This window comes from Anas acuta, chromosome 6 (genome assembly GCF_963932015.1).
Source record: "Anas acuta chromosome 6, bAnaAcu1.1, whole genome shotgun sequence".
In the NCBI taxonomy this organism is placed as follows: Eukaryota; Metazoa; Chordata; class Aves; order Anseriformes; family Anatidae; genus Anas; species Anas acuta.
In genome coordinates this window covers 6135503-6207591 of record NC_088984.1, presented here as the reverse complement: position 1 = coordinate 6207591, position 72089 = coordinate 6135503, and the positions used below count along the sequence as shown (strand labels likewise).

At 38.5% G+C, this 72089-nt stretch overlaps 1 protein-coding gene across 1 annotated transcript; it reads left to right on the top strand.

The window, feature by feature from the left end:
• Window positions 1-24018: 24018 nt before the first annotated feature.
• SPOPL (speckle type BTB/POZ protein like) lies at window positions 24019-57332 on the top strand. Its single transcript, XM_068687115.1, has 11 exons — window positions 24019-24230; window positions 39166-39299; window positions 39470-39591; window positions 39856-40007; window positions 43233-43360; window positions 46750-46927; window positions 47017-47072; window positions 48340-48462; window positions 50698-50840; window positions 50925-50978; window positions 53103-57332. The coding sequence occupies exons 2-11, from the start codon at window positions 39222-39224 to the stop codon at window positions 53245-53247; spliced, it is 1179 nt and encodes a 392-aa protein (XP_068543216.1). The 5' UTR covers window positions 24019-24230; window positions 39166-39221; the 3' UTR covers window positions 53248-57332.
• The last annotated feature ends 14757 nt before the right edge of the window (window positions 57333-72089 follow it).

Here is a 72089-nt window from a genome sequence, read left to right as displayed (position 1 = left end):
AATGTTATTATTGGAAGAGCTAGGACTTAAAAGACAACAAACCATCATCAATCATCAACAAAACGTTGGTACCAAGGTATAACTGGTGATATGGACTCTGGCTCTGGCCATCAGATTAGGACTTAGTCTTCACCTTCCTGAACAGGACATGATGAATGAAGTTTGTTCAGTTTGGGCAAGAGGAAACATAGACGATCTTTTTATCTGGACTAAATTCACGGAAGTCCTGTTAAAAAGCAAAGAGACCAAACACTTTTATCACATTACATTACATATTCAACCCATCTATTAGAAGACTGATTGGATATACTCTGCCAATTCAATCCAATTCTCCAGCAATACTCTCCTTCCTTGCTATTAAGCATCTCAGCCTCCCAATCTATAATAACTGGAATTGGAATCCTCTGTCTTTTACCACAGCATTTCCCACTGATTTAATCATTCTATTCATATTTCTTGCTGACCTGATTTTTCTCCCCTTTCACTTTTAAATCCTCTATTGACTTGAATTAATCTTGCAGAGGGCTTGTACGACTGGGAACTCACTGAGTTTTGAAAGCAAGCTCTGCTAGCTCAGAAAAGGTCTTCTCACACATCTATTTTCAAAAAAGGTTAAATGCCTAGTGACAGATGTAGCCAAGTGTCATTAAAAAGAAATGCAGCCCACCACATACACAAGAACAGAATGAAAGTGATGGTTAGAGCAAATCTGTACCTGAGAAACCCTTTCAAGTTTAAACTCATTTGGGGGAACCTGCATGTTCTTGCATAGGAAAAGTTATAACAAAATTGCTACTGAAATAAAGGACGAGACAGTTTCTTGTGTATAATACTTAGATCCTGCAATAAGTTCTCTTACTTAAGGCTGTGCCACACAGAAAATACAAATTATGCATTCTGTCCATCAAAATATATAACTAGCTACAGTCCTGATGGCTTAAATAGCCGCAGGGAGCCATTTAACATGATTTGATCCTTGGTTTATACTTTTCTCCCTGATTTGACACCAAAGAGTATTTACACAACAGCTATCTTTACTAATAAGGGGTCTCCAGCATGATTCATTCTGTGCAGCCAGTACAATCTTTGGAGCTAACTGAATTAAAATACACTTTTGTTATGAGGTTGTGAACAGAGGGCATTTCAGGCTGCTGCAGTTCCTTGTGAAACTCACATTTATTTCCTCATCTTAATTGCCTCTTTTTAGCTGCATTAAAGTGAGGAGAGAAAGAGGCTGAGATTTCATGACACATACTGAACCTCAGTTAGGAACATAAAGTCAAAGATATTTTGTTATAATCAGATACAAGCTCGTATGTTGTAGGAAATAATCATTTCCCTGCAGTGAAAAGCATGGAAAGTAACATCCAATGGTGCTCAGAAAAATAAGAAATAGCTTTTCTCAATATATAGAAATAGTTTTTCTCAGTTTAACAGTCATGGTGTGGAGTAAAATACTAATTTCAGATACAGTGGATTACTCACTGTTTCAACCATTATTTTACAGATAAGTAAATTCTTTTAATTTGGGATACAGAAACAGCATGATACTACACTATTGAACAATTTAACACAGTTGAAATAGAAATTCCTACTAAATATGTTTACATTTGATACAGTTTTATGGTTTCAGGTAGTTGTTCGTGAAGTGTAGTCTATGGATCTCTGATAGTCAGGTAAGTCATATTATTAGACCTACTGAACACACTCTATAGACCAACTGACCACAACTCTTTTTTTTCAGTAAAGAGTTTGATAGAAGTGAACGTAACCCTGAGAAATGTAGGGGCCTAATACTGATCCACAATTACACATTCAACAATCAACTCCCCCATCTCAATTACAGGGGAATATTAACAGAAAGCAGAATTCTCCATGTAGAGAACAAGGATTCATATATCAGCTGAAAATAGAAAGTTATAAATGGCCACAAGCTAAACTTTCAACCAGGGGAAGATACTCTTATCCAATTACATGAAAACTTCTTTTCCCTTCCTGAGATTAAACCATTTGGCTGCACTATTAATACAGTCATAGCAGTATTTTCTAGCTAGAAAGAAGAGGCAAAGGCAAGCGCATGCAAACAGAGCAGTCATTTGGCAAGGAAAATAGTGCCAGTTGAAAGGCACAGAAGGCATCACGTCATAGCAAAAACATTATTAACAGGTTTTTATCCCATGCTTTTTACTAAATTTTTCTCTCTTTGGACAGAGTTCCTGTTTTGTTGTTGTTTGTTTGTTTTTTAATAAATTACTAAGAGCCTTGGGAGTTTTTGACATGAAAAATATTGTGTTAAGACAGAAACAAACAAACAAAAAATCATTTTTTTCTAAGCTGCTTAGATATATAAGGTAGATAAAGGAGAAACTCATTTCAGCTGGAGTAACTATTACACTTAACAAATGTGCATGTAAAAATATTAATGAAGCTTGATTTCAGATAACATAAAATGGCACAGAATCTTTTTGCCTATTTTGACAATTCTCCTTATCATAAACCCAGAACTGTTCATAGCAGTCTTAAGAAATTAGGTATTACAGAAACTAAGTACATTACCTCTCATTTTCCTTTTTTTTTTTTTTTTTTTATGCTAGTACATGGACCTTTGAAAACTCATGTAGATTCCTGAAGTGATTTTACAGCTGTTTGCAAGTTTAAGCCCAGAATTTGCAAATTTTAAATAAATTATTTCCACCTTTAATTGCAGTAGCAAACTATTCTTACTACTATTCTTACTCACCATGAAACTGCAAAGATTTTGTGGGCAAATTATCCCTCTTGCTGCTAGATAAAAAACTGAGAATGAAGATGCTGAAATAATCTTGAAGTATGGGCATTTAAAAAGAAGAACTAAAACGTTATTCAGAGGTTCAGAGGAGGAGCAATAACGAACACTTAGTGGTTTTACAGCTACCTGGTGATTTAGCTCATGCAATTTCTTCTACAAAACTATCCCATTGTTTTAAACAGCTCTCAGAGTTCATTGCCACTAGTTGTGAACCTGGCAAAACGAAATGCTGTTTTCTATCAACATGTGCATTAAACCCAGTACATATTTTCCTTTAAGAAGTTCATGTCAATCAATATAGGATACGTACATTTCCCACTATTTTCTCTACTGTACCAAATTGAAATGAAACATCTCACAATCAGAACAAGACATGAATACTTTGTTTGCAAGGACTCAACAAAGAACCATCAGCTGCATGTTGTCCCAGTTTTCACAAATTTGGGATTAGGGGAGTAAGGAGAACAAGAAGTTAAGGACAACAGCAATAAGGAGAGGAAAAATGTATGCTAGATTTAAGATTTAACAAGGCATAAGAGCTCTTAGACACTAATACCTACAGCAAACTATCCTTCAAAAGTGTGAGTACGGACTCCTGGACCAGAGTGGGAATGGCTCTCAGCCAGGAGGATCTCTTTGCAGTCACCACTTTCTTAAATTTTATAGCAATATAAATAATATTGATAATCTAACATGACAATTCCAGTTTCTGGTACAGCTTTGTTCCATGTCTTACCCACCTGTCTGTCATGCGATGCCTTGCCCTTGAGATAGAGAAAAAAACATAAGGTCAGAACCATTAGTCGACCTGCTGGCCAGAGGCAAAATCTGGCTAGACATAGAGTGTTAGGACCTAGTCCTGTGAGAAAAGGAGTGTGTGAAGAGTCGTCGTAATTTCTGGTCAAGCAGGTTTGCCACATTACACGTCTATAATTATTTTAAAGTTAGCCCAATGTGGTCTAAACAGAAGTGATAGTTAGAAAAAGCTGGAAATTGAATCTAAAAGTGCAAGGACGAGACCACCTTTTGAACAATGATATTTTCATTGTACTAAACTGGTTGATTTATTGTTTGTATTAAATTACAGCAGTTGTAGTTAACTGAAGGGAAGGGCTCCTGGTTTCTGAAGATACAAGTTCGGTTCAGATAAAAAGGATATAATTAATTCTCCCATGCATTTAGTACCCAAATTGTCAAAAACTCTTCTATCTTAAAAGAAAAAGGAAAAAAATACAACTAATAAAAATAAAAATGTATGATTCCTCCAATTTCTGTTTCTGTTTGAAATGTCTAACCTGTTTGGTCCATACTCTGTATCAAGTCAAAACAAAGACTCAGAAGAACAAGAGATAATAAACTTGCTAAGTACTCAGATATTAAAATTCTTCCTGTTCATTTTGGCCTGTATTTAAAAAAAAAAAAATGTACTAAGCCTGAGGCCACCAAGGTCTCAGGTCCTTCAGGTTTTTAATCACCATCACAATTTAATGCAGACCACAGACATGACACCAGGAAAAATCAAACAGCTTAGTCTCCTTATAAGTAGCACAGAATTATACACTCAGGGATGCAGTTCCAGTATTACATTTACTTGGTACTGCCGAAGTATATCAATTTACAGCCCCATGTGATTAAAATCCCTTAGGAGCACTTTAATACAACGTTCCAAGAGTCTGCACAAGAGTCCTGACCACTGCAGTGATGCTACAAGAAAGCAATACTTGCTGTTGTAATTATAATCTCTGGAGAACTTGTCTTGCTAAAATGTAAAGATCGCATTATGAGAATTTTGCTTGACACCTGTGTTTCAAAGTGAAAACTGAGCTACTGGTATATTGAAAAAAAGGAAAGAACCTTGGCTATTTTTCAGTTTTAGATCCCCATAAGCATTCAGACATAATTCACTTTCATATGTTAAATTGGAAAGGAGAAGATTTGAAGTTTCAAAGGCCTATTTATCTTCCTCCTAACCTAGCAGGCTCATTCCCTTTGCAATGGAACTTTTCCTGTTATCTGCTCCTGTCTATCATCGCATCATCCAGCTCCTCTCCGGTGCTTCTGACCTTCACCTGCACTTGCTGCTTCTCTCATTCCAGGCTCCATCAGGGGATCCCAGCTCTGGGCTGAAACATACGGTTGCTTTTCCGCAAAATCCTTTCTAAAAACCCACATCTACTGTGACACGTGCAAGCTAGGAAGTGACTAATAACGGGTCTACCAAAGGGAATTTGGGGTATATTGTACAGTAAAAATAGTGATGGCTTCTTTTAAGTTTTATTCTTCTTTTCTGCACTTTATTGATTAGTTTCTTAGGGCACATCTGCACTGTACAATACTACCTGCCACAGAGATACCTGAGCTACTACTGAATGAGTCAGCTCTGCAGGACAGAGCTAATTAGCCCAAGCACAGTGCCTTGCTAACAGCACTGCATTGCTTTAAAGAAAGAAGGCAGTGCATCTTCACAGTGCCGCACTCTGCCCTAGCACTGTATCAGCTTGCTCAGTGGTAGCTTGATGATTTCTGGGTCTATCAGAGTAGAGACTTTCACTAGCAATTGTGCAAATGCTACTCTATTAAAGTTAGCAAAACTCATATGAAGACTTTTTTGTAGTTTTTTTTTTTTTTTTCCTTAAGGTGTCTGTTGTGTGCAAATGTATTCTTTATCTTGTAAAAAAATAAAATAAAAAAATAAAATAAAATAAAATAAAATTCAATTTCCAACCATTATATACACACATATAAAAAAAAAAAAAAAAAAAAAAAAAAAAGGTTTGCTTGTATATGAAAAGAAAATATATTCAATGCTGAAGAAAATCAGAAAATCAAGGGCATAAGTCACCCAGAAGTGGGTGACTTCCAGTGCTTGCATATTACCCAGCCACTTGGCAGACATGCAAAATGATTTCTTAAAATTTCTTGAAACAACTTCTACAATGCAAACTATTCTCTTTTTATTCTCATTAAACACTAAAGAAATCTTTATAACTACAAAGTCTCAACTACATTAAAAACAAATAGCAAAAAAAAGTATTTCTACGCCCTGCAGGATTACGCTACCCTATGAAAACTTTGCTTTACACTCATAAATGGGATTCTGCATTATGGCTTTGTACAAATATAATGTAGACAGATCCACAGAAATCATCTTAGGAACACATACCTTAGCCAGTAAGTATTGCTGGTCAGAATCTTAAATTAGAAAATGATCCTCAAAAAGCAGAATAAAACAGCAGAAGAAATACACATAAAAAGATGAAGGCAGACATTAAAACTTTCCAAAATGCAGGAGGTGAATAAGGTTTTTAGGCCCATCTTAGAGACCACTATAACTTACTAATTAGAAGTATCTACAGTCCAGAAAGGAAACAAGTAAACTAGACTAAAACAATATGATCAGTAAGGTCTGTATTAAAAGTGATTTGAAAATAGGTATTCTTCAGAATATAGAAATCTCCACCATGATCAAGTCAGCCATATAGGACACACTACAGCTGGTAAAGTTGGACCTGGGAAACCTAAAAATCTGAAGTCAAAATGGCAAGACTTCTGAATAACAGTGTTTTGAAGTAGGTCTTTCCTTCTTTCAATGAAGGAATAATGATCTATGCGTGACCAACTTCTAGCCCTGTCACTGGGGTCACTAGCACAGGGCCCTCTGTAGAGCTCTGCAGTATCACTATTTTAGAAAATGAAAACCTCTTAAAGTAAAGGGTTTTTCTGTAATGCAGTATAGTGAAAATCAAAAAAAAAAAAGAATTCTGATTAACAATGTCTTGAATTTTTTTCCAGGCTAGCCAGTTCCATAAAATACATTTTTATGCTGTGCTCATCCTTGACATTTTGGGCTTCTATTTTTCCCAGTGTGTGTTGCTTAAGAACCAATTTTCCACATGCTCCAAAGTGACTCAGGCATCATTCTGCACTTGTGTGATGGCCCTGTCACAAGTTCTCGCTCACACATCTCTACACCTGCCTCCTGTATCAGACTGGGAGCCATACACATGAACAGCAAGAAAGCATTAACAGTAATTACAGAAATGTTTTTCCTCTGCTCTAATTACAGTGACATCAGCATTCTATTAACCTTTAAATTACCGGTATTTTTCCAGAAGAGAACTGTAATGAATAGCAGTTACGAGAAAGCTCCCCGATTTCTGTGCAGAGAAAATGAACAAGAAACAACGCAGAGGCAGCGGAGCTGGTGCCAGTACAAATGACTCCTGACAGTGCTCTTGTATTGATGGACACCATTGCCTCTTTCAGACCAGACCCTTACCCAGTATCTATAAAACACAGTTTTTATTTTCAGTCTTTGGGTCTCTACACGAAAAAAAAAAAAAAAAAAAAGACTGGGAACTCAAACTGCTAATAGTGAGAAACTGATGCAGTGCATATGCTGCTTGACAGGCAGCAATAAGCACTGCTCAGGGTTCACCTTAATCACAGTATACAACAAAACGTTGAAGAACATGGAAGAGAATTTATTTTCTTCCTTTTGTGATAGCCTATTTTCATCTGTTACAAAGCTGATTATTTTTATTCCACCGATGGGGTTCCTTACTTTTTCTGTATCTGACCTCACAATGTAAATACGTTTTTCAGAGAAGCTAAGGGAAGAACTGGTTGGCAGAAACAATACTTTATGGAATGAGTCAAATGAAGTAGTGGGCATTTTTGTGCCTTCTGAAAATGGTGTTTAATCATTTAGGGATGCTTAGTCAGAGGAAGTTGTTTCTGTCCCTCCAGGTTGACCAAGCACTTCGTTCCTTTCAAGGAAGTCTACAAAAATACCTCCCATGAGAAAAAGAATATCCAGGAAAAATACAGACCCATTTAAGCTGATGAATATTTTTCACTTTGTTGTTTCTGGCAAATGTGCCTGTTCCCCAAACACACCTAAGTAAGATATACAATCAGTGCAAACACTCTACAATGATGTCTCTAAAAAAAATCTGTTTACAGTGACATATGCAGAGGGTTGGCATGGCAAGAGCACAGAGGAACCCATGGTAGAGTAAAAGAACCTTATTTTCCTTATTTACTTTATATCCACAGCTCAAATGAACATATTCTAGATGATTTTTCATGAAAACAGAATTATTCTCTACTTCCAATGCCAAGAATGGCCTTTCTAGTTTGTGTAATTTATAATTATAAAAGAAAGTGGACCACCAGGTGAAGTGAATGCTATAAGACTCTCAACTGAGACTCAAATCTTTGAACCACGGAGAGAATGAACTTGAACCAGCTTTCTGCCCTGACTGTGTGACAGAGCCACCATGCCAGGGACAATACTGGATTGATTTTCTCTGTCTGGGTTTGAAATTTCAGCTGGGATTTCAGGTTGACCAAGCACAACTGAAACTGCCTTGCTCAAAGGAAAAGTTTCAGCATTTCCTCAAAACAGTTTTGCCAAGGGAACAAAATATCATGACCAGCTGAACTGTACCATTTTCTAAAACAGCCGAGAGGCTGCAGAAGCCTTTAGAAGCCTTAATCTCACTTAATTTTCTTGAGAGTGAGAAGAGTCAGTACGCATTTACCACAGGTCAGATGAAGATTATATGAAGCCAAAGGCATACTGGAGCACGTAACAGCAGTATAACTCCGGTGGCATTAGGAACATCGGGCTTTCTGAGCCTTGGCAGAGGTGAGTGGCTCCAATACAGGAGCTCTTAAATCAGCATGCACATTTATTGAAAACGCACCTACATCGAATTCAGTTCTAATGAAGCAAGTAAAAGGAACTGAAATTGCTTAGTTTGTACCTTTAGAAAATCTTATTCATCTTAATATATCGACACTGCTACAATTAATAGTCTATTTGAATTTCCCTTACAGTTTCTATTACAGGAGGTTTATAATTCATGCATAAAAATCTAACTCTGGGCTGAAACTTGTTATTTAATGTCTTAGCTCATTTCAAGCAGCTTTTCTGTACAACCCAGCTCACCTCCCTCCCCCAAATACTAACAGAGACTGCTGCGTGGTGTTCATCAACCTAACACGCTGATAAGGGGTCGGCAAGCTCTGCATGCTAAGGATGTGAAGACTGCAGGAGCATATTTCTAAAAGAAACACCTAGACCTGCCCAGGAGCAGATGGGGTAAAAGCTCAGGAAGTAGCTCTTCTAATTAAAACTTTAAACACACTCAGAGAACATCCCCAGCAATTTTACTGACTTCTTATTTGCCTGTCTCCAGTATGAGGTTCTTCCTATCATCTTGAATAAGGATCCTCCTACTGACCAACAGATTTGGAGATGAAATGATCTTATACTGGAGACAGAAAGACCAAGTACAGCACATCTATTGAGAGTGAGATTGAGAACAGAGGAGCAAGAACAGACCAACAGCCGGGAACAGTCCAAGTGTCAGCCACCTAGACAGGCTAAGAGAGAACCTAGGGACATACTCAAAAAACTGTTCAGAGATGGGTCAAAGGAATGAGCCAGAAAAGGTATGGAAGCAGAACCATGTCTGGATGACACTTGAGCCATGACTCCACAAGCATTAACACCCTAGCTGTACACTAGCAAAACATTTTGCCATGTGTATTTGGTCTAGATCAGTCATGGATGAAAACTGCACTTCTGTTGAATTATCCAGAGCCGTGATAATGTTTATGGTGGCTTTCTACTAGCTACATGCAGACCAACAGCATCTTAACTAGCATATTCGGTTTATGCAAGACTGATAGCTTGCAGCTGGAACAAAAGTCTTTTTCTGATCTGGTGTTAGGAGATCAAAATCCTAATTGACCACACTTTCAAATTATGAATCCAAAGGAGGAGCGCTGTGTTACATACCTTCATAACAAATCCACCACACGTTTCCTTTCCCTCAGGTCCCATCAAGTCTCTCCCCTCTCACTTCACTAAAAATGTAATATTTTTGATAATTTGCTGAATTATATATATGTCAATTTCTTGTAGATTCTTGTAACTGGAAAATACAAAAGAAACAGCACTAAGATGTACACTTTTAAATTTTCTCCAAAACACTTCTGAAGTATTATCTTCTACTATTTTGCCATAAAGTTACAAGAAAATACTGTAAGTGACTCAATGTATTGCCTGTTGTACTATCTGTTCAAAACCACAAGGATAGTGATTTGAAAATAAAACTCAGTAAGTTACTGAAAAACAAGGAAAGGTAGGGAAAGGTTTTGACCCTGCACCAGCAAGAGCTTTTAAATAAATCTATTTGGATGTTCTACAGCTAGTCTGAATGGGCTGTAGCTCTTTGGGATAAGATAGGCTCTTGCAGCTGAACTGGAATCGGGCAGTGATACACAACTTTGTGCCTGTGCAAAAAGAAGGTGCTCTACATTGACTAGGGTTGAGGTAAAAACAGAGTGGTTGGAAAGATACAGATCACTTATAGACTGAAACTGGAAGTTACATAAGCATCCTTCGTTTGTCATTTCATCTTTTAATGGCTGATTTTGGTCTGCTGAGGTTGTTGTTAGGTATGTCTGTGTGGGGACGTGTTCCCCCCATGGAACAGTGGTGTCCATCAGCTACAGTGGAACTGGCAGTAATGACCTTAGGTTTCTATTCCCAGCCCTGCCACTGACCGTGCCACTTACTCTCACAGTCACTTTCCTTCACCATTCTTCAGCTTCCACATTTATAAAACACGAGTGTCATTATTCACTTACATCATGAAAAGCCTTAGTGATTCAGTTAATCAAAATGCTTAACTGAAAATAATATAAACTGTCCTCAAGGAAAGAGAAAATAAAAACTGCAGTTAGTACTGTTCCTGATGAGAAATTACAATGAGAATAAAATGAGTGGTAAAATAATTGCTTTTAAGAACTTTGCCAAACTTCAAAGGCTGTCACCTGTGAGATTATGTTAGAACAGATTTCATAGGAAAATACAGCCCTACCCTACAGATAATCACAGATGAGTACTGAATAAGCATCCACCAAAGAAGTTATGTTTGTGCTGCATCATTAGATCAGAAAACATTATGCTCTTTCAGAAGTTTCTGTGCATCATGCCAGAGCGTGACTAGATTCTATCATCCTTGTGCACTGAGGCAGATTTCTCCTAAGCAGGGAAAACTTTAAGGTTAAATTCACATATTTCAAGTCAGTGGTCAGCAGCGTTTTCATAAATCTTAAAACTAACCTGTTGTGTAGGGTCTTATACATATTCTTTCTTCTGAAGAGAGAGAAAATAACCTCTCAACTGTACATTAGTTTTATACTGTAATGACTTTGGCTGGGATAATAGAGTTAATTTTCTTTGTAGAGGCTCGTGCAATGCTGTGTTCTGGATTTTTGATGAAAATAGCAGTGATAACGCAGCAACATTTCGGTTGCTGCAGAGCTGGGCTCACCCAGAGCCAAGGACTGCTCAGCTCCTCGTGCTGCCCTCGTGCTGCCGTGCTGCCCTGCAGGGGGGACACAGCCAGGACAGCTGGCCCAGGCTGCCCAAAGGGATGTCCAACAACATGGGGCATCATGCTCAGCAATAACACTGGGGTAAAAAAGGAGGAAAAAGGGGGACATTCAGAGTGATGGCATTTGTCTTCCCAAAAAACTGTTCCACATGATGAGCCCTGCCTTCCTGGATGCAGCTGAACACCTGCCTGCTAACGGGAAGCAGCAAACGGATTCCTTGGTTTGCTTTGCTTGTGTGCACAGCTTTTGCTTTACCTAGTAAGCTGTCCTTATCTCACCCCATGAGTTCTTGCACTTTTGCCTTTCTGATTCTCTTCCTCTTTCCATCTGGGGAGAGTGAGCGAGTGGCTGGGTGGTGCTCAGCTGCCTGCCGGGGCTGAGCCACAACAGAAGCTAGCGAGATCCACCGAGCCTGGACTCCAGCTCCACAAAGGCCATCATGTTCCCATCCCGGTGTTCCCATTAAAGAATAGATGCTTCTTCACTTTGCTCTATCGTGACATTTTAATTTTGAAGGGAGAGCTAGGATAAGAGCATATATAAAATTCAATGAATGGAATGCTCCAACACTTGGTTTGGATTTGTATGGCTGTTTTAGTAGCATGTACTGGATTAGAGCTGGATGGTGTGTTTCTGGTATTCAATGAGAGAAAAAAAAGCTAACTGAAAGAGAAAGGTTTATAAATTCTCACATAAAATGATATATGATTCATTTGAAAGCATCTACAGCTCAGAAGCTGTCCTCTACTGTGACAGATTGAAAAACCCCAGTACAATTTGTCTTCTCAAGCTGTCCGTGAAAGAAGATTCTGGGGGAAGTTTTTCAAGTGCAGAAACATGTGCCATCCTCTTTGCTTCTAGTTTATATCCAAGTTACAGAACTGAGAACACTTTATATCCTGTCAGTTTTAATGTTTGTCAGTGTACTTTTATAATTGTGCCACTTGTGAGATTTTGTTAGCACAGAGACTGGGGTTTGTAAGACTGTGAGGTGTGAAAGTAGCACATTAATTCAGAGCTTTGTTTTCATAAACATTGACAAGCAGAGGACTTGCAAACTCCCTGGTTCTCTTAGACAGCCTTGACAACACAAGCTTTGTGCTGTCTCTCTCATGTGGAAATCTTTTCCTTACTCCAGAGCAGTCATTTCTGCCCACTACTCACTATCGAGGCATGTTTTTTTTTTTCATTATTGTGGCACATTTCCTGATTCCCTTGGCCAAACACTCACATATCTACCAAAATGTTGAACAGATTTAAAAATTATTTGTGATTTCAAGTCAAATTTTGTCAAGGCATGTCTAAAAAATGTCAGGTAATGTCAGAAGTCAACACATTTTGGAATAGTGTAAGCATCCTGCTCCTATGTTATACAATTGTTTTGGTTTGGCTTTTCATTAAGAAACATTTTAGAACTAACTTTAAAATAAATAAATAAAAAATAGAAGAAAATGAAATCATGTTATTTTATTTAGAAAAAAGTGAAACACTTCCATTGAGGGTCAACCTGAGATTGTTTACTCAGCTGTTTAGGGAGTTGTTAAAAAAACAGACAAACAAACAAAAAAACAGCAACAATACATCTTCTTGGGAATAATTTTTTTAATAGTCAGTAATTATCCACTGACCTCAAAATGGTAAATTTCTCTTCTCATAGTCACATATCTCCTTTCTAAAACAGTTGCTTATCAGTGTTGCTAGAATAAAATCGCAGCTCTGCCAGCCAGCCAGAACCAAGCTGGTCACTGGTTTAAGAGCAGAGTGGCGAAAAAAAAGCAGACAGCTTCTTCTAGAAAATAAAAGTGGAGACAAAACACTGGAGAGGTTCTTATCACACAACATCAGTTCTTTTTTCATTTATAGCCTCTATACATGTTCACATGTGCTTCAACTTTCGTTTCCTTTAGGGAACAAGCAGTGGGATTCTTTCTTTGTCCAAGCAACTCTCAATAATATTTTCAGGCTAAATATTGTTCTTCCTGGTTTCTCTCGCAGACACATTGAACCACAATGTCTGCTTTCTCTTATGGTGTCAGCCTGTTCTGCTTCCCTGTTCCTTTACCTTGAACATTTGTATTTGTTCTGCACTAATGGCTATTAATGTTTTGATCCTTTCCACTCCACAGCCTCAGGCAGAAGTCTCAGGTCATAGTTCTCATCAGACACTTATTACTCATTCCAGTATTTCAGGAGTTATTCCTAGTAATAGTGTCAATCATTTTGTTTCCTTGCGTCCCAATGGGAAAGTACAGAAAACTAAAAGAAAATTACGACTTCATCTTCATTTTCTCATCATGGTTTTTATCATCAGGCCAGTTTATTGTAAGATTTAATTCTTGTTTTTTTATATTGTGCAAGTTCTTTATGGTCTGGATATCCAGGTGAGCAGATGCCCTACCTGTAGGTGCTGCATTATTGTTTTGTTAATCACTTTTTTTTTCCTCCCATGTTGTAGGTATTATGATTCTACTCACTGACATCAAATTTCATCTAGGAGTGCCGAATAGTAACAGTTCAAGCTTTATAATCAAACTGTTCTTTATCTGTTACTTACAAGAATCCTACAACTCTAGCAAATGGCTGAGTCTTACACATATACATTTGTGGCATTTCATCTACATGCTTCTCTCTTGCAGCTTGTGCTTCTCATCCAAGTTCTACCCTACTTAGTACTTCCTTGAAAGACTCGTTTCAAATTTCAAAAGCCACAAGTGTTGAAGCTCTTCAGTTATTATTACTGCTCAGCCCAAGCCTCGTCTTCACTGCGAGCATTAATGTCATTCTTAATTTCCTTTATTTCAGGTAAGTCACAAAGATCTGCAATAGCACACAAAATGGCACACAGTACACTTCTAAGATTGCCCTGGGTCTAAGATGAGCTAATTGAGGCCTTATTAACCAGCATGCCATATCATATAATTGCCATTTTGGTATGAACTGAAATGTTGTACTAACAGGAACACTGAATTTTTGCTTTCAGCATGGTCCCTAACTGCTCCCAGAAACCATTCTGGCAGCTCTGTACTCTGAAGCTGTGGGGCCAAGTCCTCTGGGGCATCCCTTATCTATACAAATGTGTTTGCTCAAACCTCTGCTCTTGTGTACTTTTTCTGACGGTCTTGTAGTATATCTGTACTCCATTACTCAGTGCAGATAGAAGAACAAGTAGTAATGACCATTAAATAATTGAAATACTCTGATAAAGAGACTAATTGAATGCAAAACGCTTGTCAATATTTATTTCAAAGAAAAACATTGATAGCCTTATCTTTTAAATAAGCCAACAGAAACACCTCTCAGCTGTCACAAGTAAATATATTTGACACTGATGAGGAGCTCTCATGAATTAGTTGCTTTTTAAGTTCCTCTTGTGATTGTTCATTTAAGTGGAGAAAAGCCAAATTCCCAAGCTCCAGTAAAAGCATTTGAGACAAGGTGCACATAGTTATGAGATAAGGCCTATTCACCTCTAAGTAGATGAGTAGTAGAGGAATTATGGGAAGCAAGTAAAAGGCAATATTAACTGAGATAAACAGCTGGCACTTACAAGGGAATTATTTCCCTTTACTGGAAAAGAGATCACATTGTTAATAGCTAGGATTAGCTAATGAAGACTAGTCTTGGAAAGGATAATTATCTACAGTTTGCCTAGAATGAGCTTTCAAGTTAGATATTTCAAAAGTCAATTTACCAGAAGCAGACAGCACCAATGGAGTAAAAGCACAGTTAACTCTCTGTTAACTTCAGGGCAGAGGAAGGAAGGCAGTTCTGAGCTCACAAGGGTAAAAGCTAACGATGCCATACCATGAGTTTAGAAATTACCTCATGTCTTGAAAACCAGTAGTTAGAACTATTCAGAAGTGATGTTTCATATTAGATCATAAACTGTTTTCATCATAGCTGATTAGCATGTTCGCTTTAAAATTGCAGATATCAAGCTTTTATCCAGCGTTTTGACTTTTTTTTTTTTTTTTTTTCCTGTTGATGCAAACTAACTACTTACACGCAGGTGTTCAAAAGAGATTTCAGAGAAGCTAGACTGATGATAATATGTAGCAAAAATTAATCTCAGTAATGGTTGATAAAGCGTACTTTGTCAACACAGACTGATCAAAGTACTAAAACTAATCATTCTCTATCCAGACATGGAATTGATAGACTCCTTCATAGAGTACTGGATGAAAAATTAAAACAAATTTCAAGAACAACAGAATACCAAAGCTACAAATCAAAAGTATTTCAAAAGGCACTTTGATTAACTGAGCTCGAGTTATGTATTGTGCCAATTGATCTCTGTTTCTTTCTTGCCAGGTATTGCTTCTGATTTATTTCTTGCCTCTCAAAATAAACTGATCATATTCAGCAGTGACCTTAAAATTATCATTAGGGAAATATGACTCAGAGAACCCTGGATAGCCTCAAGCTATTCTATATTTATGAGATCATGTCTTCCTTTGTATCTCTTCAGTGTGAGGAGATGATGCTGTCATCTTCTGTTACCTTAAAACTCACAGGACCGAACAGATGTTTTAGATGACAAATCCAATCTTTGACTGTGTTCTTAGAAGATATTTTTTAGAATTTTGTTTATGATTGTCAGTGACTTTGAGGTAATACACTTCATCTTCAAGTCTGGGTTGGCACTCAAAGGCAATTCAAGGTAGTCATCCAGGAAGAACATCTCTCCTGCTTTTTTTTTTATTTATTTTTTTTTTAGCTACTTTGTATGCTTGTAAAAACACCTTGAAATACTGAAACTCAAAAGATACATAACATGCTGTTTAACATCTTTGTTGGTGACACGGACAGTGAAATTGAGTGCACTCTCAGCAGGTTTGCTGATGAGACCGAGCTTTGTGGTGCAGTCAACACACTGGAGGGAAGGGATGGCATCCAGAGGGACCCGGGCAGGCTGTGAGCTGGGCCTGTGTGAACCTCTTGAGGTTCAACAAGGCCAAGTGCGAGGTCCTGCATCTGGGCTAGGGCAATTCTAAGCACAAACACAGGCTGGGCAGAGAATGGACTGAGAGCAGCCCTGAGGAGAAGCCCTGAGGCCCTTATGAGGCCCCACTTGGAGCCCTTCATTCAGCTCTGAGGACCCCGGCACCAGACACAGGAAAAGCTCAGACTTTAAGCTTCAAGTATTTCGGATAAAATGGTGAAGGTATGAAACAAGAAGGAGTCAAAAGAAAATAAGCAACTTAACCCTGAGTTGCAAGAAAAATGGACTTTTAATATACATAGGAGAAAACTCTTTAAAATTGTTTTTATCTAATACAAATAGACATAGAATGACATCTGCATGCAAATATATTGTCCTGATGAGTAATTACTGCAAATCTCACATTTTCCAAATCAATGGTGTCAACAGACTGTTTTTAAAAAAATGCAATTCACCTTTTGATAAAAGAGTGGAATTTTGAACTTCTCTGAACATAATGTGAATGAGAGCTTACTGTATAATTTTCTTTACCAATTAGCATTTGTGCTATGGAAATTTGGCAAAGCAGTTGAAAGCTAAAATCTTAAATGAAGGTTGTGTCCAATTACAGTACTGCAAAATGATTCCAACGCTGTTTTATCACTACATATTTCTTATGCCAGACAAAATCTGACTCAGAAGACCATTATCTGCCTTAATCTACCTTTTCCTGACTAGCACTTTTAAGCTATCTGCACTAACAGAGTATCTCCCTCTCTGACTGATACACTCTACTCATACTACATTATTCATCTGAGCTTTTGCTGTAGGAATAGGATGCTCCTGAGCTGGTCTATCAAATCCCAGAGCAAAAGGAGGCTATTCAGCTTATGAATCATGACATGTCTTGAGACACAAAATGCTTGTCAGCAAGGAGGACTGAACTAGATAAAATCACCAACAGTGCAAAATCTGTGCTAATGAGAACTACAGAACTTAAAGTGACCACTGACATGTAAAAAGGTGTTAAATTTAAACAGCCACAAAGACAAATAAAAATGGATAACAAAACTATGTATTGTCTTAATATGAAAAAGGTTGCTACTTCTAAAATTCACATATCAAGTAAAACTATTAGAAATCACAATGTTTTGTTTTTTCAACTTTACGTTTAGCATTTGTATTGGTATCTTTCAGATAATCCTGAAAGGTGTGTGATTTTTTTTTTTTTTTTGTATTCAGGATAGGCTATATAGCCCTACTTTTATCCATAATGAAGTGATTCACTTATTGTACAAATCTTCAGTATTTCTGGGAGATGCAGCTACCTGTCCTGTATGTTTGGCAGGCATAGAAATAGATATTTACCAAAATGGCAGTCCAGGTTTATTTTAGTCATTATTAAAAGTTAGATTTTTACTGCTCGAAACTCCACACTAAAAATGTTTGTTTTGCAAAATATGACAGAATAGATCAACCCTATAAAATGCTAAATTAAAAGAAGGATCAGGCTTTTATGACAAGAGACAAATGAGCCAAGCCATGGCATGAAGTATGAAGCTTTGGGGAATACTGATGTTTAAAAGTACTCTCGTGAGCACTACAATTAAGGATTTTGTTTATCAGTTTGGAAGCAAGAGGCCATTTCAAGAGGCAACACCATAGAAATCTCAAAAACAAAAAGGGTAAGAGAGTTCAAAACAACTTGTCTTCCTTACATTCTGAATTCAGGTGTGGTTTTTCCCCTCTAAATGTGACTTAGCAATGTGATCTTTCAGTGAAGAATGTATTGACTCTTCTGTGAATCTATTTGTACTCTCTCAGAGCCAACTGAATTCTTTTCAGATGTTGGTTTTATATGAATTTATAAATGAAAAAGTTTGGGCCCATATAAAATTCAGAACTTTATACTTCTGCTTCTCTCTTTGAAAGTGACTTTTAAAGGCATTTTAATAGTTACTCGGTATTGAAATGAAGACAAAGACTACACATTTGGATTCATTATCAAATACATGACTATAAGCCACAAAGCAAAACATGCTCTTTATGATTGTTTTCTGGTATAAAAAGAAGCTTCCATACTCAATGAAACAGAAAGTGTGTAGAAACTTATGCCTCTTTTGTTTGTTTATTGGAGAGCAGAAGAGAGTAGAGCAGGAAGGATTCAGTATTACATTTCAAAATACAGGTTTCAATTGTACTTTTCTTTGGGAGAGGAATGCTGATCTGAAAAAAAATAAAATAAATAAAAAGACTTTCTCATCCTTTAACAAGTCTTCTAAAAATTCACAAAAAAATCACCATCATCTTTCCCACTCGGGGATATTGTAAAAAATCTATGACATCCAGGGATGTATTTAGTTTCCAAGATACAGCCTGGGAAAACGTATTTCTAAAGAAAACTAAACAAAGCAAAAGGGCTTTAGGAGTTCTTAATTGCATATGCAGCTAACAGTAATTATTCCTGTATTTAGACTGCCTATCAGTTCTCATTATGAAAAAAGGTCTCATTGTACATGTGGGGGGGGGGGAAAGGCTTGCTTATTGCAAAAAGAACTGCAAATATTTCATGCTTCGCAGCAGGGAACGTGAACTTGGAAGCAGAAGTGCAAGGGATGTGTCTTATCGAGCATATAAAATAATACCACAGGTTTGCCTTCTTATTTGTGATCACCTCAGTGACACTGCAATAGCCCTGAGAGACTGCAGTGATGAGAGATTAAAGTAGAAAGAACCTGGGACACAGCACACAGTTATACAAACACAGCTGCGGAGTTCTAGCAAATATGAATGAATTCAATGGCGTGTATGTACATGAAGGAAAGATAAGGAAAAGGTAGATTTGTAGGGGCGGATGACTGAAAAGAATATGAGGTTTTTTTTGGACAAGAAACTGGTGATAATGTGTTAGAGAATTCTGAGGAGGAACTAACCAAAGGTGGTCAGTGATTTGCAGTAGGCTATTCTGCAGAAAAAATAATGGCACTTAAAAAATAATGGTACTGCTGCAACCACTTTTCAATGAGTTCTCTTCCACAATGCATTAAGTAAATATCCATAGAAAGATATGATACGTGCTTTGAAGTCCTTACTATCTAGTTTAAGATGTCCTAGTGAATACAGCGAACACAAAAAGAGAAACTGAGGATGAAGAGCATGACAATATAAAGCAGATTCTATACAACTTCCCGTTTTAACACATCAGGCTTCTGCTGAGGGAGAATAAGTACAGCTGCTATTAACATATAAGCTTCCCTTGAACAAAAATGTGTTGTAAAGCTGACTAAAACTTTGTGGGAAACATTTGCCCATCTTGTGGAAGCTAGAAAACTCAAATGTTTTCCTAATTCACCTTTTGGATGAAATTTTTTGATGTGTTTCTTTGTTTTTAATGAAAGAAGAAGGGGAAGCTCAGACAGAACAGCTGCAGAGCTCAGGAAAAAAAAATGGAAATCCCAAGTTCAAGTCTCTGCTAATATCAAAGCTTATTTATACAAAGTATAAGCAGAGAAGAACAGAGAATATTCTTATTGCATATCAGCCAGTAGCTTGGTGGCTAAGCTCTTATCTGTAATGTAAAAGACAGGAGATCAAAATTCTCACCTAAATGGTGAAAAACAGAGATTGAATCTGACCCACCCAGCCCTAGTAGGCTCTTCATGATAGCCACTGGAACAGTAGCTGTTTATTCACAGTCTCCTTCAGAATAAACTGAATGCTTGCTAAAGCCTTTCTGCCAAACCTAGCATATATTTTCCAGTGAAGAGTTCTGGTTTCAATACATAGACTTTTCAAGTGAAGAACCATTCTCTTGAAACATTACTGATTAATTTTAGAACTGTATCACTAACTTGTAAGAAATTATTAGTTTATTGCAGCTTACCAGGTTTTGTTATTTTTCTTTTAAGGAAGAAAACCTAGAAGCAATATATATATATATATATATATGTATATATATAAAATAAATTAAGGTGGCAAGTCAATCTAAGTTGGGCAATGCATTAATACCCTAGAATTTCATATTCCAAAAAGCAATTCAATTTTGTAAGCCACTACATTATAAAAAGACTAAAAAACTTATTTGATGAAAATTTATACACTGTCCATAAAACTTAAAACTGTCCATAATACAGGACTCATATCAACTAAATCAGGCCTTGAATTTACTTAATGTAAAATCAACCATACAACTTGGCAGCATGTTTGAAACGTTGCTCTTTTACAACTAAATAGGGTAGCAAAAAACAAAAAACAAAAAAAAAAAAACAAAAAACAAAAAACCAGTTATTACAGATTTATCATGATTCTTTCAGAAGGTACTCTCATTTGGATGTGGGAGGAAAGGAAAACAGAAAGCATGTGATACTAACAGTCTTGGCTTGTTTGCCATTGATTTTTCTAGCATCAGTTATAAAAGTGATTAACTTGCTTAAGAAATGAGTTGAAATTACTATTCAAGTCTGGGCTTTCATTCGAAAAGGTTATCTTAATCTAGTTTTCAATCTCAGAAATGTATCGCAGCAATGCATTTGCATGTGTGTAAAATGCTTCCTTACACCAAAAAGATCTCAAAGAGGTTTATAATGAATCAGAAATTAGGATATATAATTTCACAACTGAGATGTGGTTACCTATTGGGTAGAGAATTACTTTCACTTGTAACTTCCACTTGCAAATCATGTAAGTGCGTGTTTACATATGCTACTCTTTCCCTTAAATCTGTGGGACTGCTCAGACACCTAATACTGAAACCAATCTACTTTAAACATTCTGAGAGTTAACATCATCGTGTGCAGAAGTTGAATTCATAACATCCACCTCTTATCACACAACAAGGGTGAGGAAATCCGGTCAGTAACCTGGATTACTTTCTCTGTTTCAAATAGTAGCACAGGAAATCTGACGTTTAATATAGGGCAGACGAGTTTTATGCTGAAGGATTTATCTAAGGTGAAAATCCTGACAGCCTGAAACTTGATCACCCTGGAAAAACAAAAGCTTGTATTGTCTACCCAGATTAGAGCACTTAAAGTCTCCAAACACTAATCCTTTTATAACTGTGTGTTCTTATGCTTTCAATGAGCATTCTTTAATGAATTTATTCTCTAAAGAAACCCCTGATAATTGTTAGTTATGCTGATAAAAAAAGTCTACCCTCAAGAAGGTATCCCTAGAGGAATATGAGGACTTCCAGAGAAGGAAGGCAGCACTGCAGTGCAGTGGAACCATTGCTCTATCCCAGTGGAAGATGAGAAGAAAGAACATCTACAGAGGCATTTTTTTGGCTTTGACCTCTTTATAGGCAGCAATGTAATATGTTACCTTTCCCTAAAAAGCTTTCAAGAATATGATAGTAGTTAAAAAACAAAACAAAAAAACTGTCATAAAGAAGCATATATTATATGTGCATATTCCTGTGGGCCCTCTGCCCAAGTAGAGAAAGTATGACCTTGGGCATTCACTCTGGATTCAGGAAAGCTTGGTTCCCTGCTCTCTGCTACAATCTTTGCTCTGTAAGCATAGTTAAATCATTTCACTCTTGTTTTTCTCTACCATCTTCTGTCTTTTCTAATTAGATTACAAACTCTTTGTTTTTTTTTTTGCATGCTTTGTAAAACGTCTGGTATAAAAGGTCACTTATCTCAGTTGACCTGCTAAGTGCTGCTATAATGCAAACAATATTGATGCATCCTGACTTGATGGTATTTCACCTTCATGTGATGCAAGAGGCTGGCGCTGTGTGGCACGCTGTAATTTGGCACCGAGAGGAGAAACAAACTCAGGATATGAAAATGGGAATAGCAGAGAATAAGACTGAGCAGTTGTTGAAAAAAGTACAGGAAAATATATTCAGTTTCTGCAAAAACCAGCTGGAGACCCAGATCTGGAAAGTGCTTGTTGCTTTACTTGGCAACCATTTGCATGCCCGTCTGTGGCATTTGCCCACACATCAGAATATTACGTCTCTGAGGGAAAGCAAAAGATCTGAAACCAAGAAATGCATGCATTGGTGGCAGCCTAAAAACTTCTGAGCTGTACTCTCTCTCACCTTTTGTCTGTTGACAAATATGCATGTGTTTTTCACAGCTGCTGTTAATGACCCATCATTGCAGACTTCCTCTAAAGTGGGATTTAAAGGAGGTGGTAGTTACTGTATGAAATGATCTTAGCCTACTGCTTTCCCTATGTGCTAAATTACTCTGTGTAAATCATAAGATTCCCATATGGCCTTTTCAGTTAGAAGCAGGAACGCACCCTTGATTTCTAGTAAGGGAGAGTTAGTTCTGTCTTGTGAAAGAGGGGACCTTTTTAACTTCCTTCCCCTTTGTTAACAGCTACTCCAAGCACCCAAACTGTTCAGCTCACAATACCAAAATTCCTGACAGTCTGTCCTACTTGTGTCTCACAGAATCAACAAAGGTACAATGTATTTTCTTCTAAGTAGCGGCCTTTACAAAAGGCAATGGCCTAGTCCTCCTCCAAGTGTTCTCTTCAGCTAAATGGAACAAACACTTGCTGTGGCTCTTAAGCTATTTCCTTCAAGGGTTGGTACGAAGCGAAATAAACCAACCAAACAAAAAATGCTGAGCCATCCAAAAGCACAGAGCCACGTTGGACAAGTACCTGAAATAATCCTGAGTGAACAAGTACTACCCAAAGCAGCACGGCCCCATCAGTGCACTTTTTCTCTGCAGGATGAATGATCCAGGGCAACGTGCCTCCCTAATGCAGCTGTATTGATTTTGAGACCTTGCCTGGGTATCCTTACCTAGCACAGTGCTGTGTGTATGGATTATTAGTGCTTGTTCTCGAGGGAAGGAATTGAAGTGTCAGTGAGCCCTTAATTGTGTCTCAGTGAGTCTTAATTGTGCCCATAGCTAATATTGTCCATATGGTTATAGCTCTCAGAAAAAAAAAAAAAAAAGAAAAAAAAACATTTTACACAAGTTTTATTTACAATCCTCCACAAAGAAGACTGCAGTATTGTATGTGGAATTTAGAATTACAATTTCCTTTATTTTTAGAAGCAATATGTCAATTCAGAGCCATTTATTCCACTTGGACTATAGGAAACCGATGAGTCCAGCTACTCTCACACCTGCTGGGTGCTGTGCGTTATGTGGGAGGGAATGGAAGCGGGCTGGTTCTCCTCAGGTCCCACGAGAAACACTCTGCAGCCAGTAACACAGGCTCAGGCGAGGATCTCAGCGAAGCATTTTTTATTTGTGACTGAAACAGTGGCTGTTCTGCAAGCGGGAGTGCCCAGAGAAAGCGTATCATAACCTTACATCCCCTATTACCCGACGCCTGATTCCTCCCCGGTTTCCTCATTGGCGGAGGTTCACGTTACCACATTCACCTCATTACCACAGGTTCACAAACCACGCAGTGCTTGCTACTATACCGTATACGCACAGTTTTATTTGGCTGTCGATTTCCTTGCTTTTCCCTTCTCTCCTGACTAGAGGGATTTTACTTATTTCACACTGTTTCTCTCAGCTATCCCCCTTATTTCGGGACAGCGGGACCTGCCCCTTATCTACTTAACATACTGTGCCTGCACAACCACTGGTGAATGTGTGAGGTGAGAGGAATTTTCCACACAACTTTTATTCCTCACAGTCCTAACAAACGCCTGGTGGGAGACGGAGCGGGAGAGGGACGATTTTCAGGTTAAACCGTCTGAAAACAGACAAATAATAAAAAATAATAATAAAAATAGAATTAAAAATAAAAAGCTGTGAGAAGGTCTGGGTTGAGGAACCCCGGGGGCTCCTCACCCGCCGCCACCTCAGCGCCAACGGCCGCGCCCCCCCTCCCCAACGGCCGCCCTCGCCCCGCCCCGCGCGGTGTGGGCGCGGCCCCGCGGAGTGCCCGGATGGGCTCTGCCCGGCGCGGCGCGGCGCTCCCCGCCCCCTCCGTGCCCGGAAGTGTCGGCGGCGGCTCTCGGCGGCGGCTCCTCCGGCGGGGCCGTACGGGAGCCGCGAGGGGCCGCGATCGCGATGCGGCTCCACCACCGCCCGGCCTCGCCGCTTCCGCCTCCCGCCGCTGCCCGCCGGCCGCCCGCCCCCGGCCCGGCGCTATGAGAGCCGCCGCGCCCCGGTACGTAGAGCACGGACTGGGGAGGGGGGGGGCTCCGAGGGACCGGGGAGGCGGGAGGGCTTTGTCGTGCCCCCCTCCGGTGTCCTCGGGGCTTTTCCGGAGGGCCCGGCCCGGTGCGAGCCCCCCCCGTGTGTGTGAGGGGGGGTTTGGGGACGCCCCGGGGGCTGTGGGTGGCCCCGCGAGGCCGCGGCCGGGCTCCATTTTGTGCCTGAGCTGACGCTGTTTTTCAGCCGGTGATGTCATCGGCAGGTATTGCGTCACGGGAGACGTCATCGGGGGAGGCGGAGGAGGCGAAGCCGTCCCGAAATCCCAGCGGGGCCGCCCCGGTGCGGGGTTACCCCCTCCTCCCCCCCCTCCCCTCCAGGGCCGCCAGGTCAACCCAGGAGGTAGCGCCGCGCCGGGAAGGCGCTACGGGAGGCAGCGGCCGGGCCCCGGACACAAAGGGAGGAAGCTCCGAGCTCGGCAGCCGGGCCCGGCCCTCCCTCGGCCTCCCCAGCGCTGCTCTGATGGGGATCGCAGGCGCTGGTGCCGCGGGGGGGCCGCAGCCGAGCCCTGCGTGCGGCTGCCGAGGTGTGTGTGTGTGTGTTTGGTGTGTTTGTTTCGCTGCTCCGGGAGAAAAATAAAAAGTTTTGGTCCTTCTCCGTTTTTTACGGGACTCTTTGTTATTTCTGGAAGCAAAAATTTGTTTTTAATCGGATACGGTTACCTTAGCAGGCCCTAAGTATTTCTTCTGTGCTTCTAGCATAAAGATTTTGGACAAACACCGATGCTCGTGTGTGCCTATGCCATAGTATACCCCTTGCAACCCTTGTAAGCAGATATTCTATCAGCAAAAATCACTTTTAAGCAATATATATTCTGTACGTAAAGCTACAAACACAGCAGGGTTTGGTACATCACCAGAAGCTACTTTTAACTCTCTTCTGGAAACCTGAGATTTTAAATATCCAGAAATATCCTCGGTGTTGTATTGCCCTGAAACAGCTTTCTGCCAGACTTTTAAATTCGGCTTGCTTTTAGACTGTCAGTGAAAATAAGAGTTATGGTTTGAACTGTAAGCTACTTGTTGCTGTCAAAAACTTGTAGATACTGTAGAATAAATATAAAATGGATTTTTAAAAAACACAGGTTTTCTCTGTCCTAATCACCTGGACAAATCATTTTGGGCAGTCAGTTGAAATTAAATATTATAAAAGCTACTTTTCTCCTTTTCCCAATACATTGTGTTTCTCTGTTAATCTTTATGTATTTGAAAACACTTAATAAGCATAGAGGAGAGAAAAAACGGTTGTTATTAACAGCACAAGTTAAAGTAGAAAGGAATTGGCTGTGGGTAGTAATAGATAATCTAGTTAAGACTTGCACATAGATCTCATCGACTTCCTTTTTCATTTATTCTTTCTTCATTTTGTGTCTGCATTTGTGGTTTTCCCACTCTGTCATGTGCACGCTCTTCACCATCTACCATAACTGTTTTCTTTGTCTTGTGCCCCTGTAGAGGAGGTGACCATAATTAGAAATTTCAAGATTGTTTACAGGTCGTGGGGCATGCTCAGAAGGAGATTTCCATGTGTCTTGTTTTACAAACCCACCCCATCTCATTCTCTTTCTGTCTGCTGGTGAGAAGTAGATGTTTGTGTTGTTTTTTCTCTGGCAATATTTTGTAGCAGGCTCATTTGTTTATTACAGGCATTTCTGTCACTTTGAAAAAAGTCTACAACATGCCCCTTTTGCATTTTGTGTACTTGACAAAGTGTGGTTAAGAGTAAGGAAATCTTCATGAGGTTGTTACTCTAATTGAGAGCAAGAACTTGATACTTGTAATCGTAAAATCCTGTGATCTTCACAATACTCTGCCCTGATCAAAGCACGAGTGCTTTGAAAAGCGTTGGTGTCGTGTCACTTCTCTTCCTGCCTTTTTTTTTTTTAGGTCCTCCCTCACTGCTTATGCTAAAGCACTTTGGCTTCTTTGGAGTCACACAGATGGTGCTTCCTTAACTGTCTACCATCAAATCAGCTCAGAAGCTACACAGTCAAGTAATGATAGGGTAGCAAAGCAATGCACTGGGGATGCGTTAACCTGTGCGAATTACCTGGTTTCAGAAGCCTATTAGCATAGCAAACGTGGAGGGACACGCAGCCTCATCCCAGCTCTGTGGAGCTCATTGGACTGGAGAGGAAGAAAAACCCAATAACTCAATGCTCTGTTTCATCACAGGGGCATTTCTGGGATGAAATAGGAGATGCTCTTGCATCAGTGGTTGCCTAATGTGGTGCCTGTGAGGCCGTGATGAAGCTCAGCTCCATCGCTTTGGAGATGGCCTCCTTGAGGTGTTCATACCTCTGCTCTTCATACTTCAAAATTCCTGCATATTCACAGCGGATTTCTTTCCTGCTTTCATTCCTTGAGAAACTTCCCTGTTTATTTCTTTACAGCAGCTTATTTCTATTTTTCCTTGTCCTACCCATACCAAAAGCATGCTTACTGGCATCCTTGCCTCAAACAAAAGGAGGAGGCCTCTCCTTTAGTTTGTGCTTAATTAAATGAGAGACCTGGTGCAACTGTGTGAGGGGCGGAGGTATGGTCGTAATGGCAATTTTGTAGTAGTAGTTGTTACTGAGAGAGGATGGCCACTTGCCATAGCTCCGTGGCTTTCTTAAGTAGTGTATATACTGCATTAGATAGCGTGTGTGTTGTGCTGTTCAACTTGTGTGGTGTGGTTGAATTTTGGCAGGAGGGTGATCAGTATTGGAGTAAACTTAAACAGAAATCCCCTCAACTTTCATAATTCCGCTTTACCCAAGTTAATAGTTTTCTTGTGTGGCTTTTCTTAACCTGGTTTAAAACCATTCTTTGTGGGCTATAAAGTTGTTTGTTTTTTTTTTAATGGTCTTTGCCTGTGTGCTCGCAAAACGGTTCATTGTGTCTGCCAACCTTCTTGTGATCAGTGTTTGCATTTAGTGTTTAGGAAATGTAGTGCAAAGCGAGATGCTCCTTCTGCTGATTCAGAAACTCATTGACACGGAATGATCTGGAGAGATAACACCTTCAAATTCCCTGAATTAGAGCGCTCACCCATGATGCTACCTTGTATCACCTTAAAGCCCTTTAATTTTTGTGGCAAATGTTACACTTGCCAATTTTCATTGGTTACTCGTCTTTTTTGGGGGGAAATCATAAACCAATTCTAATATTCTCCCACTACATGGGGTGAGAATTGGACAGTTTCTTTAGTGGAAAAGAATCTAGCTTCTTTTCCGTGCTGTTTGCTCAGAGATTAAAGATGGGCAAAACAATTTTAAGTGAACTTCATGTCAAGTTGAATGGTAGGTGAACAGATTTCTGTGTTCAGTTCTTACCTCTATTATAGAAGCTCCTTGTGTGTACTTCACTTTTAACCACTTCTTTTTAGCATTAGAAATGTCTTAATGTGCTCTTGATTTCATTGCTAAATTTATGGAGTGAAGCAGGCAGGTTTTATGAGCACTTACAAAATGGTAATTTACGTCTTGTGTGTGTGTGAATATTTCGTAAAGGAAATTATATCTCTTAAAAAAAAAAAAAAAAACAACAATTTGAGCTCGCTTAGCAGTATTTGAAGCTCTAGTTTGCTCTGTGCTCATGCTATATGATCGTTTTAGGATGGACAGCTGCTTAGGTTTTAATTAGTACCTAATCGAATACTGAACAGTGTCAGTCCCATCCACCTTCATGCGTGCAATGTTTGCTCTTTGCACTATATTGTGACTTAATTCACCTTTGAACTACAGAAATTAACACTTGACATGTAATTTAACTTGGAGCTTTAGAGAAAGACCAAGTAATGGTGTGCCAGGGAGAATGCCACCGAGTAGCTCTTGGCCAGGGCCCAGCTGGTGTTGGGGTGCGTGTCTGCAGCAGCTGCCCAAGTTCTTGGGCTGGGAAGGATTTGCTGCTGTACCTGCATGTGCCATGCTGTGGGGAGGATTGATGGGTGAAACTTGGGAGCCAGGCTTTCCCTTGTCCTTCTTCCTGCTTGCTGCTTTAATGCTCATCCCCTCCCAGGTGCCTGCTCATGCTTGGTCGAGTCACTTGCAAAATCAATCCCGAAGCAGGGCTACAAATGGAGGTGAAGGGAAGGAGGGGGAGCGATGACTCGCACTTGATTTATTTGCAATGCCGTGTTTTGTTGTGTATTAAATGCTTGGGAAATTAATTAGGCTTGGGTGTCAGTAAAAAGGTTTGAGGTTATTTGCATCAGCTGTTCCTTCCTGAACAACTGAAATTGCATGTAGATGCAGAGCTCCTTCTGGCTGGAGGAGCAGCTGGTGTAACTTTCTCCTCTGGTGTCATACTTTCTAGTTCTCTGTTCCATGTTGACTTTTTCTTTGGAAAACTCCTTTCCCCAAAGTTTTAATTTTCCTGGCTTTCTTTATTCAGTTTCTAATTGATGAATCTGTTTTCTCCATTAGCATTGCCTGTAGCCTGTGAAGCATAACCGTCTTCAATGTTTAAGTCAAAACAAACAGAATAAAACAAACACCCACCCACTACCTGAACTTGAAATGAATTCGAAGTAGAAGTCACTTTTTGCTTTGAGCGCTTAGTGCAGGGGTGTAATGATTTGTGTTAGTTAGCTAATAATTTCTTAAAATGCTTTGGTGCAGGGACTTGTTGACTGTCTACAGAACTTAACACAATAGGGCTCTGAATTACCTAATCTGTAGACATTACCTCAGCAACACAACAAGTAGTCTTTGGTGATTTTTTTAATTTTAAAACAGATGGATTCTTTGCTAACCGGGTTTATTTTCAGAATCATTTGTTTGTAATCAAAACTCTTGAAGATAAAATCAGTAGAACAGTTTTGTAATGAATTTAGCAAGCAAGTGCTTAATATAGTTTGTTTCAGCTTCTGGGATGGAGCAACATTTTATGATAACATTAAGCTTCTTTAACTGCTTTTAATGAGCCTTGTATTCACTGGTCACACTGATATTTACGTATTAAATTGAATAACTGTTGTTGTGAAAGATGACAGAATACCGTCCTTTCAACTCGTGTCATGTCTCTGCTGTGTGTGAAGATAATTGCAGCAGTTATTTGTGTACAACCAGATTTGTACCTATTTTTAGGTGTTTTTTTCCATGCCTTCAGTTCTTCTTACACTCTGCATGAACTCGCTTACAGACTTGAGTCATACTACTTCAGTTCTGGAAATGTTGTACTAGAAACCAAATGGTCTGAAATCTCTAGTTAGCTTCTTTGGGTAATTGTAGGTTGATGTACGGCACGTTGCTGAGCCAGCCACTGAAGTTGACGTGAGCTTGCAGTTAGGGCTGGTGTGTGTGGTTTCAGAGGAGCAGGAGGGATGCGATCTTGTTTTGATGCTTTTCATCTCTGTACAGAATCTGCTGAGCTAGATTTTGCTTGTTACTTCTGTGCACGTAGGAAACGAATTTTAAAATCAAAAATGGAAAAATATTTGTGTTGAAGTGAGGATGTCATTTGCGTAATTGTACTTTAAACATTTTTGGAAAACAAACACTTGACATGTGGTTGGTCTGAGAAAAGAGATGCAGCCAATGTTTGGAAGAATGGATTTGCCCTGTTATGTCCCATGAGAGGCTTCTGTGTCTGGGGGCACCTGTAATTGCTTATGGCAAAAGGTGATTTCTCTCCAAAAAATAAACAAAAATCATAATATATGTAGAAATAGGAGAATAGAAATAGGAAAAAAGCCTCCACAGATGATAGTCTTCTTAAGTTTCGAATGTGGCATGCTGTCTACAGTTAGCTGCTGTGGTTAGTTGCAGTAATAATCTTATCAAGCCAGATCAGATTTTATTCAGTAGTCAGTAGTTTCGAGTATTTCTTACGGATACCATTTTTAAGAACGTGAAGATACCATCTTTAAGAATTTAAATATTAGTTGGTTTTGGAAATATGCTGTACCCTCTGACAGTTGAGACCTCTCCCCGAGTGGGGAGAGGAAAAATACATGGCAATACCATCATCAGCTGTGTTTTATCTGTGTATCAGATAAATTTTAGCCTCACACCCTTCACAGAAACGTTGTGTTGCTTGCAAAGATGGGCTTGCTGCTTGGCGTGAGCTGGCTTCTTCCCTTCCTGATAGTAGATTGTATTTTTTTTTTTTTTCCCCCCTCCTGTTTCTTTTCTGTGAAGGCAACTTGGTAGAGTGGCACTGCAGGCGTCGCGCTGCTCCTCAGTGTAGGGGTGAATCACGTTGGGTCTGCCCCTGATGTGGCGGAGGCGAGAAGCAGCAGGCCAGTTCCAGCTTTCTGCCTGCCTCCCTGACATCAGGGAAGATGAAGCAAACCTCTGACTGTAGCTCATGGAGACCTTCACAGGCTCAGCAGCTCCAGGCCAGCAGGGAAGCACCGGGAGAGATTTGATTTACCTATGCAAGCAGTGAGGGCAGCAGCAGGTGCTCTGGAGGCATGGCTTGTGATGGAGGGCAGCTGGCCGTGGTGGTGGCTGTGTGCGGTGTTTTGCGGGGTGTGTTGCCAGCAACAGCCTCCCAAAGGCAGCTGAAGAAGTGTCCTACAAACGAGCAAGCTCTATCTGATTAAATCAGCAGCCTTTTATCAGCCCCAGTTGTTTTTGTCAAGCTGTGATCTGTTTAACCATGCTCGGATTAGCCAGGCTGCCCCAAGGGGCCTATGCCTGCCCCCTCGTGCTATTTGCCTTACTGCTGCGTTTAAACTTTAGTAAAGCAGCCTACACATAGAGGAACAAACTGGTGGTGTAAGTAGGTGAAAAAAGTGAGCAAGCATCCTGCATAACAAGATGTAAGATTTCAGGTATTCACACCTTGGTAGCTAGTGCTTTTTGCAAGACCCCATTTTTTCTTGGTGCTTAGAATGTACTCCTAGGCTTCATTTCCAATCCTCAAAAACTTGCACAGATTTTTGTTGCATGAATAGATGTTAGCCTTTTGGGGGAGTTCCCCAGCAGGGCATCCTGATGTGGACCATCCCCTCTTCCTTGCCCTCGCAGCCCCAGGTGAGCAGCCTGGAGCTGAAAGCAAGAGCTGCAAGAGGTCTGTCCTCCCCAGCTGGAGAAGCAGTGGGGTTTAGTGCCTAAAGCCAGAGTGCTCGTTGCTAAGCAGTCTCTTGTGAGGTGCTCATCACCATGGTCCAATGGAAAGTGAAAGCCATAGGAGTCTTTTAGCAATTGTTTCTTTAAAAAGAGTTTAACCTTTGCGAGGAAAACAATTTTAATATTACTTTTGTACCATTTTTTAATGTTACTTATGCTCAGCCCTTACTCTGCTTTAATCTATAGTTTTAAAAGTTTATTGCTGCCGAGTTAGTTTAACCTGTCTATAAAGAGGTAAGACATGCTTTGAAAATTTCTTGTCTTGAGCAAAAAAGACTGCTGGAAGTAGGAGAAATAGTAGGAAACTGCAAAGGTTTGAATGGCTTTTGTTGTGGAAAAATGCACCTTAAGCAGATTAGTTTTGAGTTGTTCTAAAATCTAAAAGTAGAAGTAAACTAATATCTGGTTGGTTTTGAAACAACAGAGTAGGAAAAATTGTGTACCTGTATTGGAGCTTTAGAAACCAGTTTCTGTAGGATAAGAACGTTATTTAGTTTTTTTAACCCTGTGCACATGTGTGAACTTGATGTCTTTCTAGGACTGTTTCTGCTTGTCTTGATGACTTTTATGAGGTGTTCGTATTGTAACACTTCCAGAGATTCTTACTTCATATTCACTAAAGGGAGTGAGTGTGCAGCTCTACCTCTTGACCTGCCTGCCTTTCCTAGGATGCTGCTGTGGATGACCTTTAATACCCAGTTCACTGAAATTAATTGTTCCAAGACTGTTTAGGTGAGCTAGCATCAAGTGCAGTCTGTTTCTCTAACAGAGTTTGCTTTGGTGTTTTTGCTTAGTTTCCTAGCATATAAATGTAAGTTGCTTTTTGCACAGGATGTAGTATTTTTTTGTGACTGTTTTGCTACGAGTCACTGACTAGGTGTGAGATGAGCTGTACCTCTTACAAAATTTCCACGAAGATGCAGCTGTGTATGCAAATTTGTTCACTGTTTGCCATGATAGGTAACAGGGAAGTGAATGATCAAAAAAAACCATCTGATAACATTTGTGAGTATAAGCTTTTGGCTGCCGAAAGCAATTGTTATCGCTTCAGTATGAATTTTCCAGGTAATAACAATCTGCAAAGGTTAGTGAGCAGAGCATTATGCTGCTGTTTCTCTGTACAACTTCTCTGTAGCAAATAAGCACCTTTCTCTGGGGCATGTAGTCCAATGCTTTACACTAATCCCACGATTATTTTTTTTAAAGACCCCCACCCAACTAACTAAATCTTTCAAAGAAGTTTTTTATGCAAAAAGAGTGTCAAGGTTCCCATCTTCAATTTGGTAAACTTCTGATTGTGTGTAACTGAAGTATTTGGAAAAAAATAATGCTTCATTTATTATACTTCCACATGCCAGTGATTTGTTTGAGTGAGAGTAATGGAGTGAAACTAAGGAGAGAGAAAGATCACTTTGGCTGTATAGCATGGGGAAAAAAGAAGACAGCAGTTGACTATTAAAACAGAATAGCTTCCCAAGAGGAATAGTGGTGGAAATGCCCATCTTTTGGGTCCCATAAAGCTAGACTAAAATGAAATTGAAACGCTCTAAGAAATAATTTTGCATTTCTTCTCTGGGGAAATGGATAGATGACTCCTGTAGGGAATAGTCTAGGTTATCTAATGTGGAGTTTCCTATATTATAGCACAATAATGCAAGGTAAAGCTGAGGCATTTTTATTAACAAGCTTGGCTGATGTAGACTAGACAGTTGCGGTTCAGACTCTGCTAGACACTGGGTTTTCTCTTGTCTGAGGTAAAATTCAGCTTTTTTTTTTTTTTTTGATGGTTAAGATGGGAAAGAAAATTCAGAGAAAAGCACAAAAAATGGCGTACTCAATTGTAGTTCTTACAACGAATAGTATAATCTTGCTAATTTTGAGCTGCTGACTTCAGTGTTATTGGTTACAGCTGCTACCCCATCCCCTTGAGGAGCTGTGCATTTTGCATGTGCCTGGTTTTGCCTTGCTGGGGTTTTCTGCTGGAGCACCTCAGGATGTGCTTTTAAACTCCGTGTCCTAGCTGCAGCTATTTTAAGCTGTGCCTGCCCCAGCTGTCTGCCCCATCTCTTTGCTGGAGTTCACTGTCCCTGGAGCAGGGGTGACGGGGATGTAAACGTAGTTTCTCAGCTGTCACAGTCCAGGGTAGTATTTTTTGGTCTCTGGAGTTAGGATTTGGCTTGCAGTGTGGGTGCTGAGGGGTGTTTGTGCCTGCTGGTGGGTGGCATGGGTGAGACCTTGTGCTGAAGCAGCTAAGAGCGCCTAGACCTTGTGATCTAAGCCTCAAAACTGGTGTAGGTTTGTGCGTTTCCAGTGAAACGTATGCTTAAGTAAGCATTTTTGGTATGACGGTTCAAAAAACCCTTCCTTTTACCTATTATGGGCCTTTCACTTCTCCAATAAGTCTTTATAGGGTATTTTCTGTATGTAACTCAACTGCCGTTCCCTTCTACTTGCCCTGAAAAGGAAACTTGCACATTAGAAGTGCTGCAAATGAAGTTCGATGTAGTATGTGCTCAATCTACAGTTTTTCTAACTTTGGGGTGGCAGAGGTGTGGAAAAACTGTGTATGTGTGTGTATATATATATAAAAAAAAAAAAAAAAAAAAACTGCAATTAAGTATTAGTAATTCTGTGCACTCAAATGTTGCAGTGTTAGATAGGGATTAAATTCAATAAATATTGAGCACAGTATTTAAATAATTCTTTGGGTATACCCCGAGTCCGTTCTCAGAGAAGATGCTGCTGCTGAATAAATTGGAAAGCTGCCTAAGCTTAATAGACCTTTCACATGTCTGTTATTGTGCTGTGTATCATCCAGCAGAAAATTTGGTTTAATACAGTTAGCTAATAGGAAATGTGCAGCAATTCTTTCATAAAGATCAATTGTGGAGAGATGCAAATCCTGCCAATTAAGAAACAATTCTATCTTTTACAAAGTTTTCTTTCTACTAGTAATGTCTTATGAATTTTTGTAAGCGTAATCGGCTTAAAAGACCAACTCTTAAACAGGAAAAAAAAATGGTAAACTTCTCTCTTCAGCTGGATGATATTTTTTAAGTCTCTAGGGTTTGGAGAGAAAGATAATGTGCCTTGTGTGGATTTGAGCAGCATTGAAGCCTGTTTAATCAGCTGCAGGAGTTCCGTGCTGGTGGATAAGCCAGACCCGGCTGGCAGGAGGTGTTGTGCAAAAACTGCTACCAAGCAGAAAGGAGAGTGGCTTTCATGGGGTTTAACTCTGAAATACCTGGCGGGTGGCCAGGTGTTTTGGCCTTTAGAAGTTGATGTTATGTAAAACTGTGAGTATGAATGGAAGGATCATGTCAGGAGGGATGCAGATGTGACCAGATGTGTGCAGATGTGGGATCTGTTGGCATGGCCATTTATTAGGCTTTCTTTAGACACTACTAAACGATGTTAGTGTCGGTCACTCTGGGTAAGTTGCTCTAGTTCTTGTTAGCTGATGAATGTCTGAAGTAATTTGGTTAGAGACGTGTGATGTTTGAGGCAGGGCAGGTTCCCTGGACTCTTTCTGGGGTGTTTTGGAAGCTCGGTCCAGTAATGGTTTGGGAGCACACTGGACTTCCCTGTTAGGTGTTGCGTTGCTCCTCGGCTGCTGGACAGGACTTGAGTCAGCCCACGCTGTGCCTCTTGTTCAGTTATATCATGTGGTGAGTGCTGAAGTCCTGTGGTGTGCCAAAACACATCCTGGGAGGGGATGCTCGGGCCTGTGCAAGAAGGGTCAGCAGGGACTGGCCTTCCAGTTCCCAACGTGCTTCATCCTCACTCTTGAAGGAGTGGGATGGGGTCACTGACTTGGTGAGTCGATCCATGGCTAGGTTCTGGCAGGCTGGGTTGAACTTTCAGGGTCTCTTGGATGCTGTACAGAAGGCAGTTTGTCCAATTCTGCCAGTAATTTGCTGACTGTTACACCATACTGAAATAGAGGAGGCATTGCAGTGGTCACTTCTTAGTATGCACGCATGCACCTCTTACACTACTGCTGCTCTGATGAAAGAAATACTAGGTTATAGGAGTTGTAGTGAGCTTCCACTCTTCCCTGTGAGAGCTCACAAAAGATGATGCTATCGCTTAAGGAAATTCTTGAAATAAGTTTTGAAGTGTTTTGCAGGTTTATTATTGAGGGATTAGAGGATTTCTCTCTGTGGTATTTTCTTTGTGCATACAAGTGCATTGATTCCAACACAGCATGTAAGACTCAATGTGTTTTTCTATAGCTATGAGGTTGAAAAGTAACTTTTTCTAGAATAATCTTGATAAATATTCAATTTATGGGAATAATTTCTGCGAAGGGAAACGAGATAATGTTTGGAACTCAATATAAAACTGGTGTATAAAGTACTTTTGAAGATCTCTTTTAAAAAGTAACAGGAAAAAAGTTAGAGCTTATACAGCTTTTGATAAAATTTAGTGTACATAAATGTTATGGATGATAGTCTATTTTCTTTACACTCCTTTTGTGAGTAATTAGAGGGAATTAACTTCAGATAGCTTGAAGCTTAATACAAGTAATTCTTTGAACAGGAAACTACTTCAACTGCTAAAGAAAATGGGCTTTGAGAAGCTGCATTTCATTTTATTTCTCTTCCCACTACTGCTCTGCCAGTAGTGCTGAGCTCTGCAAAGATGCTGATTTTAGAGACCGGTCTGTTGGGCACAATGGTTAGCAGGTGCCATTGATACTTTAAGAGACCAGGAGAAGTGGTAAGCCCGTCATGTTGGGGATCTGAAAGTACAGGTTAAGTAACATAGTTTGGGGCTTTTCCCTTCTTTTGAAGTATGACAATGAAAGTGGATTCTCAGAGTAAGTCATCGATGATTGCATGGCATTCAGTATGGGTACAGCACTTTGGGAAGGAAAAAAAATCAGGTTACTTGACACACTTTAAAGATATCTGTAATTTCCGTTTTGTAAAGCTGGAAATTACTTCTCATTCACTGAAACTTTTTAGTGTTCCCAAGTGAGTGGAGACGTGCAAGTTCCCTCCAGCAGTCGGACGTCTTCCCAGGGAAATGTTTGCACAGGCTGCTTTGTTGAGCCCTGTCCAGGCAGGCGTGGCGTTGCCTTAAAAATCATCGGTGCTGTGACATGATAATGTCCCGTCACCTCTGATGCTTTGTGTGCAATAGCGGGCAGAGGAGTAAGTGCAGGTTCTAGCATGAAAATTGTCCCTGTGAGTAAGTAGCTTCATCCTGCTGATAACAAGCCCTCCTTCCTGCACTTTGTTGGTTTAATTCCACCCCGTCCTTCTCTAACAGGGGTCGTCAGCTGCAGCTCCATCTGCTCCCGGCCGCTTCACCTAATAGGCTCTGAGGAGGGTTTGGTACTTGAAGACCTTTGTTTTGTGCAAGCTGATGACAGTGGCTAATCAATGATTCATAAACACTTTCTTCAAAGTAGTATTTAGCCTTTTCCCCACGCAAAGCTCAGAACAAGGGGTAAATGTGTAGGTGCATCCTTCTGCCTGCTTGCAGTCCGTCCCCTCAAGGCCCGCTTGGTGCTGGCAACCCTCAACTTATTGAATCCATGCCCAAAAATACAGTAAGATACAAATGTGTTCCTCAAAGACATGTCAGGAGCTCTGGAAAGTCAGCTTTCCACTCTTAATGCGGTAATTGGAAACTTTACCAAAGGTTGAAGCCACTCTGAAGGATGTGAAAAGCGTGCTTGGTCACGGCTCCTGCCAGCAACTAGTAAATAATAAAAGCCACGCAGCAGGTTGAAGCAGTCTCTGAAGCACAGATGCCTTGGGTAGAACCAGGTACAGAGACAGACTGACGGGGAAATAATGGAGGGGCAGGTAGTAACCACCTTCACTTAGACCCAGTCTCGTTTGTCGGGCTCGTTTAGCTGTGAGACAGGAGGGAGCAGGTAGCTGCCAGTAGCTGGCCTCAGGTCACGGGGTGCTTCGTAAAGGGGATGCTGTACAGAGCTTACTTTAAGCCTCTTTCAGTTTGGTGACCCCTTCGGGGCAACCTTGTCTCTTCTGTAATTACTGGACTTCTAGGAGCTGGCTGGTCTAAGGTACTGAAAGAGCTCAGGAACATGACAGAAAACAATAAAATGGGGCAAGCGAGTTCCACTTTCTGAATTTAACACTTGACTGTCCCCAGTTACGATCTACAGAAAATACTAATTAAATACTGAAGACTTCCAGAAGTAAACATAAGTTTTATGTGGAAGGAAAAGCTTTATTTCTTATGGGAAGCAGCTGAATTATATTTTTGATTAAACTTGAATTGTCTCAGTGATCCACATCTTGCATGAGACTTATCCAATGATTTTTTTTTTTCCGTGTAGTTGATACCTTTGCAGAGAACTTTAGCTGATTGTGTAGCATCTTTATTTGACAACAACTGGGAATGGTTTTTCTCCCCAAGGCTTTACACATTCATCGTCCAGAGTGTTTTCCATGTCAACAGGCTTTAATGTACAAGGGCTAATTAATATTGCAAGTGGGTGAGAAGAGGTCCCAGAAGGGCATGAAGGAAAGCATCCAGGGAGGATCATTGTGATTCACAGAGAAGTTTTCTCCCCCATAGAAAAGGAATTATTCTCCATTCATTGTGACTGAATTGTGCATATTCTTTCAGGGTGTTCTTACCTACATTTATATAAAACCTTGCTTCTAAGTGTATTGCCCATCTCTGAAAAGTTCCAGCATGATTAGTGATGTGCAACCACCTCTTTCCAGTAATGCAAATAACACGTTTTTGCAAGTAAAACAATGAAGCTAGCGTTCCAGGAAGGTTGTAGTCTTCTGATCTTCTTCAATGGTAGCAGGATACGATTTAAAAAAACTTACTGTACTGAGAGAAAATGTTTAATTGTGACTTTCATCCAGCTTGACCAGGGTTTGCTTCACTTCTCTTTAGCAACTTCTTGGAGCTGCTTGGAGCTGGCGAAAGATGACAGCAAAGCCTCTAAAGGAGGGTCACCAGTAACCCAGAGCCACTCTAACATGTCTATGTTCTTTTATTAATTATGTAAAAGGCTAGTGCAAGTAGACTGACTAATTACATGTCTAGTTAGATGTCATGAATCTGGGCATGTGACTCGATTTCTGATGGGAAGAAGAAATTGCAGTGCTTGGTGGTAACTTGTAACAAGATTGCTCTGTTTGTTATTGGAAAATTCTTCAGATTTGGCAAGTTAGCTTCAACTGTTTCAGTTCAGTGCTTCAGCAGGCAGCCAGCAAGTGGTTGTGATTATTATTGTGATTATTTCCAATAAAATCTATTGGCGTTAAAGATACAAGGCAACTGTGAAAGATGTGAATAAAATACATTTAAAGTAACTTTATTTTCTCACCTTCCCTTGAAAAATCAGAGAACTATTTGAATCTATTCCACTCCCAGAAGGCTTAGGTGCTTTTCCAAAGCCATGTCTGTGGAAAGCTAATGCAGCGCTACTGATAACTAATGCTCCCAAGGCCCTAGGTAGCCTCCAAATCAAAGGAAAAGATCCCGAGGAAAGTTATAACATGACTGGAGTGACCAAGGTGTAATAATTTTAAAAGGAGATGTTGAAGCAAAGTTGTTAGTGGCACTGTATACTGCATAGACACTTGTTTTTATAAAGTACAGAATGAGGATTCAGCTTGCAGATTTGGCGTAGAAGTGGTCATCAATGAATATTTGACACCTAATTTGTCTAAATAGCAAAACAATTTTAACATTCAGGTTTTATTTTCAGTTACATCATTTCGTAAACACAGGAATATGGATATCGAAACATAGATTCTTCCATGCTTACAGAGGGTGACCAAAGAAAAATACATGAATTTCTTCAATTACTTTTTTTTTTTTTTAGGAGAATTACTGAAGTCTGGATTGCTATTTTGATACTATAACCTGCAATAAGTGGCAATGTCAAGGGTTCCCACCCCACCTCCTCCTGGGGAGATGTCCAGTGGACCTGTGGCTGAAAGCTGGTGTTACACACAGGTGAAATTGCATGAATTCCAATGGCTTTATTTTCATTTATTTTCTAGTCATAATAACCATTTAAAAACAATACGCAAAAATACTGAGTTGTGCTGATAATCTAATCCTCATAGTTAATGCTTGATATACAAACTAAATTTTATTGAAAATTTTCTACATCTTTTGTTCAGGTTAAAGTAGTAAAATTTTCCTACATGTGGACCATTAATAACTTCAGTTTCTGCCGAGAAGAAATGGGTGAAGTTTTAAAGAGTTCTACCTTTTCATCAGGGCCAAATGACAAAATGAAGTGGTAAGGTCGTTATTCTTGCAACTGCTTTTTTTCCTATTTTTTCTCCCACTAGCAAAAGCTGCAAAATCTAGTTGTGAATAAATAATAAAATTAAGACATTTCTTGAAGTTTCGTTGTAGGTACAGATTGCTGCTGGTTTTGTAGCCTCAATAATCATGAGGGAAACACTTGTTTTAGTAGCACATGTAGTATCTTAAATTAATACAGATTTGAATTTATTCTGTGTATGACTTTAAAAATGTAAATTTTCTGCATTTCTTTCAGGTGCCTGAGAGTGAATCCAAAGGGATTAGATGATGAAAGCAAAGACTACCTGTCATTATATTTGCTTTTAGTCAGTTGTCCAAAAAGTGAAGTCAGAGCAAAATTCAAGTTTTCCCTGCTGAATGCTAAAAGAGAAGAAACTAAAGCAATGGGTAAGGGAATCTTAATGTAGTGCCTGCAGAACTATACGAGCATTCCAAAGAAAGTTAGCTTTGTACTTTTTTCAATTAAAACAGAGTTTAACACTGAGAGAAACTTGAAAATATCTTTTTAAATATCCTTTTAGAAAGTTAATTAAAAATCTTTTCACACATTTCTGATCACTGAGCTATGTTAATTTCTCCTGAGCAGTATAAATTACAATGCACTGCTAAGTGCCATCGCTTCAGATTCTTGTCACCTAACTTTTCTAGCAGATCACTCTTGCTTCCTGTCAGTAGAGTTGTTTGCTTGTTTCTAACTTGAGTGAAAGTGTTTGATTTCCATAGTTAATTAGGCTAAACAAGCAGTGGTTTTTGTTTTTACACACACTTTTATGATGTTTTCATCTACTTCATCTGATTTACACTGTAATCAGTTTAAAGACATGAGTCATGTACCTATGGAACTAGAAGACTTTGAAGTAATTTATTGGATTTAATTGCCTCTTGATATGAAAAATGTTTGGCTCTTTTTTCAAACTTGAAAGCACAACTTTGACTGGAAACACTTTTTGGGAAACTTTGGGACAGCTGGAATTCTCATGAAAACATATGCTTTCAAGAGCTGGACTCTTTTTTTTACACTAAATACGGAAAGGTATCTGAAGAAGTGAAACATGCTAGAAGGATTTAGTCTAAGATTCAAATGAAATATGTTAATACATGTTTGGAAAAAGTATATACCTGTATGGTAGCGTGACTTCTGTAGGGTTCAGACAAATATGAAAAAGGTTCAGCATTCACTGTTTTATTCCTTTTTCCATAGAATTAAGTTATTTAAATGTACTTTTTTTATTGAGCCCTTATGAAATGAAAGTATAAATCCCTAGTCACCTTTCAGTTGTTTGTGTATCTCTGGGAAAATAGTTTAAATGCCTGTTTCCCAAAGCACAATCATGTCATTACCTGAAACTAGCAGAATGTATGCTGTGGGGGCATTAACTAGTAGCTGAAAGTAGAAGTGTCTTTTAGTCTGCTTGCCAAAATACAAGGTAATGCTCTGTGTAATACTAAACTCTACCATCTCCAGTCTGACCTATGAATCTGATTTAGCACAACAGTCAAATGCTGGCTTAATGCAAGCAGGTTTGTGCTGTTGCTAATCCTGTGTGTGAAAAATCAGTCTGCTTTTTTTTTTCCCTTTCCTACTTCAGATGCTGCAAGGTCTCTTAAGCCCTGTTATGTTGCAAGTTCTGATTTTTTTTTTTTTGGAAAATCTGTAGTTCTCCAGTACTTATGTTCAAAGTCTTCTGGAGGGTTTGCTTTGTTCTTTGAATAGCTGTGTAGTTTCTTCATCCACTAGTTTACCTTTTCTCTCTCTGCAAACTGGGTCTTAACATTTTGGTTCAAGGTAGCAATTCCATGCCACTTTTTCCTTATATGACTGGACCCACTTGTGATATCTAATGTAAATCCACAAAGCTGAGTGCAAATCCAAAAACATTAAATAGTTGGATTCTTTGGAGTTAAGTATGTACATTTATTTCTTTTCCATATTCATCCTCTTCCAAAATGCTGCCCTAAATGAGGGCCATACAATGTAGGGCGGGAAGGATCTGAAGATTATTTGTCAGGCGGTCCTTGAAATGCTAAAAATCACAAGGTGTTAGAAAAGAACCTAAAGAATATGTCTTAAGTTTCTTCAATAGTAGCTGTCCTGTATTTGCACTGCAGGAATTAAACATCTTTTCATTTTGGGAAATTACCAACAGAAATCTTATTTCTTGGACTTTCCAGCCATTTACCATCTGCTCCTGGAGAGGCTCTGTTTTTATTTATACCATGTAATGATGCCCAACTTTTGATGTCCTTTGTTAATTGATAATTCATGCACAGACTGCCACTTCGAGTGATGAAGCTTGTCAGTTCTTGAGTTGTTCTTCCTTGTTTTTTTTTTTTTAATGTAAGCCGCCAGTAAGACATTTTCATCTACTTTTGGTGAAAGAGCTGTTGTGAATCTTATTTATCCAGCTGTTGAAAGTGAGAACAATCAGCTTGATATGTTTGTTCTTTAACACAAACTTGACCATCTAACAGACTATATATTTCAGTGATGCTACTAAGTTAACTGTGGAGAAGCTAGACTTTCCTCATGTCTTTATTTTGGAATTTGTAGGAGTGCTTTTTTAACTTGATTCTGTCTTGAAAGATACTTTATGTTCATAACAAGCTTCAGACTTCAGTCTTCTGTGAAGAACTTATAAATTTAAATATCTGTTCATAAAGCAGATGAAATGATTAAATGATTCTTGTCCAGCATTTTTTGGAATTAAAGAAAAATCCCTTTTTATGGAGAAGTGGGGATGATTGTGTTTTTTTTTTTTTTTAATTCTTTGGTATTATTTCAGAAATACTCTTTTTCTTTTCTGTTTCAACAGTTTTTCTAAATATAACTTGCCGTGCTTTACTTGCAAATAAAACTATTCTGCGTTCTTTCCTGTAATTCATTTAGTGGAACAAGTGACCAGCTTAGGGTAGACAAGCAGTACAGAATAACTTTACTCAGTGCATGTATTCGCATTAATATGACCCTAGGGACCCTTTTTATAGACTGTGGACATTAGAACAGGATAAAAAAAAGTGATCACAGCAACCTGATTAAAAAAAAATCTCACAGCATATGGCTAAAATGTATATTTTCGCGACCAGAGAAATAGTTGGTTGGAAGCTTTTATTTCTGTTTTGCTTATTTTATGCTTTTGCTGTATTCCAAAATAATATGAACTTGTGAAACAGGATTTTCCATTTCAGGAAGAAGTCTGTTTTGACTTAAAACAAATGCAGAAGTGTTGTCAGAATGCATTTGTGATGACAAGCTCATTGTAATTGTACTTCTCCATGAACTGTTTGTTTTGATGTGTTGGCTTTTATAAACTTCAACTAAAAACTCTCTTGTTGGATGACGCGTCAGGAGGAGATGCTATGGTTTGAATTGCAGATCATGCTCTTTTAAGAGATGCTCTTCTAAGAGCTATCAAATTTTTGATATCATAACACCCCACAAAAAACAAAACCAAAAACTTTAATCAGTTGTTTCCTAAAAATGTGACAGACACGATCCAAATGTGTTAAATTATTTTTTGTCTTAAGACTTACCCTTCGTATAGACTTTTTAGGTGTTACTGTTTTTTTTATATTGTTAACTTGCTTTATTTGTACATAACTTTATTTTATCAGAAAGCCAAAGAGCGTATCGGTTTGTGCAAGGCAAGGACTGGGGTTTTAAGAAATTTATCCGAAGAGATTTTTTACTAGATGAAGCTAATGGTCTTTTACCAGATGACAAGCTTACGTTATTTTGCGAGGTAGGTATAAGCTTTTAAGTTATTAGTTTTTAAAAAGGAAAGAAAATGCTGTTTTGTATGTTTTTATGTTCATTTTAACACTAATGTAAATGTTTTGTTCCAAAAATAAGTATGGTAAGAAATGCATTAGTTGCATTGTCTGCATTGTATTGTTTCATTTTTTGATACGTTTTGAAATGTAGGTTCAGGCAATCAGTTCAGACTTACTCTGCAACTCCCAAGAATTTGCCAGGATTATGTTAAAGTCAGCTGTAAAATTACTTATAAAAAGGTGACCGATAAGTGATGTGTAAAGACTCATTTAACTGACGTCACCTTCAAATAGGTTGTGTTTGAAATTACAGGATTTTTCTTCACTAGTTAAGCAAAAAGGAAATGTCTGCTGGTTTGCATTATTAAAAAAAACAAAAGCATAGCTAATAGTTGGAATCTATATTACTGTAATATTATTCATGGCTATAGCCAGTTAGGAGTTTTTTCATGTAAATTAAATACTTTATTTTTATAGTAACTGTTATATGTTGTTTTTGAACAAATACAAGTATCCTGCAGAAAGATGTTCCTTAGTGTACTGATAATTAATATTGAGAGCTATGGTATAAGTTCATGGTATATTATAGGTCACTTTTATGATATTGTTTTTTGTTGGTAACCTATGTTGATGTATTAATATTGAATAAAATGCTTATTATATGTTAAAAATGGAAGCTAGAGAAAGTCGTAATGTAAGTACTGTGTGTTAAATATACATTGGCTGGCTATCTCTGCTGCCATGAAGTGATTAGTGGCTTAGGAGGATGATGGATGTTTTAACTGCTAATAAGTTTGCTTTGATCTGTGTATTTACAGGAAATGTGTAAAATTGTCTTGGCAAGATTACAATTTAATTATATGTCATTATGCTATGTAGGAAGAATAATTGAAATGTGGCCCCTGAGACTAGATATTGCAAATATAGTGCATCTTATTTTCACTTAGACAAGTTAAATTAGCTGCATGATAAATTTGTTATGAATACAATTATTTGGGTGATAAAAGCAGATGTAACAAGTGTTTTATGGTTCTGCAAAGATACTCTTGAGTATTTTGTCATTTTAAGTTTTCCTTGTTGTAAGTGGTTTGTAAATAAACAGCTCTTACTGTTTGTTTTTGGAATTAGGTCACTACATAATTTTAGAGAGAGCTTGTTTTATAACAAATTATAAAACAATAAATTATCTGCAGAGATGTTTTTCCTACAGAGTGCTTAGATAATGAGGTCTTAGACTGCTTCCTTAACTTGTTTCCTAAAGTATCACACCTTATTTACTGTTGGACCACCACAGATTCAAAACCACAAAAGATGTGCATTTTCCATGTCTGTCACCTCACACACTAAACTTGTTCAAGTCATAATTTGTACATTCTTGTACACCCTCATACAGGAGGGTATGCAATGTAAAAAAGAAACATTAATCCTAATCCATAGATGCAGTGCAAAAGCTGCATCTTGCATAGCTTCCTAAGAAGTAAAGTGAATTTGATCTTGTGGAGGAAGAACTTGGATGTCCTGCCCAGATTCCAGGACCCAGAAGATTGGCTGTTTACTATTTGTTTTTAGCATTTCCTCATCATTTTGGAGTTTAGGGGATAAATACCTTTGTTCTTGTGAGTGGTCTCGCAAACACAACTCTGAAATCTCTGGAGTAAGGATCATGTGTTTGAAAAAAGGACATGTTTTATGATTGGTAGCTTAAGATGAGTTTTCAAAAGTTCTGTGGCTTTAATGAGATTGGATTTCAGCTCAATCTAAAGTGATTCATTTAAAAACAAAACAATGCTTTGATTCTAAGCCTACTGTCTGGATGGGTGATATATGAAATACTAGATCACCAGAGACCAGCTTGAGTAAATATAAAGATGTAGCCAGCCTTTCTAGGCAGTGTCTGTAGCTAACAGGGAAAAGTTCCTGCATGGACAACTTGGAGCAGGCACTTAAAGTGAGGTCTCTGGAGAAGCAAAACTTTCCTTTTAAAACAAAGGACAAGTGTTGCTAGGCTGAAACTCCCTTTTGTGCATACGTGTACTTCCTGAAATTGTGCTGTGAAAACTGAAGTAGAGTACACCATAGACCTACAGAGCTTTGAATGCTGGAAATGTATAATCTTAGTGTGAAAGTGAAGGTTTTGAGTACTTCGGGATACTTTTCTTTTTAAAAAGTGGAAGAGTATAAGGGAATTTCTTCTCACAAGGGGATATGGGATGAGAGAGGGAATTAGTCAATGATTCAAATCCTCAAACTGCTGTTTTAATTGGATCATCATCCTCTTCTGATCTGGTATTTCTTTTGCACTCCTATGACTTTCTGTGAAGCTTAGCTATGCTATTTTTGCTTTATGCCAGATTTATTCCAGATGCTGTGCCTCTGGATATCAAACATAGCACTGATCTTAACAGTGTCACCATTTTCTTAATATATTATCCTAATTTTCTGTATTTTGAGAGATGCAGTGATTGAGATCCTGTAGTATGGCTCTATCCTTTAGGAAGGTTTTATTCTCAGGCGTGTGCTCTCAGACAACAGAAATAAGACCTGCTAAGCTCTTCTATTTTCCCAACAGACTGATTAAAAGGACTTATGTAATTTTTTTTTCCAAAAAAACAAGTAAGAATGCTACTGTCCTGTTAATTTACTATGTGAAAGATTTAAACCTGGAGGATAATGACAATGTATTCACTTCAGATGCACATTTTTAAATTTAACCAGTTCTGTACAAGCATTACAACCTGTGAGTATTCATTTATTATTTTAGTTATTTCCTCCTAGATCTTATATTCTGTTGACTTCTAAAATAATGGCTTTTAATCTCGTTTGGAAAAACAATCGCCTGCGACAAAGCAAAACAGGATAATGAAGGAGCTATGTTACTTGCACTCAGATTGTGTTATCAGTTTGCAAGTTAGGTATGAACTCACTAATTAGGAATATCATACTGTTGAGAATTTCTGTGGATTGTTTTTACAAAACTTTTGTGCTCTTGCGATCTTAATGACCTGTTTAAAATTTTATTTTGTATATATTTACTTAAATGTGTGAGGAGTGAACAGTTAATTTATCTCTGAAATAGTATTAACATTTACTTATGGTGTCATGTCTCTTCTTGACTCACTGTTGCTAATTTTATTACATGGTATTTTGTTTTGGTTGGATAAATGCACAATGTTAGTCTAAGTAAAACTGTATTTGTTTTATGTTACTTAAACTGTAGAACGGTTTTGGCCTAATGCCAAAAACACCACTGTTTTGTGCTTTGCTTTGGAATTGCTGAACTTGTAGCAATAGGTGCTGTAACTTAATTATTATTGGCATTCAGTTATGAAAGAGTTGTCTTGCTGTGATTTTCTGTTAGGTAAGCGTGGTCCAAGACTCAGTAAATATATCAGGACAGTCTAATACAAACACTTTGAAGGTACCTGAATGTCGACTAGCAGAAGATTTAGGGAATCTCTGGGAAACAACAAGATTTACAGATTGCAGTTTTTATGTAGGAGGACAAGAATTCAAAGCTCATAAATCTGTCCTTGCAGGTACTTTCTACTTTTGTATTGCTATTATTTTGCTATTAAAATTGCTAAAAGCTTAAAAACTGATTAATATCATACGTCTCTTGCTATAGCACGATCTCCAGTTTTTAATGCAATGTTTGAACATGAAATGGAGGAAAGCAAAAAGGTAAGCCTTACTGAAGACTTTGCACATAAATATTTGTACGTTGTAAAAAAGGGAAAACGTGCAGAACATTTGACTGAGGAAGGTGAGTACTGCGTGATAGTGCGTGAGTGGAGGGGGGGTACTACTCCTGAATGCTTTTGCAATGAGTTCTGGGGGAACTTCTCTGTGTAGAAGGATTCTGATGGATTTGTTCTTATTTACATCTGCACTAGGCTGTTGTTTTGCTTTTTAATGTTAGCTACTAATGCAATTGATCTAGCAGTGTCTGCCCTATTTTTTTTCTTTAGCTTCTACCTCACGTAAGCCAATTGACTTGATTAATACATTATGGCAAAACTTGGAAGTTTTGTGTGGTCACTAGGGACGTGAAGGAACAACAAGTGAATTATAACTCGCATTAAGCCCTGAAGCAGTGAAGTGCTTTTCATTCACAGTTTCTGCAAGCACTTGACCTCCATGAGTGTTTTGGATGGATAGTTATTTAATCAGCACAGAGAGCTGCTTCTGCTTTTATGCTCTTGATATCTCCTACAGCAAAGAGTTGTTCATCTCTTTCATGAAAAACGAATATCTAAAAGAGGTTGGTTATAGGTAGAATACATGAAGAGGCAAGGAGAACTGATCAACTCACTAAAGGCTTATAACAAATGATTTCATATTGCAGGCTGCAACAGTAGCACTTGCATATGAATCCATCAGGTGACTGTGGTGCTGCAATACAACTAAGTTTTCACGAATGTGACTTTTTTTCCTCCCTGCAGTTCACCAGCATGGAAACTTTCTCAGGCAGAATTAGAATATTGGAAGCATTTGCTTAGGATTTAAAGATTTCTAGATTTTTTTTTTCTAGACTTAAAGAAATTCAGACTTGAGCAGAAAGTGGCTCTTTGTTCTGTCTGCTACTCTGATTTTTAATGTTCCAAACATACCGCTGTCAGGCTGGAAACTCAGCAATAGTTGTAAATGTTCCTGAAACTGCCACAGGTACAGCCTGTGCAATAGAGTCTACACAGACATTTCTAGAAGGAAAATGCAATTACTTCTTTTTGTAAGCTTTCCCAATTGATTTCTGCTCAACTAAGAGCTACTGTTTATTTACTTTCTGCTTAATATCGTAGAATAATTAGTTTAAAATTGTAAGGTTCTTGTATGATGGAAATGAATGAAATGAAAATATAGCCTGCAACAGGTATTTGACATGTTTGTTTTAAATATGTTGTTGAATTCCAGTGGTTTTTGATGATAATTCTTCTTTACCATTTACCAGAACCGTGTAGAAATAAATGATGTAGACCCTGAAGTTTTTAAAGAAATGATGAGATTCATTTACACAGGAAAAGCACCAAACCTTGAAAAAATGGCTGACAATTTGTTGGCAGCTGCAGACAAAGTAAGTAACCCTAAGGTCTCAAAACTAATGTTTGTCTGTGGAATGTTCCTCTTAAATATTTTTTTTAATTTGATATTCATCTCACTTTTTTAAATACCATAAGAAGGATCTCATCAGAAATGCAGAAAGATGGAAGGGTAGACTTTTTTTAATCAGTATAAGGCTTAGAAACTGTTCGGTAAATCTTTGCTGTTCAGAAGAGTTTCAGATGTTAATTGTATTTACTCTCTGTTAAAATAAATAAATAAAAAATCAGGGACTATTAATATGATTTGGAAAAATCAGTCTTGAATAAAATTTATCCTCGATCTTTATATTCCTTAAGAGGATTTATACAAGTGTTTGAACAAATTCAAGTGTTTGAATTGTTTCTTAAAGTTACTGTTGTTTCAGAGCTTTCATCTTTTTGTCTTTCCTACAAACTTTATAATTCTAATCTTTCATCTCTTCTGTATTGGGATTTCGTCTATTCTTTAAATTGTCACTCAGCAAAATGCTTTTTCTCCTGTGTTTTTTGAGATTAGAGGACTTAAAACAGCACAACAATTAAAGTGAGGTTATTCACTTTCATGTTATTTAATTTTCTAACTATTTTAAACTTGACCCAATACCTTGTTTATTCTTTTCACTGCTTTACAGCTTGGGTTGAGATTTTAGGTAGCTGTCCTCAGACAACATGCAGTTGTTTTTCCCTGAGGAGTTTTAAGTAGCTCAGAACTCAGAAAATGCTCCTTTCATTTGTGTAATCTGAAACTCTCGGCTGAGATTGTGGCAATTTATTAAACTACCTAGGTGATTTCTAAATTAGTTGTGTAATTACGTCATTAGTGGTGAAGCTGCCTGTTCTCATAGTCAACCTTATCACAACAATGTAAGTCAGCCCAGTAGTAAATTTCAAGGAACAATTACAATGTTGTTTTGGGCAATTTGTTTTCAATTTTCTTCAAGAACTGTTGAATGGGCACTGCCCTGGATTTGGTGACTTACCAGTTGCATTCACTTCAAATCTCATTGCCAGCATCTCATCTCTGTTTTTAAGCTCATTGTGTTTTGTCAAGGTCTAGTACACCCAAGTGGGAAGGTGAAATGGTGTTTTTTATCAATGCCAGCTTGTATTGAAGACATTGATAAATGTAGAGAATGTTTTAAGATGCAGTTATATAATTGTCTGTGATAGCAGGGCATAAAGATAGTGAGCTAGAAGGTCCCTTTAGCTTTTTATAGCAGTCTAAAATTTGCTATAAACTTTTCTATTCTTTCTGAATGTGGAATAATCTAAAAATGAGTATTCTGCATATTCCCTGTTATAGTACCTATTAGGTATAGTCTTGTCATAATTGTTATTTATGCACTCTAAATAGAAGTATTCTAAAGAGTAGTATAATGATAAAATGGATGTAAAAATGCATAGGTCTAGAAACAGAAGCTAGCCCAAGAATTTGACATTTCTTCAATGGTATTTCTTTGTTGCATGGTACAGTTGCTAATACAAAGGTATGAGTGGCAACTTGACTTATATATACACACATACATATATATGTGCCACTTAAGCATCTAAAATTCCTTTCATACTTGAAAACTGAGTGCTAAATTAAATGGGATGGAGAAGATTTCAGTAGAAGTGTATACAGCTGACTGAAAACCGTTCGATGTATGACATCCTTCAAAATCAAAGCACAGTTCGTTCATGCAGAATGTAATAAGGGAATGTAATTATTTTGCATCAATTTTCTGGTAGGCTTTGTCAAAGGTATGAGAAGCTTAAAAAAAAAAAGAGGGGAGTGGGAAACCTCAGAACAAGCCAGTTTCAAGCAGCCCAATGTATTTTGCTTTGATCAGTTTCATGAAACTTTCCATTGTATAATTTCTTGCTGTCTGCTTTGAGATGTAAACCTATCTGATGATGATTTTGATAAAGTGCCTTCGTATCTTCCTTGCTCTTCCTCCCACACTAAACTGAAGGAAAACAAACTTCTAAATGACTTACTTTTGTAGTTTTAATAAAAAGTTCTTCCAGTAAAGCATTTATCAATTTGTGTCTAATGTCTTATAATTTGAGGACTCTTAATTACTGCATATTGAATTCTAAATTACCTGTTTGGAAGCAGTGTGACCTTAAACTTGAGAGGCAGTAAACATATTCGTGGTGGCTGAACCTGTATTAAACTGTCTGTAGAAATAATGGTAGAAAGAATAAGTTTGAAGAATGATTAGTGTAGTTTTTTCTTTTATCAGTATGCACTGGAACGGCTGAAGGTCATGTGTGAGGAAGCACTCTGTAGTAACCTCTCGGTAGAAAATGTTGCTGACATTCTTATCCTCGCAGATTTGCACAGCGCTGAACAGTTAAAAGCACAAGCAATAGACTTTATTAACAGGCAAGTAATATTTATGAAACTCCAAATATATTAGTACTTATGTTTTGTGTACCCTCTCAATATTAGCACCGTTCTCTCTTCCAGGTGCAGTGTTCTTAGACAACTTGGGTGTAAAGATGGGAAAAACTGGAATAGCAAGTAAGTTTCCCTTCCCGATCTTCTGTACAAACACTGCCAAATAGACTGCAGATCTAAGGACCCTTACTTCATTTCCATGCTATTGAGGCCAGTCATGCACCGTAGGTAAAGTAGGATTCAGTAGATTTTATCACAGTTAGGAATGTGACTTCCACTTCAGATGATAAGAGGAGTTAACTGCCCTCCAGTGTGAGGTCACAACAGCAGTTAGTTTTGATTCCTCTCCTAGGGATGTATCAGCTTTGTGAGGAAAGTGGCAGCAGCCTTCAAGTGGCAACCTGGGTGTGATTCCAAGGCTTAGATCAATCTGAGCCTCCAGCATTGTCAAAGCCAGAAGAGTAGTCACTCTTCTTGCCCTCAGCAACATGTTTGTGCACCTTCCCACATGCCAGCACTAGCGCTCTTGAGGTCAAGACAACTGGTCAGCCAGGTCCCTCTCATACGGCCGAGTCTGTAAGTGCTCATGCCTGCTCAAGAAATAGGTTGAGACTAGATGGCTCTGACTGTAGCACCAGTTGCAGTACGTGCTTAGACCAGCTCAAGTGAATCATGGAATAGAAGATAGCTTCAAAATGGCCAGTGGTGGGCTGAAACATAGTAAAACAGCAACAGGGGATTTAGTTATTGCCATCAGAATCTCCAGAACAGTTAAAGACTTGTGCTATACCATTTACTTTAAATCTAGTGTTTTTCCTGAAGAACTTGAGCTCTTCACAGATGTCATGAATGAGTGTGATATGAAAGAGAAGTGAATGGTAGAAGGAAAACCATTAAATACTAGTAAAAAAAAAAAAAAAAAAAAAAAACAAAAACAACAAAAAATAAACACTATTAAACACTAATAAATGTAAATCAATTATATAGGCAGTGTAGATTAGTTGATGTGTTCGTCTTTGTGTGACTTGGAGCTTTCTAGTTTACTTCTGTCTTGGTAATTGCTAGTAAAGATGCTGGTCATCTTTATTTCCCCGACTTATGGATGCTTTAGGTGAAGTAATTTTAGAGGGCCTGGCTTAACTGACCCTGAGTGCTAGGGAATCTAAACTTTTGGTGTTGTTGCTCAAGGCACTTACCTTTACTGACTTGCAGCAGAAGTTTAAAGTCTTGCATTATAATCTGCAAAAGCTTTTTTGAGAGTTTGTACTGTGCAGAGGTCAAATGCTAACTTTATTTCAGGAACTCTGTCAGGCATAATATGAAGGTGCTTATGGAAACGCAGGGCAACAGAAACTTGGGATCAATGCACAAGCTGTTCATTCCAAATTACAAATGTGTCTGTGGTCAATGTGTCATGCCTCAATCAGTGTAGTATTCTCCATGTACAGAATAAAATTTTATATCTTATATTATTTCAAAATACTGCATTACCTTTTAAAAGTAATATATATATATATATTTATATATATATAAAATGTTTTTTTCTTATTTCCTGGATAGCAATGTGATACTGGCTGATACCTGTTGTTGCTGTTGTGTCAGTTAAAAATTGGCAATGGCTATTGAAAGCCATTCTGAATGTAGCCTGTAATCTTGTACTGAAGCAAGAGTGAATATCCAAGTATCATCTGCTGGTACTCAGACTGTGATCTCCCAGTGAAGGGTTCTGCAGTCAGCCAGCTAATCTGTCTCTACAACTTCTCTAGTACATGAACTATATCATTCTTGCTGCAGTTTAAACTGATGCATCTTGTCATCCTTCCCTCTCCTACAAATTGATCATTTCTTCTATGTAATGAGATTATCATGTCTTCCCCTGGTTTTCTCTTCTATATGCTAAACCTCGTTTTTCCTACCTATCCTCTCATCATTTTTATTGTTTTTTTCATGGGCAATTTCAAGGTGATTGTATTACACTCTGCTCTGTATAGGACACAATTCTCTGTCTGAGGTCTAGCTGATATTGACTAGAGCAGGATAAGTAGCCCGTGTCCTACACGTGGTGATATTAGTATACCCAAATTTGGTGCTCCTTCCCAAAGGCATTGTTATTGGCATTTGTAAACTTTGTCTGTCATGTTCAGTTGCTCTTCTGCAGTAATCCTGCCTTCCCTGCTCTTCTCCACTGTGTGTTTGTGCATTTGCTTTGTAAAATTGTGTGACTATTCTTAATACTTCTGTTTTCAGCCAAGCAACAGACATAATGGAAACAGCAGGCTGGAAGTCCATGATCCACTCCCACCCTCACTTAGTAGCAGAGGCCTTTCGCGCACTAGCATCTGCACAGTGTCCACAGTTTGGCATTCCACGCAAACGGCTAAAACAGTCATGAAATCTTCCATGAACTTAAAGAAATTGAATTGACTCTACTCCTCCATGTCCAGAGGTGTTTTCACAAACCATAACAAGAGTTTTTGTTATCCTTGTACACAGAACAGAAGCTGAAAAAGCCTATTGTTTGCTTTTCAGATGGATAATTTATGGTTTAATCCTCAGCTTTAAATTAGACTGATTACTCTAATTCACTGAAAGGCCTTAAATTATCTTCAATGACTCTAGTCCATATAGTTTAATGTATCTTGATTTTTTTATTATTATTATTTTTTAATGTGCCTTGTCTTTTTGACTAGGCTCTGCAGGATTGCACTAGCTCCATAATGCAGTAAAGTTGATAACTGAAGATTAATTTTTGAAAGGGATCTTCCATTATTTTCAGAAGAAAAGATTATTATAGTTTGGTCCTGTGCTAACTGGAAGGTTTTAACTAGCCTCTCATTGAAAGCACTTGAACCAGAGGCGCATAATGTACCCTAGGCAAGTGCTAAGTATAGGGAGAGCCTGTTTACCTTCAGCGAATGCCTACAGGCTATTTATGGCAATATACTGCTTTGAACATAATTTATTTTTCATTGTGGGGCAAATATGCAATGGTTTGGCCCAAAAATGTATTTTCATTACAGTTTGTAATGCTTATTGTGTGTGTGTCAAAGCTGTCCAGACGGTGAAAAGAAACACAGAATAAACCTCTTACTTGTGTTTCTTTACGGTCCATCACTAGTTTACATTTAATGCAGAACTGAATGAGAGGCAAGGAGTTCAATGTGAAAACGGAATAGTATTGTGTATGGAAAAATATATCCCACATGTACGGTTACATAGCAAAGTAAAGGATGCATAGAATGACCAAATGTAAATTGAAGAAATGGGCCAAATGGATTATATGCACTTTTAACGTGTAACTTTTGTATGTTGTGTGGTACATATATATTTTGCTTTTGATGAATTAATGAGGTACAGGTAATTGTGGCTTAACTTTTTAGATACATTTTCAGATGCCCACAGCCACATGGGATTTAGTTTTGTTAGAAGAGAAAGGCATGTCTTTTTGAGACTCGGTTGAAGGTGACTATTGCAAGCTTTTGTATTTAAGTAACAGAATATTTTCTCTTATTTGAAAAAGGCATGTGAAAGATAAAATTCTGGAGGAGGGATTTTTCCCATCTCGATGTGTGTGCACAGTTTCTGCTGACACCTGGGGAGGCTGCATACACATCACGAGGAATATTTCCCTGAAATGTCAGATGGTGTTTGCAAGCAGAGACTTGCTCAGTCTTGCATTTCAGTTATTGTGCTAGCATTGTGGATGATACTGAAATTCTGCATAATGTGAAAAAGAAGAAACATTTGTAAACTGCTTGTCATGGGCCAGTTCTTTATTATATGAACCTTAGCTTTAATACCAACATCCTCAGTGTTTGATAGCTTTGTTTACAATTGGGAGGAAAAGTCTGCAGTAGTGCACACTCTAAATGTTTCCTGAGTTATTACATTAAGTTTACTGTAATAGTGATAATGCATTGTATTTTTTCTTTGGGAAGACTTTGGTTTAGTGGTGGAGAATGGGAGGAGATCTCACCTAATTTATAATCATGTTCGGATAAAGGTTTTACTTTGCCTAGTTTAAAAAAAAAAAAGTTATGCAGGGAGGAGAGAGGAGGAATTTCACATTGTTTACTATCTTAAAATCTATCTGCATCCTCATTTCATTAGGATTCATCTGAATTGCTCTAAATGAAATTTTTAGAGGAAAGAGTATATAGTTTTATACTTTGGTGTCTAGTGAACCATTAGCAAAGACAAATTGGAAAAAATGCCCGGGCCAATTTCTAAATAAAATAACCTCTAAACATGCGTTTTCTTACCTTCTAACTAAATCTTTATGATGGATAAAGTGTAAAATCAAAAACTTTAATAGTACATAAGGCATCAAATTATATATTTACAGAGATTTATCCTTTTATCAATTTTTAAATATTTATCTAAGGTCTCATAAGCATTCTTCACAATAAGACGTAAAGGTAATTGTTCCCTCCAAAAAGTGATGTTTTTGCTGCACTGTGTAATGTGTTAGAACTAAATATCCTCATACCCATCACTGGTAAAACTTGCAGCTCTAACGTACCAAGTGACTTGAATATTTAATACTGTAATGATTGTCCAGTTCAGCTTGTTCTAAAGTAACAGCATACAGTAATTTAATGGAACGCTTAAGGATTTTATGAAGACTTTTTTCAGAAGCTTAATAGCACACTTTGTACCAAAAAGTCAGACACTGTGCTGTGATATTATCTACGTTGTGAAGTGTCCACTTTTCAAGTTAGGCAGTGTATACCATACGTTACACTAACAGGGAGAAAAAAACACAAAAATCATGGTTGATCTGTTTGAGATTTGGTTTTATTTATTATGTATATTAAGTTTTATCAGCTCTTAAGGAAAAGGTAAAACAGTTGCTGTATTCTTAAGTGAGTGCACTAACTATTCACCCCTTCTATTCTCTAACTACATGCAGTGTTCTCACTGGAGCAGGACAGCTGATAACTGCAGCGTTCGTCAGATTCAGTAGCTTGTTTTCATTCCCCGCATCTCAAGAGCTTGCCCTTCAAAACCTCAGTTGTCAGTTCTAAGTGCAGCAGATGTAAAACTATCTATTACGACGGACAGGTTTTTTTCAGGCTGAAGTCTTTAGGGTTTTTTCTTAGTTTTGTATACAGATTAGGAATATATTGTATGAAGGTGCCATGTTTTGGCTTGCCAACACTACTCCCTTGGATATATGTGAACCACCGCTTCCATACTTTTCTGGGGAGAACCCTGCATGTGTCCTGTGTGTGTGTGCGTGTGTGTGTGTATGACTGTGCGGTGTTTTTTGTCAAGAATGACTTTCTAAAAATAAGGACTCAATTTGCTGTTAAAATGCTATTATGTATTATATATTTTTTTTCCATTTGGACCTCTCCTAAGGAGATGCTTTGGGTGGAAGAGGCTTCAATAAACAATCCTTATTTTCTAGTCCATTTACTGCATGCAGAAGTATAAACACATTGTGCCTTTTTTAGGAAACTGTTGCAATGAAGGGAAGATTTAACAGGATACAAGATCTTTTAAAATGGTATTTTTAAAGGTGAAGGAGAATATTTGACAGGTGGTTGAGTAAAAGTTACAGATTATACCTTTGAACTCTGTTGCATGTTGACTCTTGCTTCCACAATTAAGTTTCCCTGAGAAACTACGCTAGTTTCACTGTGGAAACTGCAAAAATGTGGAATTACAGATACAAGTTGAGTAATGGTATATTTTGTGAAAATGTGAACATATTTGCTGTTACAAGCTGAGTGTATGTCAAAATATGATAATCATGGATACAGAGTTAGTTTTACAAGTTACTCTAGTTTTGATGTTTTTCTAAACATTGAGTGTTTAGCGTAAAATTCACCTTTGCACAGGTCAGTAGAAGACCTACATGGAGATGATGTTCCTTTTAAATCCTCATGGTAAGGTTTCTCCCTTGGGAGATTAAAATAATGTGCAGTACTTGAAACTGTGTTTCATAAGACAGTGAATTGCAAATGTGAGGTATTGCTGCCTGAAGTTGTTGAATTACGTTGACTTTTGCAGTTGGTTAAAATTCCTTATCTTAATTGATTTTTTTGTATTTGACAAATGGAATGTTCTTTATCTGGTGTTGATAGCATATTTAGTACAGAGCTTAGCTCATCAGCTAGCAAGACACTGACTTAGTCTCATAACTTGGCTTCTGCTTACAGTAAATGGACTGTTTGTAAAGGGAATTCACTATTTCAAGTGTTTTGCAAGGAACTTCGCTGTATTTGTAACCTGGTTTTTGAAGGCTTGAGATACATGAGTCCTATTTTAGAAATTAAGCCAGTGAAATGACTTAGACCTGTTTTGGGGTGGAAATGACTAAGAATTCAGATATGTAAACAGTTGTATCAAACCATCCAGCCTTTTTTTATCAGCTGATGTTAATGGTGAAATACTTTTTGTACCTTGTTGCTGAAAATATTTTTGCGTTTCAGCACATCAAGTTACAATAAAGTTGTTACTTATACAGAACGTGTCTGTGTGGCTTGTATTTTTTTTCTCCTGTATATGATCATAGTGTCTCCTGTTGTTTCTGTGCTTTGAGAAAAATATTTTACCAGCACTGTAAAACAGTTTGGTGTAAAATATACTGCTGTCCTTCTGGAAATCTTTTTGGGGTAGGTTTGTATTGTAGTCTTGCTCTGATCTCCACTATATTTCAAGTTTGATACTTTAACATAATTAAAATAACAGAGCTCTGAATAGCTTATGGGTTGCTTTCCTGAGAAACAACTGCTTTTGCATGGACTGTGTAAGAATAGGTGCTCAGTGGGAAGGAGAATTGCTCCTCGGGTAATGAAGGATGTGGAGATGAAGATGAGTTTCATGGTTTCTAAGAGGTTGGCTTTTTTTTTTTTAAATCACCTACCATGGCAAACAGTCCCTTTTTCCTGCCAGTGACTATAGGTTTATAATGACCATGTGTAACAGAAGACTACTACCATTTCAATGGGAAGAGTAGTGCATAAAAGTAATCCTTAGGGATAGGTCGTGGGTTTTCATCGTTTTATAGGTTTTTGCAAAAATATGTGGAATGGTTGGTATGCTGCTCTACAGATTTGAATTTGGACACTGAGCTGAGGGAGCAGGTAATGTGAAGGTAAGTTACTTTTTGTACAGTTACAGGCCATTTGAACACAGTTACCTGACTTGTTACCTAGACTGCTCTATGAGTTAGCACAGCTGACGATATATTGCTATAAAACTATGCTACTACAGGAATTCCTAAAATTATAGCTTAAAGTATAGCTATGGGGATGTTTTTGGGGGTTTCAGCACAGAACGCCATGTTTGTCTGTAGGTACATGTAAAATTCTCCACATCTGCCTGAAATTAACATCCTTTAGTGGTTGTTCCACAATGATTCAGCTTAAAGTTCCTCTTGGGGTTTATAGCAAAAGAGTGGCATAACTTACACGGTTACAGGCAGTTTCAGTAATAGCCGTAGTAAACTTGACTGGTTAGCACAGTGAATCGTAATCAAATTTAACTGTGCAAGTTCCAGTTTATAAATGAGCTCCTACATTTAGGTAAAGGACGTTAAAGCGTTTAAGAAAGCTTAAGAGGCTTTTTAAAGGCAGCTGTATTTTTATCCTTAGTCTTTATTTAGTTCAGTATTCACTAAGGTTTAGTTTATTATTCACCAATCATTTTTTTAAAAATGCACCTATTTGCCTTCTAGGCTGAATTCTAATAGTCCTTTGTGTGGAAACTGTACAAGAGTACTTCACACTGCCAATCTTGATTTAATTTAAATATTTGTAAGTTTTTCTTTAGCAGCTTTCTTAGAATTCTCATTTGAAGTCTTATGTGTCATCTTTCTTTAAAACAGAAATGAAGGTTGATGGGAATTGATAAGATATATAGTGAGATGCTTTTTATTCTAGTAACACAAAATTGCCAGCTCTGCCATATGCTGAAGGCATAGTTTGTCCTGAGGAGTGCCAGCTTCAGCAATCCCTGTTACTGACATGAAAGTATTTCAAAGTGCAGCTTAAGCAGTCGCAGGTGAGAAATGGCAGTTAGTGTCTGCCACTTCTCCAAACTTTATTTGTAAATTGTCAAATTATTCAATTTAATTTTACTGTAAGAAATTCAGTAAAATTTATTCTAGGATCTTGCCTGTTTGACTTAGCTAAACTAATGAATGCTTTATTACATTCTATATGGAAGAATATAACCCTTAATATCAGTGTTTTTTCCATGTTTTAAATGAATCCTGTTACTCTTTAACCGAGAGCTTTGCACATTCCAGTACAAACTTTACTTTCCACATTTATTAAGTAAACTATTTTAATGGTAAGACTACTTGATTTATATGTAAAAATAATTTTGCACTTAGTTTCCGAATTGTATTGTAACAGAAGAAATAGTAGTAATTGCTGTTGAAACTACAGCATTTCTGAACAGTTTTTCTGCAAATATTTTGCTAATTTTCCACTAGAGTAATACTTTTCTTCTTGCATCATCTATTATGAAGATTCCATGTTTGTTCTCTCAGGAAAAAAATGGAAGAAATGCAAATGCAGAAGTCGAGTGAAGTATTTCAGATCTGTGATGATGTCCTGCTAGAACCACAGAATCTGGGCAAAACAAAAAAAAAAAAAAAACAAACAAAAAAGACCAACCCCCCCCCAAAACTAAACAAAAAAGCAGCTGTGAGAAATCATGAATGCTTGGGAATAGAGATGGCATTCCAGTGTTTTTTCAGATAATGTGTGTTTTAAATAGTACGAGATTGTTCTAAGTGTAAAATTGGGTTTCCTGTAGGTCAGCTATAAACGTCAGAAATGGACTTGTGATTCCAGACGCAGATAAGGAGGGAGAAATAATTTTGCAGAGTTTACTTGGTCATGGCTTATAGAGAAAACAAGTGCTCTGAGTTCTCAGTTAAAGTATTTTGAAGGAGCCTTATAGCAGTAGCAACATGTGGTAATCATCTTGTAAAGCAGAGAGAGGATTTGCCTTGCTTTGAAAGCATGACTTGACATTAACACTTCTGTCCTGCATTCTTAGAGTTTGGAGTGTAGCAACATTTTTGCGCAGGTACTGTATTTCAATCAAGAGCATGTATATAATGAGTGTAAATCTGTGCTTTGCCAAACTTATGCATGTTTCATGTATTGGCAGTGATAGTCATGTAGAAAATAAATTGCGCTATGTCAGACTTCGTGTTGCTGATCAGAGCAGAGGCAATTTGTGCTGAATTTTAAGCAGTTATGGGTTTTGACTTCCCAGATTTCACTGCATAGTTGACTAAGCCTTTTCCTTTAATAAAGGTAAACTTTGAAGTATATGCAAAAAATTCTAATAGCATGACTTCTTAAATGATAGAAGTTTTAATTGCCGGCAAATGTCCTATTTTAACCTTAATTGCCGAGTAAACTATTAAAACTTTTTTGTTTTTAAGTTGATAACTTTCTGTAAGCTTTAAAATTAATTGCATGCATTATGTACACATAATTTCAAAACCAGCTCTGTTAAGTTTATCAAGTCTTGAAATTTTAAAGCAAACCACCTACCTGCTACTGAAGCATGCAACTGAAATGTCTGCCCACTGTGCTCAGCAAAGACTTGGTGGGGTGGTTGTGCCACCCTCAAATTAAGAGCTGTGATGTTCTCCATAGAGCCCACACCATATGTTGTAAAAGAAAGAAAGTCTAATAAGTTTTGCATCTTGTCCCTGTCAGGTCTTGCAGATGGCTTTTTCCTTTTAGACATATATGTGGGAATTCTCACAGCACTAAGACTTCATTTTCCCCCTATAACAGGACTGTTTTATTATGCTGGATTAATAGATTGCATACTAGCACAATTTGAGGAGGATTATCTAAAGGCAACAAATGGATAGATATAAAATTTCATTGCCCTTTTTCTCTGTAACTGTTGGGCTAAGGCACAGTTTGAATACTAAAAAGTGCAGCTGAAGTTAACGAGAGCTGTTTGATATTGATTGTTGGTGCAGTGATGTCTTTCTAGATGCAGACAAGCTTCTAAGCTGCTACTTTGCCTTCATAAATATCAAAATGCTTTTGGCTGTTAGTGTTATGACAACTAATGCCCAGAACATCTTGCATATTTTTATATTTTCCGGCTAACGTGAGTTTATGAAGGCTCGATATGGAAGCATATGGATATCCTTTTATGAAAGTACCTGTCTATTCAAAAGTCTTGTTGGTTTTTGCTGTCTTTTTTCCTTTTTTTTTTTTTCAGAATGGGGGCTGTCACCTTTGAAATAATATAAATAAAATACCTCATCTAAGGACCCTGAAAATGATTTGCAAGAATTTCAGCAAGTTCATTTTCCTCAGTTGAAAGACATTGAGATAAGTTTTATCACATTTTGACAGTGCCTTTCATAGTAAATATATCATGTCAAATCTGGTTGATCTCAGAGCAAACTACAGGAAGGGTTAAATTGTATACAAGGTTAGGAAAACAGTGTTTTGCCAGTAATGCCTAAATAGCAGACATCTACTTCTGACAAGCTGACAGACCAGAGAATTGAAACTTAATGAATCTTAATGCTTTCTGTCATGTACTTCAATTTTCTCAAATTATTTCTCCAATTAGTTCTAGTCTTTGTGAAGGAATGACTAATGATAATTAATACATTCTTATAATTTGCATATTCAGGCTCCAGTGTTTCTAAAAAATGTAGATTTGTGTGTGAGGGTGAGCCATGTTAGTACGTTATCTCTTTGAGATGTTGAGGTTTTTCAGGTGTATATTTTCAACTGAGCAGGGAGAATATGGTAGATGCATCAAATAGTTTAATGTGCTTTTGCCATAATAAATAATTTGGGCAAAACCCAGGTTTCAAATCTTCTCTACAAAACAATTTCTTCTCAGCTACTCTTTAAGGCGTAGGTAGGGAATGTAGTGATGCAGAGCCTCTCATCAGGAGGCTCAACTCACGAGTCTAAATCTGCTTTGGGAAACTTTTACATCTGCAAGATGACAAAAGGTAAGTCCTGATGTTGGGCATCTCTTCAGATTTTTTTCAGAATATTTAGGATATCTGTTCCTCTTTGTCATTCAGTTTTGTCCTACTCAATGCGCTGACATTGAGAGATTTCTCTTAAGTCCATCATATGTATTCTGCATTTAAAATCAGTAGCATATTTTAGTTATTTCTTTTACTTTATTTTGCCTGCATGGGAGCTCAAGATTTCCATGCTGCTCTGCAGGTATTTAGCCTTTGACTCTCAAAAAACAACTTTGGTTTCTGCTTAATTAATCTTGCCTCTTCTGATGCAAAAGCTCATTCAAAGGAAAGAACCGCGATCAAACAAGTATTTTCTCATTAAAAAGGGCAGCAGGATAAAAAATTATAATAGATTGGCAGGATATAAAGAATCAGCTTGAAGAAATAGAATGCAGTATTTGGCAGAATAATCATCTGAAACTGGCTTTCTGCAATGGAGATGCTTTCAAATTGCTAATGCAGAAAAATAACTCAAGACTATAATGAACACCATGCAAGCTGGGAACTTGCAAAACCAAGCAAGACAGCAAGGAGATAGTTCACCATAAATTTTGGGCAGTCTGCTCCTTGGCTTGGTGCTGCCCTGTCATCACAAGTTGAGGCTAAAACTGCAAAAAAATGCATTTCCTTCTCATAAGAGGCTTGCCCCTTCTCCACAGCTTTCAGGCCTGCAGCCTGGAGAGCAGCAGGTATTGCAGGTGTTTATTAGGATGACTTGTGGCTGGTAGGCCCTCTGACAGCTTTTGGGTGTATACAAGGCCTGGTTCTGCCTGTACCTGGCTCACAACGCTTAAACTGGTGATTTCAGTGCTGCTGATTAAAGTTACCGCAGGAACAGAGGAATGAGTTTGTAACAGCTCTGGAGGCCTGCAAGAGCTGCAGAGTCTGTGTGCCTGAAATTAGTGTCTCTGGATAGCCACAAAAAGGCTATTTATTCAGATGTACTTCATCAAAGAAACGGAGTGCTTGCATTCTGAGCTGCTTTATTGACAAATATTTCATACTAGTCTTGTCACTTGTTTAGTTAAATATGCGATGTTTACTGGGGCAGCGTGCCCTGGTCACATTCATCTCTGTGAATATCCTGTACGAATTTTAATCAAAGTACTCAAGCAGAATACTGGCTTTCAAAAAGAATTATCCTGAAAAAAAATGCTAGTATGAATGTTCGGGAAGCTTTTTCTTATGATTTCCCTTTGCATTAGAAGCTATTTAAAATGTCTTGGGATAAAAATATCCTTTAGTCTTAAATAGCATAGTCAATGTAAGAACTGAAAGTATAGTTCCAGGTAAGGTCTCTGATATGTAGCTTAATCCGATTCTTCTAAGACACTGACCGTCCTGGGCTGGCTGCTATGTGTTATTCTGGACAGTTAGGAGAGAAAAAAAAGCTAAAAATTAAGAGGATTTTGACTGGTTTATGTTAAATGGAGGTTACTATTTAATGTTGAGGAATGTTAAGTCTGTTTTTTTAAATATAACTCTCAAATCAGCTGTTGAGAATACTCCATTTGGTATAAAACCCAAGTGCATTTTGTCGTTGGGCTTCTGTGTAAATCAAAAAAAAAAAAAATCTCTGCACTCTTAGCCATTCTATGAACAGTCGTTGTGTTTATAGTCTTTAAGTCAGTGCTATCAGCAAATCCATAACCTTCCCTCTTTGCTTGTTTACAGAGAGCAAACTCAATATTTGTTCCTGGTTCTTCCGAATAAAGGCACGTAGAGGTAGGGAGGCTGCTGTTGCACTGAGAGGGTCTTTAACAATAATCTGTGTTTGTATTTTAACACGAAGCACAAAGACAGGAAGAAATTTTTCCTGACGCGAATGTTTTTCCTCATTTCATCCTTTAAAAACAAACACAAAACACGGGGCTGGCTCAGCAGCACTGAGTGGTGCTGAGGTCGATGAGTGGTAAAACATAAGCAGCTTGTACAGCTGTGTGTGGAGATTCCTGTCAGAACCATCAATAGTGCTGGCATCATTTAGTAACTTTTATTTGGCTCTTACAAGTCTACAAGTGTCAGAATTGGCTTCTTTTCCTGCTGATAAAAAGGATTTAAGTGCCTGTAATGGAGATGCCAATTTCCCCAGAGCTGCCTGCCATGTGCTGCCTTGGAGGAAAGGAAAAAGGAAAGGCCATGGCTGGCTCGGTAGGGCTGAGGCTTCAGTGCTCACCTGCTTACAGTTAGTGTCTTTGCAAGTGCTTGTCAAAGCCATTCAGTCACCAATTTATGCCAAAAGAGTGAGGTTGAGGGTGAAGGAGGACGTTCATGTATTGTCCACAACAGGGCTCTCCTGCAGGGTGGAAGGATTATTGGTGAGGCAGTAAAACCTGTAAAGAAGCCCTGATCACTGTCTGCCTTCATGGTGAGTGTCTTACATCTAGCCTTCAGCTTCTTCAGCTGTCGCATCAACACCTTTCTCCACCAGTTGAAATACCTGTGTTTTTTTTTTCCTAGCCAATTCTCTAAATGTGTAATATAAACCTCTTTGAGCATGATACATTATTAGAGTTTGCAGCTGAACTTGCTCCTGGTTTGATCACGACCTCCCTGTATTTAGGATTCATTTCCCTGTAGTACGCTTAGCTCTGCATGCATGTGTGCACAGACATGCACAGAGCAAAAATACCTGGCTAGGATTTGCTAAGAAGTTGTTTGCTTAATTCTTGTGCATGAGCAGTCATAGGAATGTCTTTTGCAAACCAGAATGAGAAAGGTACCATTGCAGATTTCTTAAACTGTGGATTTTTCTTCTGTGCCTTAAGTAAATACCACCTACTGTTATCAAGTAAATGATAAGCAGAATGTGCACAGGGGATGAGGGCTTTTGTTTCCAGTGAGTTTGAGCTGGAAGGACTTGACACCTTCACACTGCAGGCCAAGTACTCATCCTTCCCATTTGCACCTAGCAAAATTTTTTTTTGCTCCCACTCTCCTGGGTTGACAGCTGCTTGGGGAATAGGTGAGGAGAAATGACACTGAAAAATAGATCCTGGCTCTGTTGTGAGCACTGTGCTCAATAGCCTGTTTCTGAGTAGGTGGATGGCAGAGTTATCATAACTGCGCTTGGAAGATCTGCAGGAAGAATAACTCAGAGGGGAACGGTGATCTTTCTTTGGTCCTTGCCCAGGAACTGCGTTAGCGCGATGCGTGTCCTTCTGGGGCCCTGTAATGGGATTTGAACAAAAACGTGTGCCAGAGCCTGCAGGTTGTAAATGATACTTGTCAGGCTAGCTGGGAAATGCTTTTTCGATTGGTTAAAGAGAGATTACCTCTTGTTCTTTAGATGTGCTGCTACATTAACATGCCAGGCATGAATATTACTGTCTTAATAGCCTTCAAAAGTGACAAAGTTATAGGATCTGTTCATTAGCTTTGCCTTTGCTTGAAAAATCATTAAAAAAAGAAGCGTTTTTCCTTAAAAATATGTAGTACATATTTGAAAATGTCCCTACAAGTGAGGGAAATTCTAAAAATCAATGAGCTGGAGGGTTTTATATTTAATAACACAAGTAGGTATGTGCAAAATGAAGGAAAACAACGCTTAAAGCAGATCTTGGTACTTCCCTCTTACAGCTGTTGTTACCAATTCTTCATTTGTCACACTCATTAAAGCTTTGCCAAACACTTCATTCCATCCTCTTGCATGTAAGCAAATATTAGTTTGAACTAAGTCAAGTTTTGGGGGTGTGACCAATTTAAGGTGCATCAAACTGGTCAGGCTTCCAAAGAATGGCTACTTTGAGGGTGTTTCAACAGTTTTGAAAGGCCAGTTGTAGTTTTTAGCAATTGTAGTCCTTCTCTTCAGAAAATGTTATATTATGTATCACTAAACATGTATATTGAAGTGTACAGAGCAGAAGTTTTTTAGACAACACATTAACTTTGGTATCTGCAGTTCTAAAGGGTCTCCATGCTTCTTGTAGGTTTTTGAATATTGCTGCAATGGAAAAGGTAAAGAACTTCAGATTTTGCAGATTGCAGTGCTTGAAGTGTTTTCCTATCATAAAGTACATATTTGAGTCCTGGCATACAAAATGCATTCATTATATTGTTTTTAATTTGACCACAAAACTCAAGGCAATCCTGTGTTCTGTAAGAGCAAGCTAACCTACAAGCTCCAATATTTGCAACGTGAAGTCAGGGATGCCATGGGAAGTCAGGGCTAAAGAAAAGTATTGCAGATCTGAAACTTTATCCATTGAGGTCTCATTGTATGAATCAAAACATTGCAGTGAAATCCCATCAGTGTTGACAAAACTGCCCCAGGATCTCTCTTTACCACCCATCCCCTATTATCTGCTGCCTTCCATCAAAAGTTAGACTGACAGCCAAAATTACTGATGTAATTTCAACCCTATCCCTTTTGGCCTTTGTCTGCCCGTTTTTGTAGGTAGTGCAGAATATATTCCTGTGAGCTATATATCCCTGTCATCAGGAGTCATCTTGTAACCTGTGATCATCTAAAGATCCCCCTTTTTTTTTTTTTTTTTTGTAGAGAACTCTACAGATTTATAGGGAATCATCTCAAAATTGATAGTTACAAAGGTTTTAAACAGTTAAAATAAGGCACTGCGGGTCTGATGTACTGAATTATCGCTGTGTACATAAGTCAGGATTCAGGGAGAAAAGGCAGACGTGACGACGGTACAATTTGTTTTCTGAAATGTTAGTTGAGTGGAATATTTCCCTTATTACAAAAATGCATTAACCAAATACACATGCATATTTTGAGCATCAATATTATGTTTTCATATCCTGCGCTAGATTAAAATGTCAATCATAGTATCCATATTTCATGGTCCTCGAGAAGCCTCGGGGAAGGTGCACATGTCTGGTGTTACTCGTGTTCCGCCAATAAAACAACACTTGAGAAGGAAATCTGTACAGGCCATATCGCAAGATGTCAAATTAATTGTACCAAAATAATGAGTTAGCACCAAATGCTAATTAAATATTGATGGAAGTCATACTTTCAATTATCTTCATTATGGTGCAATGTTTTATGTAGACATGAAAAGCTTGGAATGTGGGCATATATTTTAATTAGTTTTGTCATATAAAAATACTCGAGTTATTTCTCTTCTGTATAATCCATTTTTAATGCGCTGGAGGTCCACGACCAACTATCTTTTTGATACAGTGGAATTCATTAAGTGTTTGTGTTCATCCCCTTTTCTTCCTTCTTCCTTTACAAAAACTCAGAGAAACAACCATCTTTAACAGGGATGCTCTGTAAATATGGGCTCTGTTGCTGCTAGCCTTGTTGGACATGCTCTGCCTCCGTGCCTTTTCTCCCGATCAGGGCACTAAAACTTGGGACTCTGCTTTGAGCCTTCATAGGATTTCTAGTGATGGTATGAACTTGCTACCTGAAGTCCTTTGGTTCTCCTGGAAGTAGAGATCAGTTTCACTTTTCTGAGACATTTCTGAGCATTTGCTCTAATTTACGCTCCTCCTGTCTCCTCTCCTCCTTCACAAGGCTTTCTTTGCTCGGCTGAACTGAGATGGTGGCAGGTAATTGCTGCAGTTAGGCCACAGGAGCAGAAGAGGAAGGGTCAACAGCAGCATCTCAGTGTCAAACAGGATGGCAGCTCAAGGGGGCTTAGCAGAAAGAAATCCAAAAGCAGGAGTGTTGCAGCAGAAAGCTGAGCTGAGGCAGAGAGGTGTAAAGTAAGCAAGGTGTAAACCAGGAGAACCTCTGCAGTGAGGAAAAGGCTTTTAAGCTGAAAAAGAACTAAAAAACAGCTTTTTAGGGAAGGGCTTAATTACTCAAAAAAGATGCGGGACTGTGTTGCTAGGACTTCATTCCCTAGAGGCTAATAAGATGGCAAGAATCTTGCCATGATATTTCCGTATGTGAAATTCTCATTGAGAAAAATGGGCAAATTTACCCCAAAATTGACATTTCAAATGCATGTAGTGTGCAACCTAGTTGCACTTAAGATCCTTGAGCTCTCATAGAAACACACACAAAAAGACTTCCAAGGTTAAAAGTCATGTAAAGTGCTGTCCTAGAACTATAAGGAGGGGAAAAAAAGTAAGGATTTATCTTTAATAAACAGAGGGTAGAAATAAATGGGTGAAAAATTGATCCTATCTTCAGATTTTGTGGAAAAGAAAATTTTATGTTGACCCACTGCTTGGATGGACCTTCCCAAGCTGGGCTGGATAAGAGGTGTGCTGGCTGTCCGGGGATAAGGGAACATTGAGGTTGTGCTGCTATGGGGAGAGGGCACGAGGTGGGGAATAATGCTCTTCTTCTGTCTCTTGGCCCTAATTAGCTGTCTTTGTGGTGAATGCTTACAGCAAAGCCTGTGTTCTGCACTAGTGTGTCTGTGTCTCCATCTGCAGGATGGGTGAAAAAAGCCCAGACCCCACGAGCATTGATACTGTCATTTCTGAGAGCACTGAAAACTTGAGTAGGTGCTGTTAGGTGAGATATAATTAGAAAGGGGGACGCAGGGTTTTTCCTTGTGGAAGGTGCAACCTTAGTGTTGTTATCTGAGCATAAATTGTTCCTAAAAGGTGAGCCTGATATTATTCACTGCGGAATACACATGAACCCTGTGAGAGGCATCTGAAAATTACCAGCGGTGAAGCATGGCAGAGCAAAAGAAGCACTTCAGCTGAAGAATAGATAATGCCCAGCAGAGCATAACTGCGGTACCAGCTGCTGAGAGGGTAATTCAATGCTCATAATGATTTTCAACTTCATTCTAAAACTATCACTTTGGAAGTATTCCTCATCTAAAGTACAAAGTTTCCCCAGACCATCAGAATAGAATCTCTCCACATCCTCAACATGTGAAATTAATGACTGGATATTATGCTGAGAGCCATTTAATTAAAAACACTTCCATTAATAATGCAGTTGGAGACTGTATGTGTATTATGTAATTAAAGATAGTACATCAGTAAATGATACTATGCAAAACCAATTCAAAAAATTCAAATGAAGCAGTGTAACATAAGGAACTTAATTCAAGTGGGAATAAAAGTCAATGTGAAATAAGCTCAGTTTTTCCTGGAAGCTGCAATTAATCTGCTTCTGGCAATGCTATTCAATACTTATGTTTTAAATACGGGGTTCTGCTTGTTTAAAAGGTAACTGGTGTAATGTATCAAATACGTTTCCCTCTCCACTTCCTTTACCAAATAAAATTACAACCAGTCCTTCTATCTCAATGCACTGAGTGTGGATGATTTAATGGGTCTAGACCACCTTGCATGCTATTCATCCATGGTACCATTTTACTTTGAGCAGTGAGGTTGTGCTTGGCTGTCACAAAATGCTGTGGGTCTCGTAAATATAAATACTTTACAACTGGCAGAAGAAAGTTGGAAGAGAGGGTGCTCCCTTGGGACAGAGCATTGCCTCCAGGAAGCTTGGGTTCCTTGGTTTCCCAAGATTTCTTTGGCTAATCCAGATCTTCAGTGATTGAAGCCAGAAATGCTGCAGTTAAATACAATTGACATAAGGCTACTTAATTCCAATCCACTTCTTGAGTACTAGATAATGTTAAATAGGCTTGCTTTATCATCTTAAATGTGGCATCTTGAAGTATTTTTAATCCTCTGGTTTACCTCCCCAGAAATCTGTGTTAAGTATTCTGCACTGGGCTGCCAGGTTTGTGGTGTAAGTCAGCTCAGCATCACCTGCCATTGTGGCATGTGCTTCAAAAACACCTCAAAATGTGGAAGAAGAGCCGAAGTAGTATTGACATAAAATAGACTCAGGGTTCCTTAATACTCAGTTCTCTTACCAAGCTGAAATGCAAATGCTCAAATTTTGAAGTCCTTCAGTTAAAATTGGCTTGACAAATTTTGAAACCTGGACTTCTTTAGAGCAGTCCACACAAAAATAGATGTGAATTGTTAACACAAGTGGCTGCAGTTAGTAATGCTGGTGTTGTCATGTTCCCAGGAACATACCCAGAGCTTGGCCCTATGGAGCTGATGCTGCCCCTGGGGTGAGACCGTAGGGTCCCTGTGTCCTGCTGTCACCTTCTCCAGGTCCCTGTGATGGATGCCCAGCATCCATCCTGCCAGGTGGGCAGGGGTGTTGTGTCTGGGCTGGAGAGCCCCATGTCCTCCCTCACCCGAGGGCTCAGTGTGAGTTGTTTCATCAGGGACTTCCAAAAATACGGGTAGGAGGGGGATGTGGTCACTGCCCACCCCTCTGGAAAGCTCACAGCTGAGACATCAGAACCTCGCTCTCAGGGCTGCTGAGGTGTTTATCACCTTCATCAGGAATATCTGTGTGATGTTCTGAGTCCCAGCTGGAAGGAATTGAGTTACCTGCTTTGAGCTTGCCTGCAACTGTACAAGCTGTAGGCTGGAACGTGGTTAAGGTTTTACAGGTACACTCAGAGTTTGGGCAGCTGAAGCGTGCTGTGCCAGCCTTGTGTAACCTTCACCCTTTCCCCAATGTGGCTTGGTGCTGGTGAGTGCAGCGGATCTATGCCATGGCATGCATGTGGGTGCTGGCAGCGTCAGTGCTACCTACAGGACCTGTAGACCAAAAGATCCCAAGTCTTGTTTCTTGGGAAGTAACGTTGGCTGTAGCAGATAATATAAATTTGACCAGTGCCATGAGATCCAGGCAAACACACTGATAACCTCAGTTGCTTTATTTTATTTTATTTTTTCCATTTTAAACTTTAGGGCTAATTCATATAGCCTCACTGTCTCATATTCCGCTCTTCACTTTCTTGCCAATTTGGAACCAATTATAATGTATCACCTTTCAGGAAGATCACCAGCGTATTTGGAGCTGTTAAGATAAGGTAGCCAAAGCTTAATTGACTGCATAATGATAGCTGAGCCACATACTGTCTGGGAACGAGGCAAGAGACTAGGGAACCTGAATTTGCATCTGAAGTGGCTAAAATGTAAAGCAGCCAAGGGCAGGTGTACAGAATAATTGGAACGTGAGATGCTAGGATCGGGGTGACAATAAAACTGTTTTCTTTACTAATGATAGTCAAAGGAAGAGGTGCAAGGTGAGTAGTGGGACATCAGAGGAAACGTTGCAGAAGCAGCTTTTGCTTCTCTCCTGGGACTGTGCCCACTGCCACGGCCAGGCTGTGTTCTGCAGGGTCCTGTGTGCTGCTCCCATGACCCAGGTCTGGATGAAATCCCAAACCTGGCCTGGAGATCCTGCAGCTGGAAGCTGCCTTCTGGCTGAAAACCTACGGGTGCTCCGGGCTGGTGAGCTGAGCGATTTGGTGGGCAGCAGCAGTCTGCAGGGTGATGTTGCTGCACCATGAGGCTGGCAACACACAGTGGATTTCATCCAAGTTGCATCACTACTAAACGTAGATCTGAGCAGGCTGTGCTGCTGGCATGTGGCTTAACTTCTTTTTTCTAGCTTTTGAGACCTGAACCCACCTGGGACATGATATCGACTTGTGACCCTGATTCTGGAAACCTGTGAGGGGGTTATGCTAATTCCTAGTTTTTAGTCAGTGACCGATACAGTACAGGTAAAATTCTCCATATACACTTCAATGTGAGTTGCCCATGTGTTAGAAACATCATTTTATTTTATTCATTTTAAAATACAAGAAGGAAACTGCTTCTGGTGGTTGCATCTAAGAGATGTTCACAAGAGGCAGAGATGGGAATGGCATAGTCTAGCTTTTCAAATGAGACAGCCTACAGCTAAAAATGTATTTGATTGATGTGTGTTTCCTTGAGCTGCTTAGTTTGCGACTTGTTATTGTCTTTTCTACTGTGCATATTTGAATAGGAACAGTGGTAATGACGAATCATTATTATACTATAAATAAAACATTATCCAGATTATGCTGGTCAATGGAGCATAAAACAAATAGCAAATTCTAATGTCCTTGAATTACCCATGATTTTGGGGGAGGGAGGTAGCAGCTCAGGATTTGCACCGAACACCTTCATATCCGAGTGATGGGGAGAACAGCAGCCAGCATATTTAGTGAGGAGTTTAAATTCTTATTTGCATTGATATAAATACATGCAAAACTCCACTGTTGAGATTTGGATTGATTTATAACTCAATATATTAAACTTTTTTGAATTAGATGAGAAACATTGGTTCTTCAGTCATAAGTCATTCCTGCTCACTTGGGACATTTTCTAAAAAATGGTGTATTTTCTTTGCTTCCAAGCAATTATTTTAAGGTGCATGACATTTAATCTACTAAATTCTTATTTCAAAATTCTCTGGATAAGGGTCATGAGTGACAATTATTGAAATT

Bases quoted from the DNA above. Each gene is read 5' to 3' on its own strand.
- SPOPL (XM_068687115.1), top strand. From the start codon at position 39,222: ATGTCAAGGGTTCCCACCCCACCTCCTCCTGGGGAGATGTCCAGTGGA. The intron at 46,928-47,016 runs GTACTTTCTACT...CTCTTGCTATAG, and splicing joins TCATAAATCTGTCCTTGCAG to CACGATCTCCAGTTTTTAAT. The intron at 47,073-48,339 runs GTAAGCCTTACT...ACCATTTACCAG, and splicing joins AAATGGAGGAAAGCAAAAAG to AACCGTGTAGAAATAAATGA.